Below are 72,089 nucleotides of genomic sequence, written 5' to 3'. Positions count from 1 at the left end.
ACCTGGCTTGAAGTAAATGGTAATGAAATAACAAAAATGAAGCTTACACAAGCACATTAACCAGTGTGCTTCCAGGTTGAATAAGCACCAACAAGGCTAGAATAATTCTGTACAATATATTAAATGTGTGAAATTATATGTTTAGTATCTAACATAAATTTTTGCCTATTTAACTGGGTAAGTCTTTGTTAGAATTTTGGCAAGGGAATGTTATATATCTTATGTATTTGTTCATAATATTATCAATTAACAAGACTGTTAACAATCACATTTGCCAGCCTTTTCTCACATTCTCCCCACTGGATCACACATCTATGATTTCACTGCCTCCAAACTTCATTTCAGAATCACTTCTGACACTCCTCAACCACCTCCCGAGCGATATGTTCTCAGGTTTGACCATCACTTAGATGGTCCATGTCTTCAACCACACTCCATCCCAGTCAATCATCATCCTTGTCTTCACCAACCTGCATCTGGTTCTAATCTCTCAATGTTTAGGGGATCAGTTTTCAGTTACAGATTCTGCCATGGTGTGAGTTGCTTCCACTTTTTTGATACAGAGGCAAGATTGTTTGTCCCCTTTGTGGACAAACCTGAGTTTGGAATGGGGGTGTGGGTGTAGGTTTGGGGGAAGGGGTGTGTATAAAATCCTATAAATCCTATCAGCTGGCATTGGCATTGACTGCTGACATTATCAATTGGTTCATATATGACCTGTTATGGATTACAAATGAAGTGTGAATGATGTATGCTTCTGGAAAATTAGCTGTTGAGAACCAGTTATGGTGATTAACTGAGATATAAAACCGTAGAAAATAGGAGCAGTCATTCAAGACTTATTCCACCATTCATTATAATAATGGTTGACTATCCAACTCAGAAGCATTTTCTTGCTTTATCTCCATTTCCTTTGATCCCTTCAGCTCCAAGTGGTATATCCAATGCCTTCTTGCAATTATACAATGTTTTGGCTTGACTAATATCTGTGGTAGGAGAAAGTGAGGACTGCAGATGCTGGAGATCAGAGCTGAAAAATGTGTTGCTGGAAAAGCGCAACAGGTCAGGCAGCATTCAAGGAGCAGGAGAATCGACGTTTCGGGCATACGTCCTTCTTCAGGAATGAGCGGACAGGACCGTGTCGAGGTATGCAGAGATGTGTTTGGTGGGGCAGGAGCAGGCTAAGACAATGGGTCGGCCGGGACAGTCGGGTTTGTGTGTTTTGGGTAGGGGGTAGAAACGGGCGGTGCGGGGTTGTGGGACTATGAGGTTGGAGGCAGTGGATGGGAGATCCCCTGAGGTGATGAGGTTATGAATGGTCTGGGAGATGATGGTTTGGTGGTGGGAGGTGGGGTCATGGTCAAGGGGGCAGTAGGAGGAAGTATCCACGAGCTGCCGTTTAGCCTCAGCTGTGTAAAGATCAGTGCGCCAAACTACCACTGCGCCTCCCTTGTCTGCCGGTTTGATAGTGAGGTTGGGGTTGGAGCGGAGGGAGTGGAGGGCTGCACTTTGCGAGGGTGAGAGGTTGGAGTGGGTAAGAGGGGTGGACAGGTTGAGGCGGTTAATGTCACGGCTGCAGTTGACTATGAAGAGATCGAGGGCTGGTAAGAGGCCAGCACGGAGTGTCCAGGTGGATGGGGTGTGTTGGAGGTGGGAGAAGGGGTCGTCAGAGGGTGGGCGAGAATCCTGGTTGAAGAAGTAGGCGCGGAGGCGAAGGCGGCGGAAGAATTGTTCGATGTCTCGCCGCGTGTTGAACTCGTTAATCCGGGAGTGTAGGGGAATGAAAGTGAGGCCTCTGCTGAGGACTGATCTTTCATCCTCAGAGAGGGGGAGGTCTGGAGGGATGGTGAAAATACGGTAGGGCTGGGAGCTAGGACCTGGTGTGGGGCTGGAGCTGGGAGTGAGGGTGTGGTTAGGCGTGGGGGGGGAGTTAGGCGTGTGGGTAGAGTTAGGCATGGGGGCAGAGTTGGGCATTCCTGAAGAAGGGCTTATGCCCGAAACGTCGATTCTCCTGCTCCTTGGATGCTGCTTAATATCTGTGGTAGCAAATTCCACAGACTGATCACTCTGTGGTTGAAGAAATTTCTCCTAATCTTTCTCCTAAATGGGTTTATCCATATCCTTAGACTGTGACCTCTGGTTCTGGATTACCCTGCCATCAGGAACATACTTCTGCTGGAATTTTATAGATTTCAATGAGATTGCCCCGCAGTATTTTGAAGACCAGTGAATATAATCCTAACCAATTCAACCTCACCTCATATGTCAGTCCTGCCATCCAGGAATTTAATTTGGTAAACCTTTGCTGCACTTGGTCATTTGCAAGAACATCCTTCCTCAGATAAGGAGATCAAAACAGCACCCAATATTCCAGGTATAGTGTTGCAATGACTGCATAATTGCAGCAAGACATTCTGCTCCTGCTCTTGAATCCTCTCATTATAAAAGGGTAACATACCATTTGCCTTCTTCACTGCTTGCTGCACCTTCAGTGACTGGTACACAGGGACCCCAGGTCTCGTTGCACATTCCACTCTCTCAATTTGTAGTCATGCAGCTGAAATTTGCCTTCCTGTTTTTGCTACCAAAGTGGATAACCTCACTTTTATTCATATTATACTGCATCTGTCATACATTTCCCACGCATTTAGCTTGTGTAAATCACACTGAAGCATCTTTGCATCCTCGTCACAGCTTACTTTCTATCGAACTTTGTGTCATTTGCCTATTTGGAGATGATGTATTTAATGCTCTTATACAAATCATTAGCAAATATTGTGAATAGCTGGGGTCCTAGCACTGATCCCTGCAATGCTTCACCAGTCACTGCCTGCCATTCAGAAATAGACCAATTTATTCCTACTCTTTATTCCCTGTCTACCAACCAGTTTTCTTTTCATCTCAATACACTACCTGAATCCCAAGCACTTTACTTGTATACATTAATCTCATCTGGGATTTTATCGAAAACCTTCTGAAAGTCCTAATAACACATTCATTGACTCCCCTCATCAACTCTAATAGCTACATCCTGTAGAATTCTAGTACATTTGTCAAGCATGATTTTTATTTCGTAAATCCATACTAACTCTGTCCAACCCTGCCATTGTTTTCCAAATGCTCAGCTATTAATTGTTTTACAATGGAATCCAGCATTTTCCTCACGAGTGACATCAGACTGACTGGTGTACAATTCTTGTTTTTTTTCCCCCATGCTTCCCTTCCAAAATAGAGGGGTACATTAACTACCCTCCAATCTGTGGTAACTTTTCCAGAGTCAATAGAATCTTGGAAGATGACCACCAATGCATCTCCTATTTCTGGGGCCACTTCTATAAGTACTCTAGGAATGTGTGGCATCTTCCATCAGCTGAACATCACTGTACCAAAAAACTGAGTGATGCCCTCTTCAGGAGTGCTAACCAATATATACATCACCACATTGACCTGTATAGTCAGTTTAAGAGAGCCAGAGGATTTGGCAGTATTGTAGGACTCCTCCGGATGCAAGGTATGTTGACCTGACACATGAGGCCCTCAGAGGTTAGTCAGCAAGATAAAGTTCCATTTCTTCAACATTCAGTAAGTCCCCTCCTACGCTTTTCATTTTCCTTGCTCAATTTCAAGACTGAAGTTTTGGCAAAAAGAGTTACACATGAAAGAAGATAAAACCAGTGAGTAACTGTAGGACAGAGGCAAAACAGAAATAAAACCTATCTATGAGGTGACTCAAGTCACTGTCGAACAACAATAAGTCTCGAAAAGATGAAATTTAGGTGTCTGGGTCATTCAGACAGGACATTTCAATGTTCCCCAGTAAGGGTCCCCACATTGTGGTGGTTTGTTGTGTTTGTGAAACTTAGCATTGTTCAAGGAGAAGACCATGACCAATGATGTTATTATAAAGTATGAGGCTCCTAAGATGAGGAGGATATGAGGAATCAACGACCAGCTGCAACATCCTGTCAACGATAGAAGATAATGTGAAGAAAATTAATAACACATTTATTACAAAGACAAGCAATAAAACCTTAACTGTCTATTTAGCTGTGGTGGCACAGTGGTTAGCACTGCTGCCTCACAGTGCCAGAGGCCCAGGTTCAATCCCTACCTCAGGCAACTGTCTGTGTGGAATTTGCACATTCTCCCCGTGTCTGTGTGCGTTTGCTCCGGTTTCATCCCACAGTCCGAAAATGTGCAGATTAAATGAATTGGCCATGCTAAATTGACCGTAGTGGTAGGTGTAGGGGAATGGGTCTGGGTGGGTTGCTCTTCGGAGAGTCGGTGTGGACTTGTTGGGCCGAAGGGCCTGTTTCCACGCTGTAAGTAATCTAGTCTGTATGTTGTTGCAAGTCTGTCTTGTGTACTTCCTCCGCAGCAGTTTGCAGAGAGGGAGTACACAAAACAGACTTACTTTCCCAAATTTGGTCCTCAAATCTTTTAAATTTTAGCAGCTTTTGAAAGTCCTATCTCTTTGGCTGCACTTAGAAATTAGAAAATTACAGCACAGAACAGGCCCTTCGGCCCATGATGTTGTGCCAAGGATTAATCCTAATCTAGAATAAAATAACCTAACCTACGCACCTCATAGATTCATAGAGTCATAGAGATGTACAGCATGGAAACAGACCCTTCAGTCTAACTCATCCATGCTGACCGGGCATCCAAACCCAATCTAATCCCACCTGCCAGCACCCAGCCCATATCCCTTCAAACCCTTCCTATTCATATACCCATCCAAATGCCTCTTAAATGGTGCAATTGTACCAGCCTCCACCACATCCTCTGGCAGCTCATTCCATACACGTACCACCCTCTGTGTGAAAAGTTGCCCCTTAGGTCTCTTTTTTTATATCTTTCCCCTCTCACCCAAAACCTATGCCCACTAGTTCTGGACTCCCCGACTCCAGGGAAAAGACTTTGCCTATTTATTCTATCCATGCCCCTCATAATTTTGTAAATCTCTATAAGGTCACGCCTCAGCCTCCGATGCTCCAGGGAAAACAGCCCCAGCCTATTTAGCCTCTCCCCATAGCTCAAATCCTCCAACTCTGGCAACATCCTTGTAAATCTTTCCTGAACCCTTTCAAGTTTCACAACATCTTTCCGATAGGAAGGAGACCAGACTTGCATGCAATATTCCAACCAATGTCTAACCAATGTCCTGTACAGCCGCAACAATACTCTGACCAATAAAAAAAAGCATACCAAGTGCCTTCTTCACTATCCTATCTACCTGCGACTCCACTTTCAAGGAGCTATGAACTTGCACTCCAAGGTATCTTTGTTCAGCAACACTCTCGAGGACCTTACCATTAAGTGTATAAGTCCTGCTAAGATTGGCTTTCCCAAAATGCAGCACCTCACATTTATCTGAATTAAACTCCATCTGCACTTCTCAGCCCATTGGCCCATCTGATCAAGATCCTGATGTAATCTGAGGTAATCTTCTTTGCCGTCCATTCCACCCCCAATTTTGATGTCATTTGCAAACTTACTAACTGTACCTCTTATGCTCGCATCCAGATCATTTATGTAAATGACAAAAAGTAGTGGACCCAGCACAGATCCTTGTGGCACTCCACTGGTCACAGGCCTCCAGTCTGAAAAACAACCCTCCACCACCACCCTCTGTCTTCTACCTTTGAGCCAGTTCTGTATCCAAATGGCTAGTTCTCCCTGTATTCCGTGAGATCTAACCTTGCTAATCAGTCTCCCATGGGGAACCTTGTCGAACGCCTTACTGAAGTCCATATAGATCACATCTTCTGCTCTGTCCTCATCAATCCTCTTTGTTACTTCTTCAAAAAACTCAATCAAGTTTGTGAGATATGATTTCCCACACACAAAGCCATGTTGACTATCCCGAATCAGTCCTTGCCTTTCCAAATACATGTATATACTGTCCCTCAGGATTCCCTCCAACAAGTTACCCATCACTGAGGTCAAGCTCACCGGCCTATAGTTCCCTTGCTTGTCCTTACTACCCTTCTTAATAGAGTGGCACCACATTTACCATCCTCCAGTCTTCCAGCGCCTCCACTGTGACTATCGATGATACAAATATCTCAGCAAGAGGCCCAGCAATCACTTCTGTAACTTCCCACAGAGTTCTCGGATACACCTGATCAGGTCCTGGGGATTTATCCACCTTCATGCGTTTCAAGACATCCATCACTTCCTCATCTGTAATATGGACATTTTGCAAAGTGTCACCATCTAGATTAGATTACCAGATTAGATTACATTTCAGTGTGGAAACAGGCCCTTCGGCCCAACAAGTCCACATCCACCCTACTTTTTATATCTTACATATCCTTTTCCACAGTAAATACTGATGCAATATATTCATTTAGTATCTCCCCCATTTTCTGTGGTTCCATACAAAGGCCGCCTTGCTGATCTTTGAGGGGCCCTATTCTCTCCCTAATTTTGTCCTTAATGTATTTGTAAAAACCCTTTGGATTTTCCTTAATTCTATTTGCCAAAGCTATTTCATGTCCCCTTTTTGCCCTCCTGATTTCCCTCTTAAGTATACTCCTACTGCCTTTATACTCTTCTAAGGATTCACTTGATCTATCCTGTCCGTACCTGACATATGCTTCCTTCTTTTTCTTAACCAAACCCTCAATTTCTTTAGTCATCCAGCATTCCCTATTCTTACCAGCCTTCTCTTTCATTCTGACAGAAATATACTTTCTCTGGATTCTTGTTATCTCATTTCTGAAGGCTTCCCATTTTCCAGCCGTCCCTTTACCTGTGAACATCTGCCTCCAATCAGCTTTCGAAAGGTCTTGCCTAATATCATCAAAATTGGCCTTTCTCCAATTTAGAATTTCAACTTTTAGATCTGCTCTACCCTTTTCCATCACTATTTTAAAATGAATAGAATTATGGTCGCTGGCCCCAAAGTGCTCCCCCACTGACACCTCAGTCACCTGCCCTGCCTTATTTCCCAAGAGTAGGTCAAGTTTTGCACCTTGTCTAGTAGGTACATCCACATTCTGAATCAGAAAATTTTCTTGTACACACTTAACAAATTCCTCTCTATCTAAACCTTTCACACTATGGCAGTCCCAGTCTATGTCTGGAAAGTTAAAATCCCCTACCATAACCACCCTATTATTCTTACAGATAGCCTCACAAGTTTGTTTCTCAGTTTCCTTCTGACTATTAGGTGGTCTACAATACAATCCCAAAAAGGTGATCATCCCTTTCTTATTTCTCAGTTCCACCCAAATAACTTCCCTTGATGTATTTCCAGGAATATCTTCCCTGAGCACAGCTGTAATGTTGTCCCTTATCAAAAACGCCACTCCCCCTCCTCTCGTGCCTCCTTTTCTATCCTTCCTGTAGCATTTGTATCCTGGTATATTAAGCTGCCAGTCCTGCCCATCTCTGAGCCATGTCTCTGTAATTGCTATGATATCCCAGTCCCACATTCCTAACCATGCCCTGAGTTCATCTGCCTTCCCTGTTAGGCCCTTTGTATTGAAATAAATACAGTTTAATTTATTAGTCCTACTTGTCCCTGCCTGCCCTGGCTGTTTGACTCGCTTCTGTTCTCAACTGTACCAGTCTCAGATTGATCTCTTTCCTCACTATCTCCCTGGGTCCCAGCCCCACCTTACTGGTTTAAATCCTCTCAATTCACTGCTGTCCACGTGCATGTCCAGCACTCGCTTAAACATTCCTAATGATTCTGCTTCCACCGCCACCGCTGGTAACGCATTCCATGCATTCACAACTCTCTGCATAAAGAACCTACCTCTGACATCTATTCTATACATTCCTCCTAATATCTTAAAACTATGACCCTTCATGCCAGTCAATCCTGCCCTGCGGAAATGTCTCTGACTATTGATTCTATCCATGCCTCTCATTACCTTGTATACCTCGATCAGGTCACCTCTCTTCCTCCTTCTCCTAAGAGAGAAAAGTCCGAGCTTAGTCAACCTTTCTTCCTAAGACAAGCTTTCCAGTCCAGGCAGCATCCTGGTAAATCTTCTTTGCGCCGTCTCCAAAGCCTCTGTATCTTTCCTATGGTAAGGCGACCAGAACTGGACACAATATTCCAAGTGTGGCCTCCCCAGGGACCTTTAGAGCTGTAGCAAAACCTCACGGCTCTTAAACTTTGATCCTCCTGTTAATGAAAGCAAAAACACCATATGCTTTCTTAATAACCATATACACTTGGCTGGCACCTTTGAGGGATCTAGGTACTTGAGCACCCAGATCCCTCTGTTCCTCCACACTGCCAAGAATCTGGTCTTTAATCCTATATTTAACATTCGAGTTCGACTTTCCAAAATGCATCACTTCGTATTTATCAAGGTTGAACTCCATCTGCCATTTCTCAGCCCAGCTCTGCATCCTGAGTATGTCGCGCTGCAGCCTGCAATTGCCCTTGCTACTATCAATGGCACCTCCAACAATTGTGTCATCTGCAAATTTACTAACCCACCTCTTAACCTCCTCATTCAAGTCATTCATAAAAACTACAAATCGCAGAGGCACAAGAACACAGTCCAGCGGGACCTCACTCAACACTGACCTCCAGGCAGAATACTTTCCATGTACATCTACTCTCTGCCTTCTGTCAGCCAACCAATTCTGAATCCAGATGGCCAAATCTCCCTGTATCTGATACATCCTAACTTTATGAATGAACCTACCACGGGGAACCTTATCAAATGCCTTGCTGAAATCTATATACACCTCATCCACTGCTCAATCTGTCTTGTCACATCCTCAAGGAACTCAACACTGTCGTCCAGGCAGAATACTTTCCATCTACAACTACTCTCTGCCTTCTGTCAGCCAACCAATTCCAAATCCAGATAGCCAAATTTCCCTGTCCCAAACATCCTAACTTTATGAATGAGCCTACCATGGTGAACCTTATCAAATGCCTTGCTGAAGTCCATATACACCACATCCAATGTTTGGCCTTCGTCGACCTGTCTTGCCACCTCATCAAAGAACTCAATAAGATTTGTTAGGCATGACCTGTCCCTCACAAAGCCATGCTGACTGCCTTTAATCATGCCATGCTTTTCCAAATAGTCATAAATCCTATCCCTCAGAATTCTTTCCAAAATCTTGCTGACCATAAACTAAGACTGACTGGTCTGTAATTGCCAGGGACTTCCCTATTACCCTTCTTGAAAGGAGAAACAACATTCACCTCCTTCCAAACCTCCAGTATGACTCCCATGGAAGTGAGGAAACAAAGATCTTTGCCAACGACTTAGCAACCTCTTTCTCGCTTCCCAGAGCAGCCTGGGATAAATCTTAATGTTTGCCAAAATTTCCAGTACATCAACTTCATCAATCTTGATTTGTTCAAGTCTGTTTCCTAGCACTTCAAAGTTCTCATTCACAACAAGGTCACTTTCCTTAGTGAAAACCAAAGCAAAAAAAAAACTCATTTCGGGCTTCCCCCATCTGCTCAGATTCCATTCACATGTTCTAATCGGCCCTACCTTCTCCCTGATCATTCTATTACTCCTCACGTAAGAGTAAAATGATTTTGGGTTCTCCCTAATCTTTCCTGCTAAGCCTTTCTTGTGACCCCTCCTGGCTCTCCTCAGTCCATTTCTGAGCTCCTTTCTCGCAAGCCTGTAATCCTCTAAAGCCGTGCTAGATCCTTTTTTTCTCCACCTTACGTAAGCTGCCTTCTTCCTTTGTTCTCTGTTCTCGTCATCCAAGGCTCCTTAATCTTATGCCTTCTTACCTGTCTCAGGAGGAACAAATTTGTGCATCACTTGCAACAACTGTTCCTTAAACAGTCTCCACATATCTGCTGTACCCTTTCTGTGGAACAATTGCTCCCAGTCTATACTTCCCAACTCCTGTCTGATAGTGTTATAGTTTCCTTTTCCCCAATTAAATATCTTCCCTTGGTAATTGCTCCTTTCGCTCTCCAAGACTATGATAAATGTTAGGCAGTTGTGGTCACTGTCACCAAAGCGTTCTCCCACCGCGAAATCTGACACCAGTCCTGGCTCATTGCTGAGCACCAAATCCAAAATTACCTCTTCCCTCATCGGCCTGTCTACATACAGTGTAAGGAAACCCTCCTGAACACACCTGGCAAAAACAGCCCCATCCAAACCATCTGCACCAAGGATGTTCCAGTCGATATTGAGAAAGTTGAAGTCACCCATAACAACAAACCTGCTACATCTACATTTTTCCAAAAGCTGCCGGCCTATCAGTTCTTCAATCTCTCTATATTGCTATTTGGGGGTCTGTAGAAAATTCCCATTGAGGTGGCTGCTCCCTTGCTGTTCCTAACTTCCACCCATACTGACTCAGTAGGGAAACCTTCCTCAACAACCTTTGTTTCTGTAGCTGTGATGGACTCTCTGATTAGCAATGCTATACCCCCTCCTCTTTTTCCACCCTCTCTGTTCTTTTTAAATGTTCTAAAGCCTGGAACATCTAGCAACCATTCCTAACCCTGTGAAACACACGTCTCTGTTATGGCCACAACATCATAGCCCCAAGTACTGATCCATGCTCTAGGTTCATCACTCTTATTTCTGACACTCCTTGCATTAAAGCAGATACACTTTAACCGATCCCTTTGTTCCATCACGTGAGAAACCTTCCCGATAGATTCACTACATCCTGTCACTCTGTGTCTACCTGGTCAGGTCCACGCTCCCCCCCCCACCCCCAACAACCCACCCACCCATCCTGGCACCTTCCCCTGCCACCGCAGGAATTGCAAAACCTGCACCCATACCTCCTCTTTCACCTCCATCCAAGGCCCCAAAGGAGCCTTCCACATCCATCAAAGTTTTACCTGCACATTCACCAATGTCATTTATTGTATCCGTTGCTCCCGATGCGGTCTCTTCTACATTGGGGAGACCAGATGCTTCCTAGCAGAGCGCTTTAGGGAACATCTCCGGGACATCCGCACCAATCAACCCTAACAAGCCAGTGGCCCAACATTTCAACTCCCTCTCCCACTTTGCCGAGGACATGCAGGTCCTGGGCCTCCTCCACTGCCGCTCCCTCACCACCCAATGCCTGGATGAAGAATGCCTCATCTTCCGCCTCGGAATATTTCAACCCCAGGGCATCAATGTGGACTTCACCAGTTTCCTCATTTCTCCTCCTCCCAACTTATCCCAGTTCCTAACTTCCCTCTCAGCACCGACCTCATGACCTGTCCTACCTGCCAATCTCCCTTCCCACTTATCCACTCCACCCTCCACTCTGACCTATCACCCTTACCCCACCTCCATCCACCCATTGTACTCTTTGCTACCTTCCCCCACCCTCCCTTTCTGACCGATCAACTCCATCCCCACCCCCATTCACCTATTGTTCTCTTTGCTACCTTCTGCCCAGCCCCACCCCCCATTTATCTCTCCACCCTGGAGGCTCCCTGCCTCCATTCCCGATGAAGGGCTTTTGCAAACATCGATTTTTCTGCTCCTCGGATGCTGCCTGACTTGCTGTGCTTTTCCAGCCTCACTCTAATGTAGACTCTGTTTTCCAGCATCTGCAGTCCTCATCTTTGCCTCCGTCCTGTCACTGCCCCATCTACACCTACCCCCCTCTCAGATGTGTAGCTCTGTTCCCACCCACTTGCCAAACTAGTTTAAACCCTCCCGAAACACACAAGCAAATCTCCCACCCTTTCTGTTGGTTCCCTTTCCTCCCCTAACTGTAACCCAGCTGTCCTTATCCTGTGTCTGAGGAGTGACCACCTCCCTGTACTTCCTCAATTTCTCCCTCAGCCTCCTGGATGATCCACACTTCATCCAGCCCCAGCTCCAGTTCCCTAACTCGGTTTTTGAGGGTCTGGAGTTGGGTGCATGTCCCACAGATGTAGTCAGCAGAGACATGTGTCATGTCTTTCACCTGCCACATTCTGCAGGAGGAACATGCAACTGCCCTATAGTCATACCCTGCTAGTCTGAAAGCCCGCACAGGACTAAACAAAGGAAGAGAAGAAAAGAAAAAAAATAAGAAAACTTGAAAACTTACTGAGTTTACAGACTCTTAGTAAGGTTAGAGGAGGTGGGTGGGAGGGAGGCCCTATGGTGTAGGGTCTTGGATTTAGATCTCACCCACTTCAAAACTTCCCAGCAGCCTTCATTTCTCTCTGCCCTCTCTCCTTGCTGCTCTGTTCAAAAATTTTGTTTTTTTTAACTCACCTTCCCAGCAGTCCTCCGTTCCTCCCTCACACCTCTCGACAAATTGACTTCTGGTCAATTCCACTAAACTTCAGCATTAGATTATGGGCGGCACGGTGGCACAGTGGTTAGCACTGTTGCCTCACAGCGCCAGAGACCCGGGTTCAATTCCCGCCTCAGGCGACTGACTGTGTGGAGTTTGCACATTCTCCCCGTGTCTGCATGGGTTTCCTCCGGGTGCTCCAGTTTCCTCCCACAGTCCAAAGATGTGCAGGTTAGGTGAATTGGCCATGCTAAATTGCCCGTAGTGTTAGGTAAGGGATAAAATGTAGGGGTATGGGTGGGTTACGCTTTGGTGGGTCGGTGTGGACTTGTTGGGCTGAAGGGCCTGTTTCCACACTGTAATGTAGTCTAGTCTAATATCACTTTCTCTTCTGTGATAGTTACTGTATTAGAATAACTATATTCATGCAAGGTCATGTTTTTTAATACCATCCACAGAGTCATAGAGATGCACAGCATGAAAACAGACCCTTCGGTCCACCCGTCCATGCCGACCAGATATCCCAACCCAATCTAGTCCCACCTGCCAGCACCTGGCCCATATCCCTCCAAACCCTTCCTATTCATATATCCATCCAAATGCCTCTTAAATGTTGTAATTGTACTAGCCTCCACCACATCCTCTGGCAGCTCATTCCATACATGTACCACCCTCTGCATGAAAAAGTTGCCCCTTAGGTCTCTTTTATATCTTTCCCCTCTCACCCTAAACCTATGCCGTCTAGTTCTGGACTCCCCGACCCCAGGGAAAAGATTTTGCCTATTTACTCTATCCATGTCCCTCATAATTTTGTAAACCTCTATAAGGTCACCCCTCAGCCTCCGACGCTCCAGGGAAAACAGCCCCAGCCTATTCAGCCTCTCCAGTAGCTCAGATCCTCCAACCCTGGCAACATCCTCGTAAATCTTTTCTGAACCCTTTCAAGTTTCACAACATCTTTCCGATAGGAAGGAGACCAGAATTGCACACAATATTCCAACAGTGGCCTAACCAATATCCTATACATGACCTCCCAACTCCTGTACTCAATACTCTGACCAATAAAGGAAAGCATACCAAACGCCGCCTTCACTATCCTATCTACCTGCGACTCCACTTTCAAGGAGCTATGAACCTGCACTCCAAGGTCCCTTTGTTCAGCAACACTCCCTAGGACCTTACCATTAAGTGTATAAGTCCTGCTAAGATTTGCTTTCCCAAAATGCAGCACCTCGCACCAAGATGACTTAAACCCCAATGAGTTCAGTTTAAAAGTTATACCGTGAGATGTCCTTCTAGACTTTTAAAGATTCTATTTCCACACTATTTATAAAATGTATATACAATCTTTAATCTCATGAATTAATTGATCAAACATTTAAGATCTAAACATTAAAATATCTCCCTTTTCTTCAATTGTCTTAAGTATTTAAGAACTAACTATATTAATTTTCTTCTGTTTGAAAATACTGACTAGCTCTTCAACATAATGTCAGAGGTGGGAAAACTCACTAATGATTGCTTAATGTAGAGCACCATTCACCACTCCTCAGATACTGAAGCTCCATTTCTGCATGTTGTAAAATCTGAATAACTTCCAATCTTGGGCTGATACGTGTCAAGCAATGTACACAAATGTTAGCCAATGACCATCTGCAACAAAAGGGAATTTGACTATTGCCCCTTGAAATTCAATGGAATTCCATTGCTAAGTCAGCCACCATTACCACCTTGGGTATTACCATTAATCATACATATTACAAGGCCATCTACCTAAATGCAGAATCCACATGAACAGATCACAAGTTGACAATTACCTCAACTACTGACTTCTTAAAGTCTGCTCATCAGCTACAAGGCACAAGTGGGCATTATGATTACATACTTTTCCACTTGCCTGAATGACTGTAGGTCCAACAACAAAAGCTTGGCACAATACAGGACAAACCAGTCTGCTGAATTACTATCTTCTTCACTGCCTTAAAACATTCAGTCTCTCCACCACCAGTGCACAATTGCTGCAGTCTGTCTCTGTAAAGTGCACAGCAAAAACTCATCAAGGCACCTTCCAAACAAGCAACAACTACCATCTAGAAGGATAAAGGGCAGCAGATGGATAGGAACACCATTGCCTACCGCAACATCCTGATTGGAACTATATTGCCATTCCTTCACAGTTGCTAGAACAAAATCCTGCAATTCATTACCAGAACCATAGGTGGACCTCTAACAAATGGGTGGCAAAAGTTAAAGAAGGCAGCTCGATATCACTTTTTATAGGGCAAGTAAGATTAACCTTGCCAACATTGCTCATATTCCAAGCACAAATAAACAAAACTGTGGTCCTAAAGATTACTTTATGAGAAAAATCCTAAGTGAACAGAGTGTATTTGCAAGAGTGGGATGTTGGATGTGGGTAAATGATGTTCTGGCTGGTCAGCTGAAAATTCTAATGTAACTTAGATTTTTCCTTTTAATCTATTAACTGTGAAACAAAAGCACTTAAAATTAACCAGGATTGTTACCATGAAATACAATTAAATACAAGTGGCTGCATGCAGCTCACAATGGGGAAGGTGACAGGTGCATGCAGTGAGCAATTACATTCTTCATGTTTTCCTCCCTCTGGGCTGATTGCATGTCGACTGAGTGAAAGAATATTTTAAGGTAAAGTTTGGATGTAAAGAGTATTGTACTACTCTTTGAATGCTGATAGCAAGCAATTTCACCTACAACCAAATATGAAAGCAGATCTTCTGTTTAGTACTCTGCATTTTGTTGCTATCTCTAAAAATCCAATTCATTGAACTTATTCTGTTATTGAGTTGCCCTACATGAATGTCCCGTTAGAAATAAATATCTTTATCAATTGCTACAAATGCTGCTCCACAGCTTTCCTAAGGGTTTGTTTCATTGAGGTGATACAGTTATCCAACTGCTTCTTTATCTCTGCTCACAATAAAATTTAATCCATTTCTTTGTAACCTGTGGAATAACTATTCCATTGCTCTCCTGTTATCCCACCCTCTATCATTCATTCAGTCTCTACTAAATTCAACTGAATCTCTGTTGTCTCATACCAAGTATTGCTTTCCCATCACATCCACTGACCTGCACAGTCCTTCAAGATCATGGCCTTGTACTCATACAGTCCTAGAGATATACAGCACAGAAACAGACCCTTGAGTCCAACTCATCCATCCTAAATAAATCTATTTCCATTTGCCAGTATTTGGCTCATATCCCTCTAAACCCCTATCTCTTGCCTTTTATTAAAAGGGCAGTCTCCAGTCTCTACATTTTACCACCATTTTGTTTGAACTCTTTGTAAGAAAATCCAAGATTTTCTCCCTGAAGTACTTCATGTCTTGAACTTACTTTCATCCTTAATGGAACCTCTTTAAAATGCAATACCTAAGTGAAACAATTACTCAACCCTCCTAAACTTTCTCTCCATGACTTGGCCACATTTTTCTCAGGCCTTCCTGTGGCATCTTGAAATGTTTTTATCAACATTTAAAGATGCATTATAGATCTAAGCTGAAATTGAATTTTGCCTGAGTGGAAACTCAAGCCTAGTCTGACTCCCTGTGCAGTGCCTCTCTGATACTTCATACCCAATAGAGTAACTTTTAACACATACTATCCAGGCATTACAAATCAATCACCAGTTAGGGAACGAACTGTCATTTTCTTTTTAGAAATGGAAATTAAACTAATTGGCAACAAAACTTCTTTATCTATCTTTATTTTTACTCTTTCCAACATCTTTGCAATTGTTGAAACCACTGACCAGACCCTTCAATTTCAGCAGGCAGTACATGGTTAGAGATCATGACAAGGAATATCACACTCCCAGCTTGTAATTCTTGGCAATGTTTGGTGCTCTGAGTGCTAAAGTGGCCAGTGTGGCTCCGTTCTCCTACATTACATTTCATTGCAGCTTCATTATTAGTATTTACAAAAAAAATCATGATTTTATATTTATAATTGGCCTCCAGTTGAGCTATTAAGTCTTGATTGGCCCCATTTGGTGTTTGTTTTAATACAGTTAGTGCTGGGAAGCTCTGTGAATTGAATGTGTTGCCTTTTTTTGTTGCTGGCATGTGGTGATCAGTCAATGTATCTGAGCTGTGATTCCCGGCTGGTTAGCTTTTCCTTCCCATGATGCCACGCACATTCCTCCTTGTTTCTCTGAGCAGTAAACTTTGAGGCAACTTAATGTACTGACCTGCAAATTAGATCTGGGTCATTCCCACCAGCTCATCAAATGCACCTGAGTTTCTAATTCAATTTTGGCCCTACGTTATGTCCCTGCTGTTTCATCCCATAGCTTGCTAGCATTTACTTAAATGAGGACTGATAGTATTACGATCTGAATTTCCATCAATGTGGCAAGGCTGAGTTAGAAATTTTTTAAAATGTGCCTCTCACCTAGTTCAGCTGTGACTGTTGGAAATCAAAATCCATTGAACTCAAGAGCACAGAATTCCTAATACTGGAATGTTTTGCTATTTTTCATGTAGCACTGAAATTTTATCAGACAATGCAGTATCGAAACATGTGGCGCTCGAAAAGCACAATCAGTCAGGCAGCATCCGTGGAACAGGAGTGTCGATGTTTTGAGTATATGTCTTCATCAGGAATGGAGGGGGTGGTGGGGCACGTGGGCTGAAAGATAAATGGGAGGAGGGTGGAGCAGTATATCTGACATTAGATAACTTAGCTTCTTTTAGTGTAAGGAGGACGAGATTTTCATCTTGGGTTGCAATTAATGATTGTTGTGTAAACTATCCTCAAATTTGTACCCATCTTAAAGTGGTTTCTTCACTTCCCTTTTTAAAGTTAAGCTCATTTGAATTTTTAACATTGCTTGGGTAAACTGAAAACCAAAATAACCGTAATTACTGCGTGAACACCCATGAAGAAATTACTGATTGGTTTCTTATAGCTTTTACAACACTATAAATAAAAGTCAATAAATGTTACAGAGGAATTAACATGCAAATAAACTCAAAAACATTTCAGATATTTCAAATAAACAGTTGATACAACAACCTTACACAACCAACTGCAAAATTTCCTAGCCAAACGTGGCACTATGTCCAATCTTACTATTATTCCAACTTAGCCTCTGGTATGTAGCATTCCCCAGTAGCTATATTCATCTGAGGTCCCTGGGTGCTAACAAGGCACCAACATTTATAAATCCCCTCTTGCTCAAGTCACAACAACATGGCTTTCCAGAGTTCCTTTACAAATAATCAGCCAACCAACAAGATCTAGTTCTGGTCATCTCATACAAACTCTTCGTTCATTTACGCGCCTGAACAATTCACACCACTTTCATGATTCATTCCCTTTTACCTCAGTTGTGCATCGCTTTCTCAAGATTTCTGGAAATTAAATTTTCCTTCTTACTACCAATTAGAAAACCAACCTTTTGTAAGCCTGGTATGCTCCTAAACAAACAAAGAATTTGATAACTTTGTTGTGCTGCAGCAATGTGTCTGCATCTGTGTGCTGATTTAATTTTTCTTTCTGCTGTCCTTTCTATCTAACAGCCACATGTATTCTGGTCTTAACCTCCTTCCTGCTACTATAGCTTTCATGTCAAGGGTTGCCAGGTTTCATAAACCAAAATTCCCTATTATCCAAGAAATTTACAATTGATTCCTTGACAATTGATGCAAACCCTTAAGTCCTTTTTGAGCATTCTTAAAATCAATTACAAGTTCCACGGAGATTTTAAAGAAATTACAGGGCGTTCCTTTCTGTAATGCTTCTCGGTAAAAGATCATCAGAATACTGCCAAATGTAGAATCTATCATGAACCGGTACACTTTTTTTTCTTTAAGGTCGCTATAAAACTATTCTTTGATATCATTTTAAGAGTCATAGCTTGCTAATGTTCAATAAATATAGCTGAAAATAGCTTTATCACAATAAATAAGCATTTTGAATCAGTGCTGGTCAACCACTTGAGATTAACCCCATTTTAAATTACTTTAAGCTGCATCATAAATTTTAAAAGAATTCTTGTTACCTTAGGTTGTATCGTCAAAATAAAACAAAACAAGAAGTCAAAACCTTTGAAAAACGTGCCTGTTAGTGTTTTTGCACCTAAAAGATTCAATTGAGCTGTTACAACCTTCATAAACGTCTCCAATTAGCAGAGTTCACTATCTTAGGTGTACAGTTAGACATTAGTGAGGGTGTGCTTCTAATACACTGTTTTTGAAGTAGTGGAAAATCCAGTTGCATAGAATGTAGCTTGGCTGTAAAATTCTGTGATCTTTCCTGTTGGTTACTTCAATTTAAAGTGTAATTAAAAAAAAAATCCAGAATTTGAAGCGGGGCTCCTGTTAAGTGTACTTTTGTGTGCCAATATGTTAGTGGAAAGCAGCAGACAGCAGAAAATAAGTGAGATAACGTATGAGGAAAACTTATCTTTAATAATATTATTACACCTAAAAGCATCCCCAGTAGGTTCCTTGCAAATTCTAGTATGTTAGAAGAATGCACTTGAAAGATAAGTAGGAGAGCTGTGCCAATTATTACATGCAGCAAGCTACAGACTTCTGCCAAAACAACTGTGAAATCATTGATTTGTCCAACTTTTATTTCATTGAGTTTTTACATGGAGCCCTGTGCAAATTTGAGAGTTGCTGGAGCATACATTCATGATGAAACAGATAGAATTTTCCAGATTCCAGGGTGTTCATTTGTTTTAGCAAGACGGTGAGATATCACTGAGAGAGTGTAATCAGTATTATAATGCTGCTGGCCTTCCCAGAATATGATACTTCTGATCCATATTGTTTTGTGAGTTCTACCTTGAGTTAATCTTCTCACTGAAAGAATGGGCTACCTCAGTAGCTGAATTGGTACAGTTGAAAGAGAAAGCAAACAACATGAGGTAAGTTTGAAATATTTAGACAGAGAAACCTAGGGCTGGATCAAGCTGCAGAATAGTTGAGCATGTGCTAGTTATTCTCTTCTTTATTGTCATTGTTACCATAACAAACAGGAAGTAACGTCCTCTTCTTCATCAATCACTGTCAACCATTTCCTTCGCCACTCAGGTCCACTTTTTCTTTAAAGATTCTTTAGGAAATTAAAGTAAATATTGGGTGAGCATTAATTCATTTGAGAACCAGAGTTGAAATATTGTTGCACAACATGGAATGTTACAACATCTGACTAGGTGTGCTGTCATTAATCTGAAGCTTCCAATCTTGCATTATTTTCTCCATCTTATACCGCAACAGTCACCACTGAAATAGGAGCAGGAATGGATGGTACGGACCATCAAATATGCTCCACAGTTTAATACAATCATGATGATCCTGGGCTTCAACTCCATCCATGTCCAAGCTTAAAAATTTAAACATTACAGCCATATAACCCATTTGTAAAAACAGTTAGGTTATTTTCCTTGAAGCAAATTAAAGAAAACAAATTCACCAATAATCTGGAATCACATGGTTTCCAAAAAAATGCCTTGTAATAAAATACCTTTTCCAATGTGACCCAAAGCGTTTTGTTCATTTACATTTTAACAAAAACACTCCCAGCATCTCCAAATAACTTGAAATAAATCTGCTTTCACAATCTTTCAAACTTAAATCCTCCAAATAATATAAATGTGAAGCCTTCATAATAGTGATCCTTTAAATTTGTCTCCATAACAGATTGAAGAGAATGTTAAGAGTGAGTCCAAATGGTAAAAATATGATACATAACTCCAATCCAGCACAAATATCATTACTTGGCATTGCTGTTTTCTCTTGTAGACAAATCCAGAACTAGGAATCATGCTTAAAAATAAAGGCTTGTTCATTTGAGATAGAGATAAGGAGAAATTCTTTCCACAGATAGTTGAGATTCTTTGGAACTCTCTTCCTCAACGGGAACTAAAAGCAGAGTCTTTGAACATATTTCAGGTGAAGATAGGTGTATTGGTAGACTAAAAAATGACAAGGTTTAAAGGGGACACACAGTTGTTAATACTTAATTGAAGTTCCACTGCACTATTGCTGAATCGCTGCTTGGGTCATGACCCTGTGGAATAAATAAATATAAAATCTTTCCAGTCACTAAAATGTTCATAACCCAAAGACTTGCAATGATTGGCAAAAACCCAGAGGCAACAGGAGGGAATAACACTTTTTTTAAAAAGAAAATGGAATGAGCATTTGGGATTTCGAATGTGCTGCCAGATTGGGTGGTGGAGATGGATTCAATGGTAGCCTTCAAAAAGGAGTTGGATAGGCCCCTATGGAGAAAAGAGCTGCAGGGATACAGAGAAAGAACAGAGGAATGGAACTGACTTCACTTTGAAAAAATTCAGCACTGATTCTAAAGACTGAATGGCCTCCTTTCAGTGATATTCAGTGTCAATATTACCTTTCTTCATCACATACTCAAATACAGTTTTGTGCTTCTTTGCAAGTGAATAATGAACACGGATGATCATAATGTAATACATGCATCTTTGTTTTACGTTCCTATGACTACTGTATTTGTGGAATGATTAACTTCTCTATCACACTCTTTTGCTATCATTTCCCCATTTTGCAAATAACACTGCGGGTTTATGTCTGTTTCTATGCAGCAGCCTTTTAAAAGAATATTGCCTGAGATGCTAAGCTCATACATTCATAATTCAAATCTTTTCCATCTGAATAATGATTCATAATCAGGGAGAAGAGAAACACAAGTATAAAAGAAGTGGAGAACCCAAAAAGAGTGGACACCAACACTTTCAATCTGTTTCCTCATACACAGTGCAAACAATGTTCCCATAAGATTGAAGCCAGCTGCTCAAATATTCAAACTGTTTCCTGGCAACGCAGCATTCCAAGTAGCCATTAGCCATCAGGTCTGTTTAATGTGAATTCTATACATCTTGACATTCCATAGCCCCACTTTTGTAGCAAATAGAGACCTCAAATTTCACACAGGCCTGGTGAGTTATTTGTCCGTGACATAATTTCTTGGTGCTATTTTTCTTAATTTCTGCTTAGATGCCTGGTGTGCTGCCTAAATATTGAGTGTTTTGCATAAAATTGTGCCAGAGGAAGTGGAACTCCCAGTAGGTCTGAAAGGATGATGAATTATTTGTAATAACTTTGCTGTTCTTCTCATACTGAGTGTGGCTCTATTGGAGAATGTGTGACTGAACCTGATCAAGCTCTTTTATGACAGCTAGGCTTGGGAGCACATCAATTGCCTCCCCTTTCACTCAGGGCAAAGGTGTAGGAGAAGGGGAATTAAAACAAGCAAAATAACAACCACTTTCAGCTGGGGAGAGAATGTCAGTGTGAAAAAAAGGAATCTGTCAAGTGGCATCAACAGTGAAGCATGCAGTAATTGCTCCAATGATGTGACTCGTAGAACAATTACATGGGCATTTAACAACTTATTCTCAGATTTTCCAGGTTAGGTATTGCAGTGCAGCATGCTCATTTTGCTTGAATGTTCCCCTTAAATTGTCACACATTGAGTAAGAGACATTCGCAGATAGCAGAACATTGTCGTTGCATATTTTTAGTGGACTCGATAATGCTGATTTTAATATATATTTCAATCACAAGGAATAATGGATTCTTTCAGAGAATGTAATTAAGTTTCCATGAATTTCAATGGCTCATTGTGAGGATTTTGAGGGAGCATTGGTAGTACAAGAGAGAATGCATTTAGCGTTCTAATAATTAGATTGTTTAGGATACATTAAATAAATGATTGTTTACCTTCTTCAATGGTTATGGATTGGGTATTAGGTTTAACAGTGGAGATGTGCAGCTAACAGTTTCCTGTGAAAGTGAAAATGAGGCAATTAATAACATTGTGTATTAGATTATAAGGATTATTTCATTAAACTAAACAAAGGCAATTCTTGTCAGTATTACATGTTTTTCTGTTCACTGTTGAATTATGATCCAGTGGCTCAGCTCTTCCTCTATTATGATGTCCTTGCAACTTCTATTACATATTGATGTGCTCTTTCATACTGACAGAAAGAGGTCGCTTGCCATGCTGGCTAATTTGAATTTGTGTGAGGTAGGGATAGGGACATTTTGCAGTATTGCACGTTGAGATGTCAATTTAACACCTACAGCATGTACCAGATGCCTGCATGGTAAACACATTGAACATTTATTCAATCAAATGGTCATGCTGAAAAGAGTGTGAGGGCTAATCTTCAATCCAGTCAAGGGGAAAGGGGCTGCTGTTGGTGAGGGGCACAGTCTATATTCAGTCCAGGGGCTTAGCCACAGTCAGTTGTCTGCTGGAGCCATCACTGTCAGGGAATACTTCTGACTAAAGCCCACAGTGGGCAACTGTCAGTCCTGTAAAGATATCATAAGCTGTCAGGGGATTAGGAAGGACCAGGGTGGACATCATTAAGATGTACTTCTGGGACAGGAAAATTGTAAGCAAAATTCAATGTAATAGGTCTGGACTTGGAAACTGTTAGAATAACATGAGGCAGAAGTGGAGACGAAGATTCTGGAGAGGTATCTGGCAACTTGGTGCTAATGGATTCTACTGAGATTTGTTCCCTGCCATCACTTGCTGTTCACTATATGCTAACTGCAACTGGAAGAGACAGGGACCAGAATAGGTGAAGTTGGTTTCAGTTTGATGGGAAAAGCGCAGGATCCATATCTGCTGTATTCTAGGACACTAAGGATTGTTAGCTATAGTGACTGTGTGCCGTGGGCAGCGTGGCTTTGTGTTTGCTATGCCATTACTTTGTTGATGAGAGGCAATATTAGCTTGGCAATGCTTGTTCAGGTGCACAGCAGCCTTTTACAGATGGCATGGGTGCCAGGGATTATGGTCTTTAAGCAGATATTTGGTGAATGGAGAGTACCTCTGGGAGTGGTGTGAGGTAAGATGGGGCTAGAATTAAATGACAGAGACGGCATAGTGGCAGGCTAGTAGTTAATGAGATGATTTTGGTAAAATGTGATAGAAAAAGTATTAGGCGTCATGATGAGAAATCCTCTAAAGAACTCAATGAACCTGACAATTTGCGAAATTAAAGCATAACTTCAGCCCAGAAACGGTTTTACACTATACAACGATGACTTGAAATGGGCTTATTACAAATACCAGAAATAAAGATTCAAACTTTTAACCCTCAGCAACCTTATGAATACTAAACAAGCACCGAAAATGCTGGAGCAACTCAGTAGGCCTGGCAGCATCTGTGAAGAGAGAAACAGAATTAATATTTCGAGTGTAATATGACTCTCTACAGAATGAAAAGAATGAATCATGCAGAATAAATCTCCACAATCTCAAATTTCTGACAAAGTACAAAGATCATATATAAAGTTGTCAATAGATTCTTCTAAAAGTTGTATTCTTCAATTCAATTTTGCTCTTTCCATCATATAATTGGTTCTTCATATAATGCCATCTCATAATATTATCAATGATATCCATCTCTTCTGTTACATTCTGCTGTTAAAACATAATTTGCTCTTCGACATTGTTCTTCTCAGGACTTCTAATGGAACAATTCTCTATTTCATAATTTACCTTTTCCTACAGTTCAGTTTAATACCCTGTCTGATGAATCTGTTAAATGTGTTTGAAGGTGTAATGTCTTTCTCCATTGTCACTGCATTTAACTGTTAATACTTCCTTACTTAAATACTTTATTTGAAAGCTGCTGAAAGTTTTTAATTTAATGTTGTTTGTTGATGCATTTGATATTGCCATTCAGTGTTTTAAATTGAATACTCATTTTCATTATTAAATTTTGAGACTTCTTCAGTAAATTTTTAAAACATTACTTTAATAGTTTTGTTTTTGCATTATACGATAGTGAAGATTAATTGTAAATAAAGTTTATTTTTCATTTATAGTTTATTTTTAAAAGAACAAAGATTAATTTCTATCTTCTTATGCTTCTTTATACAATGTTTTAAAAATTTCTGTTTACTAATGTAAAAGAATTTCTAAATGTTTCAGAATTATTCATCTATTTCTGTTGAATGAAAATGTGCTTAGAAATCAGTAAGAAGAAAGGTACAGGAGCCAATTTAATTGTGACAAATGAGCAAGGAACTTTGAACTGGAGACAAGATTTAAAGATGAAAATGCTGAAAAATGTAAAAATTCTGTACATTTTTTTTCAAGTTGGAGGAAAATATTGTAACTTTGCATCAGTTTTCCTTTCTTCTTCATGGTACCATGTATAATTCATATCTTTTCTGCTTATCTCTGAGCTTTGCATCCTCTTAAACTTAAAAAATTGTGTTGTGCTGTTTTGATCTTTAAGATTATTTTTGGATATGCAACAAAAGTTTAGTTTTACTCAAAACAATGATTTCTGGTAAACTCTTGTTCTTCCAGCTTTCACTTTTCAGTCTAATTAGAGCGGCCTCTCACTTAAAGTTGGGTTTGCATTCCTGAAACCCATGACTTTTGAAGCAAATACTTTAAGTGAAGCATTGTGTCCTATGACAATCGATGTTGAAATTAGAGTTGGGTTCCAGAAGGTTTTCCGTTAGTAATGGAAATAAAATTAAAACATTATATATCTGTTTCCCCTAAGTTGACAGTTCCACCATGACTTCAGCAGAATTCCTACATTAGTAAATGAATGATAGAGAGTCAATTGGGGCTGGGTTGACCGACATGTCCTTGCACTCTCTCCTCTATATCCTTTCTATAATGTTGGCCAGTGTTCCCATGATGGATCATACTGGTAGTGAAGTACAGATGAGCTGCTGCATGCTTGGGGTATGGCCAGAGTTGGAGTGGGATGGGTAGATGGGGGAGGGGGAGGGGAGGGAGTTATTTGGGGGGGGGGAGGGTGCTGGAGGATTGTAGACAGTGATGGCTGCTTTGGTCTAGCTATATTGCACTGTTCCAATTTCTGTGAGCTACAGTCTACCATGGATCTCTGCCATTCCAAATGCCACCTCAGGGAAGGGAAGGGTGGGGAGAGAGGCACATGAAAGTAGCCAATAGTCCAAGGGTCTGGGGGAGAGGAGGCACATGAGGCTGCTGTGTTTGGTTCTGTCAGTTGCCCCGTGGGTTGTGAGGAAGTGCACTACAGAGCTTGGACATTGCTGGAGCACTGCAGTTTGTAAGGGACAGCTCCATTGTGTCAGGATGGGTCCTAAGCGTGGTGGTGTCTGCACAATCTCTCGGGGTAGGAGAGGGAGTACTATTTGGCAGCAGCTGTTATCTGGCCAGGGTGAGTAGAGACTTTGCCTGGTGAGTAGAGACTTTGCCTGGTGAATATGACCTCTGGTGATGACTTCAGACAGTGATGTGCTATGGAGAGAGGTTGCGCGTCAGTGGTCTGGGTCTGGGGCTGGGAAGGGAAGAGGTAATTTCAAAATGGCATCAGGTCAGGGGTGATATTGCACATTTTGCAATGCTCAGTGAGATTTGTGGTCCTAAAATCTTAGCAATGTTAATGTGAAACAATGCTAATGGGGGCAACACTAAATGTGGTTCAATGAGGTTCTGAACAAGTTTACAAAAACTATTTTACAAAAACTCCTTCCTTGAATTTTCATGACAATTTTAAGCAATCAAAATGATGGTCATTTGCTCACTATAGTGATTGAAGTTTTCTTTTCATCTTTCAGCACAGAATATTTTATTTTTAATGTAAGGCTTTTCATATTTCCCCGAAGGGGCTTTACTTAGTTTGGGTATCTGTTATCAACTACTTTATCAACTTTATTGATCTAAGATTCTCTTGTAACTTTGAGAAACTTTCTTTGGCCTTTTTGTCAGTTTTTGTTAACTATGTTTGAACTTCTACAGGGTGGGCTTAGTATTGCTATTGCTTCTGCAACCTTTCTAACCTGTCTGCTGCTTTTACAGAAGCTGACTGGCCATTGTGCTTTTAAGCTGCTGAATATTTAAAGATCCACTCATGGATTTTTGACTTGAGTCTTTTTTTTTCTTCCTCTTGAATGCTATAGTTTTTGTATATCTGAAGCTCTCTTCTGGCTAGTACTGTCTTGATGAAATGTGCAGTTTTGTTCATTATTAGATATGTTGTGGCTGTGTCCAATTTGCATGTGGAAAACTGCTATACTTAAAAACTGGTTAACCTCTCCCAAAAACAATATTTTATATCTGAACATGTCAGTTAATTTTAACTACCTTTTATACAACACCCTTCATCCCAAGTAATAATTTTGCAGTCTTAATGTTAAGCTTATCCTGAGACCAAAATTGCACACAATATTCCAGATGTGGTCTCACCAAAACCCCTGTGGAATTTTAGCAATAATTCTTCATTCCTATACTCCAATCACCTCACAAAAATTGCCATTTTGACATTTTTTTTGCTGCTTCTTATGCCTTTTTTCTTTCTTTCTTTCTTTCTTTCTTGCATAAGCACATCTATGTATCATTGTATGTCAACATTTACAAATTTAATATCTTTTTAAATAATACAGTTCCTTTTTATGTTTATGACCAAAATGAATAACTTCACGCTTTTGTCTTCTTGCTGAAGGATGCTTTCTATGTTTGCAGAACTATGTTTGAACTGAGAATGAATTCTGATCACTTTCGCTTTCCAAGTGGCTTAATTCAGTGAAAATGTTTCCTATAGTTATTATATAATGTCTGCCTTGTTTCTGATTGCAGTATTATGCTGTTTGGGCCACAATATAAATACTGCCCTGATGCTGAAGCCAGCTGTTCAAATATTCAATCTGTATCCCAGCAACAGTGCCCACCACATGCTTTTTAGTAATGCAAATTTAATGTACTTTCTACCAATGTTCAATATTTGAATGGGTTAGAAAAGCCACTCGAGGAATTGTAGAAACTTTGCAATACTAGAATTCCCCAGGTACTTTGATATTGCTCGGTAATAATTGTTCATTTCTGAAAATTGAACTTCTATTTTATGTTGGTGAGTTGAATTGCCTTAGTTACTCCCAAAGTGTTTCTGTGGTAATGACAAGACTCGTTGCTCTTTTAGAAACAAACGGTCGAGGTATTGAACATAAAACTGTGGGGAGTTTAATTTCATTTAGTACTGCATGAATAACTGCATTGGATGAAATTCATCTCTATTTTACTTTGACTGGCAGAAATCTGCACACAGGAAAGATGTAATACATTTGATGTATTATGTATCACTGTTAGTGCATCAGTATGCCATTAGGAGAGATGTTCATGATATCATCACTGCATCATAGCATGTCATCTGAAGGTATAAAAGTCTTGTACTCCATCTTATCTCAGATCACTTGTAGTATGACTCTCTATAAGAAGAAAGCTGCCTTGTCATAATCTGATATTAGTCCAGACATATATGTGCCTGAGTATTGCAATATTTATTCATAATAGTTAGTTGTAATAATAGTCTATTAGGGTTTTTAACACCACACTATTCACTCTCAGTTTCTTATGCGACTGGAGACAACATAAGCTTTGCCTATTGGAGGCAAACTCTCACCACATCATTGCAGCACAAAGTACTCTGATATATGGCAGATATTTCGGGTTTAATATTCCCATTTCCGAGTGAGATTCATAGCGGGATTTTCTCAGGCAATATTCTGCTATTCATCTCGTTAATTATGCAGCCAGACTTAACAGAGACCATAAGACCTTAAGGCAAAGGAATGGAAATTAGACCATTCAGCCCATTGAGTCTGCTCCGCCATTCAATCATGGCTGATAGGTTTTTCAACCCCATCTTCCTGCTTTTTCCCCATGACACAAGCATTTGAATGGCAAGAAACACTGAGGTGCCAGCACGGTTTGGTCTTCCTACAGTTGGTGCAATATTTAAAACATAGCTCCACACCATTTTAGATGCTGCAGACTCAAAGTGCTCTTCAGGCTTTGGTGCCAGTGCATCTGGGTTCAGGAAATGGCCCGGAAAAGGAATTTAGCTCTTCAGTACACTAACTGAGACCTAGACACACTGGTGAGTGGGGTGGTGGAGGGTAGGGCAGTGCTGTATCCTGCTGATGCGCACATCACATGACCAGACTGAGCCAATCTGGAATGAGATCGTGGCTTGGATCAATTCAGATTCCCAGGTTGCACATAATGCACAGCAATGCAGGAAGAAACTAATGATCTTCCGCACTCCATAAGAGTATCATCATATTCTTTCCACTACCTCGCATTCACAAGACCACCACACACTCTAACCTAGCCACTGCAAACATCTCAAACCAAGGCTTATGACTATAAATCTCAGTATTGCATGCTTCATGGCCCTTATCCACATCAAATTCCTATGCTGCAAACTCTGCCCTCTATGCTGCCTACTCACTCTCTGAGGACATCTTACTACTTCCATTGCTCCTCTGCCCACTTCTAACATACTGAATCCCTCTTTTTGTTTCATTGCAGGAGACAGTGTTGCACAATCAGGCCAAGAGGGGCAACGTTGGCACCTGGGTAATGGAGAATGAGGAGAAAGGTCTGCCTGGAGAATAGGGCATCACCAACAATCCCTTGCTCCCTGCAAAAACACCCGTGTCTTCTAAGCTGACAGGCCAACTTCAGAGTTGGCTTCCTCTACCCCAACTGCTCTTCAGAGAAACATCACTCAGCTGGTGGGAACAGGCCCACACTGAACTTGAAACAAAAGTGACCTCACAGAAAAATCCTTAAGTTCATTGGCTAGTAAGATATTTCTATTAGGGACTGTGGCATTCTATAAACTAGAAAAGAGTATCATTATTTGTGAAAGGAGGGATTAATCCAGAAATATCAGAAGTAAGTGAAAGTCAAGTATGATATAATAAAATAAGTAAACAAAAGTAGGAAAGAGAAGGAGAGTAAGGCTGACATAAGGGAAATAGGTTAAAACTATGACTAGGAATTGCAGGGGAGTTCAGCACAATACTGCACAAGCTACAGAATTTAAAGAGCCTTTGATGCTTCTGTTTTCTGGATGATCAAATCCACAGGAATTATCCCTGATTGTATTGGCTCGAGCTGCAGATTTCTGCCATTAGAGTTTTCTGGTACCTGGGTCAATGCCAGGTAGTCCATCTGTTTTCATTTTTTTGTTGAAGACTTCATAGCAATTGATGCAACTGAGTAGCTTGCTAGGCCATTTTAGAGAGCAGTTGAGAGTCAATCATCACATTTCTATGTGTCTGAAGTCACATGTAGGCCAGACTAGGTGAGGATGGCAGATTGAAATCGGAGCAGAAATAGATGATTCAATTCCTTGAGCCTGCTCCCTATTCAGTAAGATCATGGCTGATCTCTGTGTTTCAACCACCATATTTACACCTCCCCTCAATAATCTTTGATTCGTTTGCCTACCAAGAATCTATCCACCTCTACCTTCAAAGTATTTCATAACTCCATCTCCACTGCCTTCTATGGTACAGAGTACCAATGTCACACAACCCGCTGAGAGAAAATGTTCTCCTCTTGTCCTAAACAGCCAACCCAAACTGTAAAACAGTTTCGATTGGCTCATAATAGCAAGTTTAAAAATATGTTGCTGGAAAAGCGCAGAAGATCAGGCAGCATCAAAGGAGAAGGAGAATCAACGTTTCGGGCATAAGCCCTTCTTCAGGAATGAGGAGAGTGTGCCAAGCAGGCTAAGATAAAAGGTAGGGAGGAGGGACTTGGGGGAGGGGCGTTGGGAATGCGATGGGTGGAAGGAGGTTAAGGTGAGGGTGATAGGCCGGAGTGGGGGTGGGGGCGGAGAGGTCGGGAAGAAGATTGCAGGTCAAGAAGGCGGTACTGAGTCTGAGGGTTGGGACTGAGAAAAGGTGGGGGGAGGGGAAATGAGGAAACTGGAGAAATCTGTATTCATAATAGCAAGTGTCCTTTCCAAATTATAATAGGTTGTTTTGCTTTGGTCAAGAGCAGAAATTAAATCTGGTTAAGATGTGTTCACTCTTAAGAGTGAGCAACAACAAAGTAAATTACATTTTACAGGAATATGATCAACTCTAAACCTATAACGTTCATATTCAACAATTTTTCTCAGGTACAGAGTACCAATAAAGATTGAGTTTTCATGTTTACATAGCTATATACTTCCAATGTTTTACAAAGTCATAGGTTACTGCTGCTAACATTTGCCCTTAAAATAATTTGAACAAATGGAAGCACAATTTAAAATTTGGGTGTGCTCTATATTAACCTGTGATTCAAGCCTCATGGTCAGATTTCAAATCTATGGATGGCACAGTTGCAAAAATCTTGGTGACACAAGCTATTCTATGTCAAATGAGTTATTGTAAATTTATTTTTTATTAGTTTTACAAAACTGATATACTTTCGCAGCTTGCAACATAATGCACCCATGATGTGTTTTATATCTTTGAGATATGCAGAGATGAAACAACTGATTATATATTTGCAGAAACTTTATTTACATTGCTTCTAATATATCTGCTCTTATGCTTACAGCTTCCTACTTTCATTTCTACTTGATTTCTCTTTCTCAATCACCACACTTAGGCTTAACTAATGTCACCAAGAACAGTCAACAACCACAATCAACACAGAATAATTAAACAATTGAATATCATATCTTCTCAACACTGTAAAAGCAAAGAGCTTATTTTGCGCTAAGCAACAAACATATATGCATCAAGGCATTTTCTTGAGATCAGCATATCTTTTTTTCCTAAGTATAGGTAAAGCTTTTGAGAAGTGAAGAATGTCGAGGACAGTGCTTATGAACTTGACATTGCAGTTCTGTGTAATCAGCTGGCTGAGACAGATGATCAACTTTGCAGATACTCTTCAGAAAAGAAAATGCATCTTCATAATCAGCAGCCTCAATCTCCGAGTCTATTTGCTGTCAAGCTTCTCACATTCTACTTTGTGTTGTCATTCAACAGAAAATAATTCGTACTGAGTAATTTTGTTGTGCATTGCTCTTGATCGAGATGATGCGCGTTTGTACTTGCAGTTAGGTCTTTTGATGTAAGCTTAATCATGGTTTCTTTGCACCTGTCCGCTTGTTGAATTATGCTTTTGTTTACCTTACTATTTTGTAATTTTTTTTTCTTTTTGTCTTCATTTTAACATTGCCATTAGAAAGCATAAATATGGTCAGTAGCGTGCCAAAACTACAATAGTCATAAATTTGGAGAGAGACTTTCCAGTCAGCAAGTGGGGGATCAATGGGTATAAATGAAGTAGGACATGATTGGATTGTTCAAATTGCTTTCCCTTCCATACAATAGCTCTCAGATTGTCCTTTATCACCTTGTTAAATCGCTTGGTGTCACCATTTGATTGTGGGTTGTAGCGTGATGTTAGTTTATGGGAAATTCTATAGCTTTCTAGGAACTCTTTGAACTAGCTGGAAAAAAACTGCAACCCATTGTCCTTAGTCATAGCTTCCAGCAAAACCCATTTTGTAAATAACGTATCTTGAATGTCGATGACCAAATTGATAGTAATACAATTTGTTGTAGTGATTTCTGGCCATTTCCTATATAGATCATGAATGACAAGCAAAGTACATTGATTATCAGGGGCCACTGTCTTTCCACTGACTTTGAGTAGTTGCCATGGTTTTGTTGATGATGAACTCAGTTGTAGAAGTTAATGGAGTTTTCATTGTGCATATGTGTTATATAGTTTCTAATGGACTCTTCCATGTGGCAATCTATTGCTGACCACTAGACCACTCTCCTAGATTACTTTCCATTTGAACATTTCAAGTATCATTTCTGGAAAAGGTTAATTTATGATAACTGTGCTTTTGGTATAACTGGTCAGGTTCCCTGTGCAGTATCATTGGCATACAGCAATGTAAGTTCATGACATACAATGTAGTACGAGATCAGTTTTTCTACCAGCTTGTGAGGCCACTTTGATTTCAAGTAATGGTCTGCTTTCTATCATACACTACTGCTGATTCTGCCCTCAATTTCTCTCACGTAACAAAATTCAGTCATGTGTGAAATGACTGTGATCACAAAGTCTCAATGATGCATGTTCTGTGCTAGTACTGATTCTGTCTGATAGTAATATGGTGAAGCATGTCAGTTTCTTTGTGTTAACCTGCAAGATGCTTAAATTTGAGTTGATAAAGGAGATTTGATCATCTGTATATGTTTAGAAGTTGATGATCTAGCAAACAACATAGAAAACACTTAGTGATTGGTGCAGAAAATGAATTTTCTACCATAGGATATACATATGTTAATGTTCACAAGCATATTTGCATGTTAATGATTCCTGTTCTCCAATTGAGATTTTGTGTTGAGTTTCTAATGCATAAGTACTGTGTAAGCCCAACTCCAAAGTATTCCTGATGCATCTATTATAGAATACATTTCTGGATGTCAGTTAAAATGTGAGAGGACAGCTGCAGATTGTATTTTTGACTTTAATGTGCCATGTTTGCTGTGCGATTGTCTATTCCCATTCAGTATCATTGTGCAGTAGCTTTTGGAGAGGCTCAGCAATCGATGTGTACTTTAAAACAAATTGTGATAAAAGTTTGAGAAATAACATCAACTCTTTCATGTTTGATGGAGTAGGAATCATGTGAATGGCCTTATTGTTCTCAAATGTAAGCTTTAGAACATAGAGCAGTGCAGCACAGGAAGAGAAACATTGGTCTTCCATTTTGGTGCTAACCGTAATGTTTGTCATTCTAAACTAATCCAATCTGTCTGCTCATGGTCCATATCTTTCTATTCTCCACTTGTACATGTGTCTGTCCAAATGCCTCTTAAACCTTGCCATTGTATCTGCTTCTGCTTCCAGGTACCTCCCACCCTCTGCATTAAAAAAAGCTTGACTTGCACATCTCATTTAAGCTTTCCATCTCTCTCATCTTAAACCAATGCCCTCTAATATTTTATATTTCAAAGACTCTAACTATCCACCCTACCTATGCCTTTCATAATTTTACTTTATCATAGCTGTTGTCACCCCAAGCTGCTGGTCAATCTCAAATGCTATTAATGTGCATTGGTCCTTTATTGAGCATCAAATTGTGTTGTCAAAGTTGAGTGAGCACTGCTGATAAAGGAAGCAGTTATCAACATTTTGACCCAGTGATAAATGAAGTGATGATCATTGGTTCCATGTCAGGACATTTTGCAACTTGGGCAAACACATTGTCCTTTTTCTCTTCTTTGAAAGGGACCGCAAATGAAAAGATGCTCTTATGGAAGCTTTGGTCAATTGTTATTGTGCAGAAGAGTTGTGTTGAGTTGTGCCTGCAGATGGAAATCCTGATGTCACCTGGGGTGTCAGTTTCCTGATACTGTTCTCAGCATCAGAGAGTTTTGCCAAGGCAGGGTAAGAATGGCCCTGAGATTGTCCTCAGTCCATTAAGAAATTCTTTATAAATTGATAAGATGATTCAAAATGCCATTCTATCTATAAATGTTCGAGTAAGGGCTATCAGAGAGCTTTCAGCATGAAGTAAACTAAAGATGACCTTAAGCTCAATAATGGATGGGGCAAAAGTGATATCTTGGGTACTTGTCCCGTAGTCATTGGACAGAATCATTCAAACAAATTGTTGACATAAAGTAACCAACCAGCCTCTGAAGTATATTGATGGGTGCTCAGAAGCAGATGTCAGGCAGGTTGGCCATTATTAAAAGGGGTTGGAGAATAAGAGTAGGGAAATCTAACTGCAACTGTCCAAGGTGCTGCTGAGACCGCATCTGGAGTACTGACAACCTCAAAATCATGACGGGTTGAGAGATATTGGATAGAGAGAAGCAGTTCCCACTTTTCCCAGGATAGGAGAGTCCAAAACTAGAGGGCACAGGTTTAAGGTGAGAGGGGAAAGATTAAAAAGACCTGAGTCTTAAAGGTTTAGAATCATACAGCATGGAAACAGACCCTTCAATCCAACCAGTTAATGCTGAACATAATCCCAAACTAAACTAGTCCTAACTACCTATTCTTGACCCATATTCTTTTAACATTTCTTATTCATTTACTTATCCAAATGGTCTTTTAAATGTTGTAATTGTACCCACTTTCTTCGGAGATAGTGCATGTATGGCATGGACTGCCAGAGCAAGTGGCAGAGGTGGCTAAAATTACAGCATTTCATAGACATTTGGACAGGTACATAGATAGCAAAGGTTTATAGGGATGGGGCCAAACAGACGCAAATGAGATTAGTTTAGTTTAGGATACCTGACTGGCATGGACAATTCAGATCAAAGGGTTGTTATATGACTCTATGACTTGTAAATGGATTAAGTACCAGCAGATGCAGTATTAAAGTATTTTGCAAATGAAGCAAATGCAAGGTGAGAAAAACTTTCTTCACAGAGTAAGTAGTTAGGGTCTGGAATGCACTGTCGGGAAGTAGAATAGAGACAAGTCAAAAGTTTTCGATGATTGTTTCTATTTAAATAACGTTCAGGTTTACAGGGAAAAGTCAGGAGATTGGCATTAATTTCAAATGTTCAGTGAGCCAGTGCAGATCCAATGGGCCAAATGGTCTCCCTTGCATTGAAAAAAGTTCTGTGATTCCTGTATAATCTGTCAGGCAACACCGTTGATAAGCCAGTTCATCACCAAAGAGCAAAGGACAGCACAGGAACAGCCCCTTTGGCCCACCAAGACTATGCCAACACATAATGCCTTTCTAAATTAAAAACCTTTTGCTTCTCTGCATTACCACTTGTGTTGTTTTCACAAAACCACACATATTGATAACCTAATAATTAACAAACATCATAGCTGCAAGGAGTGAAATTCATACCTCAGTTCACAAAATTAAAACATCCAATGAAATATTCTTTTATATGAAAAAATTAAAATGTAGGAAAATAACATTTGATCAGTAAGCAGTGTTGGGCTTTAAAGAATAAGTCCAAATTTAAACAGTGTGGTATGACCTGGTGATTTGGAAATCTCATTGATTTTTGCTGGTGATTCAGATATTTATATTCAGAAAGAAAAACAATCTGGGCATGCCGTGAATGTTGACTTTGAGCACTGCAGATTAGATAAAGGGAATGCATGTTTGATTAAATTACCCTATGATACTAACTGCTGGGGATATCTGTCGCAGTGCTGCTTCTGTCAGTTGCTTCTATTTGTGGAGGGTGAGAACAAACATTTTGTATAGGATTCTTTATGTGCAACATCATGAGATTCTATTCTGATTCTATCAAGAACAGCATTGAGCACTGTTCTTGAGAGTATAAAATATTTTGGAACATAAAGAAAGCATGAGAACTGGTTCCATACTGCAAGTGTCATTAATTATTGTAAATAGTCTTGTTTTGCAAAGATGATAAAGCAGAATTCCATAAGTAATAGTTAATACCGAATTTTCCACAATTGAACTCAGACCTTGACTGAAAATGCTTCTGATTATTTTTGAATTCTTTTATGGCATGTAGAAGTTGATCGTAAAGCATTTCTTGCTCATTTCTGTTTGCCTTTGAAGTAAGTGGCATGCTAGGCCATTTCAAAGAGCAGTTAACCATATTACTGAGAGTGTGCAGTCATGGGTAGGCAAAACACAGTATAACATCAGATTTTCTTCCTTAAACAACATGAGTGGACCAGATAGGCCTTTATGAGAATCTATGTTGATTATCATGGTCACTATTACTGAGGTTAGCTTCCTAACATTAATTGAATTTAAATTCCTCCAGCTGCCATGCTGCGACTTGAACTCATGTCCCCAGAACAATAGTATATTTTCAGATTACTAATCCATTGACACTACCACAATGCCATTATGTGTCCAGAAACACATATGCCTCATGGAAGTATTTGATAATCTCAAACTTTAGCTATCCCTATTACCTCCAATCCCAATTTCATCTGGATATTAATCCAGCTATTTTCTAAGTAAATGTCATTATAAACTCCAAGGTTTAGTCTTGTACAGTTGTATCAAGGACTGAGAACAATTTCAGTATCTAGGAACACTTCCTAGTCTGGGATCGTGCCCTTTATTTTTAAATGGCATCACCTAGTTTATATAGCTGTCTCAAGTAAACAAAATAAGGTTTCTGGAATTCTGATCATTACCTTTTCAAGGTCACACACATTCAATACATCTGCTTCAATCATCCAAAGGCACTGTCCTTATTTTTGACTTAAGTTAAGATTGCTGAACTAATATGGATTATACCAAATGTTTGTAATCGTCAACACCTTGATCTGAATCTTAAATCTCAATTACTGCAGTGAAAAGATGGATCAGCATTTTCTGCCAAAATACTGCTAGACCCAGGTTATATTTCTACTGCACAATGCTGTTTCCTGTCAATGTTCTGTGTGTCATGCTATGCTACTTACTTTCACGTATAAGCTGCCTTTTAACTGCAACAGTGATATTGTTGGAGTGCTGTGCTTTGGTTTCTATAAGAATAGTAGGTGGCGATGTGTAATTTGGAAATGCCAAGTGAAAATGCACAAAACCAATTTTCTGCATTTAGTTCATTCAATCTGGCAGTTTTAAGTTGATAGCAAACTTATGATCCATTTTGTTGTGGGTCTCGGACACAATTTTGAGTCCAAGGATGTTTACACGTTCAGGCTTAGAGCTACACTAATGGAGAAAGACTACCTCACTATCACTGCACCTCCATATTGCGAAAGCATCAAAGAGCTTCTGACACAGAGTGTTATTTCATGCTGGATATCAGCCATCATTCTGCTTGTGTGTATCACAATGCTGCAACCTGAATTTTTGCAGTCTGTCTTTGCATGGCATGAAAATGCATTGCATTACTCAATTTGAGTGATGGTTCTGCTTGCCAAACAAACAATACTACCTTCAGTTTTGTTCCAGTCAAGTAGCTAAAACTTTGTGTAATTTGAGTCATCACCTATGGGGCTACTTGTCTCGTTAAGAAGATAACTTTGTCCAAATGTTGGTTCTGGTTGTCAAGAAGAGATATGTTCCTGTCATTTCAACCATAATTCTTTTTGCCTACTTCCATTCAGGGCTATGATTATCTATCTGACACATTCTATAGGTCTACTAATTTGTTACAAGGTGGTGCATCCAAGTTGGCTCCAGTCATAGGACAGCTTGTCTGAGCATCATCTAAAATTACTTGGTTTTAACTGCCCAGAATAGACTTTCACTGAATTAAAACGTTGATGCTGTGTGTGTACTTTCACAAAATGTGTCACTACCGTGGATTTATTCTCGAGGTTTACAATTATATTTTTTTCTTGTTTTGCTCAACCAGGTGCAACATGTTATTAATAGGCTAAATGACTGAGTCTGAAAGTGTTCCATAATAAAATAAATCAATATAAGCTCTGACCCAAAACTATTTGTTCTTTGGATTCTGTTTACAGGATACTTAAGACTGATAAATGAGATGTTCCATAATTTATTCAAACCATTTTCTTCTGTGTTTTGAAAGGGTTCCATGCGATGAGGAAGAGCAGGACCCTGCAAGAGATCACATATTTCCTCTTCTTGTCATGAGCATCATTGGCTCTACAACACCCCTGTACCTTACATCGGGAACTGATCCTTTGGGGTAACACTGGTATCAGGTGCCAAATCCTGCTCATTCCTATTACCATTAGGCAGGAGACAGATGTAAAACTGTTTTTGCAAAGATCCAGTTGGCTTGGTTTCATTTCTTTCCCAACTTCCTGGTCTACTGCTTGCTTAGGGCCCTCCCATGGCCTAATCCCCAGATTGAGTTAAAATCAACCCCAGAATTTTCTTTTGAACTGTAATAAACTGGTATGTTACACACAAAGGTTTAAAACATTATTAAAACAGCATCACTGACACCAAGTTTATTTTCATGAAATTTACCCCTGATTGCCTGTAAGTAGTAGTGACAGGAGGCTGACAATTTCCTCCAATAATAAGTGCTCAGATGAAGATTGATAGTTGAACGAAAATGGAAGCCAAATAATTGGAAGCTATTGATAGTGCTAGATTTTTAACAATAGATCAAATGGTGCTCTTGCTACTAGCACTATTAGAAGGCTCACATACTATTGAAGCCATAGCTGATTTTCTTTTGTAACATTATTCTCTTGCTGAAGAGTTGGCAGTATTATTTTGCAGTGCATATCACAAACTATATCATTGTGCCTTTGCATTGCAAATTTTACTACAATTGTGAGGCAAATTTTAACTCAGCATTTATTTTGAAAATGTATTTGGAAAATATGTTTTTATATTGAAGTTATGCTTATAAGTAACTTCCTGTACCTGTACTGGATGACGATTCCCTTTGCAAAAAAACATTTCAAGTTGAACAATGATGCTAAGAAAAAATCATTTATTCGCTTGGTTATTATAGATAAAATGAGTTGTAAAGCTAAAGGAAGGGAAAATAATTAATTCAGACTTTTACAAGCATTTGACAAAGTACCACATAAAAGATAAGGAATTAGATTAAACTGAAAGGATTGCAAGTCTGACACTGTGACATAAAGAAATCAATTAAAAATAGAAACTAAAGGATCTAATATTAACCTGTTCTACATTATTAATTAGCATGCTAATATCTTAGCATGATATTCCTCCATTGTGTTAACAATATGTAATATTTGAGAAATGACAATTTGAGAAATGGAAAAATAGATTTCTGTTTACAAAATAAATTCAAAACATTTGTTTAGCTTAATTTTCATCATTTTCCCTCTATTTCCTCAGACAATGTGAAGTTGAGTCCCCATATTATTGCTTGCAGTGATGTTGCTGATCTTTTGGCCAGTACACTGAAACAATCTTCTGTCTTGGGCAATTGTATTGAGCATTCAAAGGCTGCAGATTTCCTTGGAGTTAGGGGTCTCTCATGTGATCATCCAGCTCTGATGAAAGGTCACAGACTGAAACATGAACTCTGTTTCTCTCTCCACATCTTCATTGAATGGAGTTCCAAACAGTTTAGATATCCACCCTGCTCCACCTGGCTGAACTTCTATTCTCCATGAATAGCTTCTCCTTTAACTCAAAACACTTTCTCCAAGTGAAAGATGCTGTTATCAGATTGGTCCTTATTATCCCTTTCCTTTTATAGCACATATGGACAATTCCTTGTTCTAGTCTGACACAGGGGACCCCCTCTATCAACTCTATTTTTATGGTTTGTTTATGATTATGGTGGTGCCATTTCCTGCCCTACTCTTGAATGTGAAAACTTCATCAATTTTGGTTCCACTTTCCATTCTTTTGCCTTCACATGGTCTGACTCTGACTCTTCCCTTTCTTTCCTCAACTTCTCTGTCTCCATTTCAGGGAACTGGCAATTGATGAATACACATTATAAGGCCATTGACTCCTACAGCTACCTTGACTATACTTTCTCTCACTCTGCCCCCCATTCCATTCTCAGTTTGTGGCAGCTCTATCATAATGCAACCATTCATGCAAGCCGTTCTGATGTATCCATCTTGCTCAGGAGGAATCTGCCCGTTATGTTTGACAGGATTGTGAACTGTCATCAAACCATTTCCCACAGACTGCTCCCACTTTTTTTTCCCCTAGGACTATGGCTGGGTTCTCTTGGCCTTTACTTAGCCAACAGCCCATCTCCATCTCATGGCAAACTTTCATGTAAGTACAAGAAATGGAACAGCTTCCAATTTAGGTCCTCCCTGCTTGCCATCCAATATTTCTTGAAACAACAATTTGCATGTCTTAAATTTTAGTAGACTGCATTTACTGCTGATCAATACAGTCCCCACTACATTGGAAGAATGAATGCAGTCTAGATGATTACTTTGACCACACTGCCATCTCTATTCTCCGTCACCTTCTCTGTATCAATAAGGCTCATCACAAGATCAGGAATTGCAAGGAATTGCCGTGGATGTTAGTTTCCTGACTTTCACACAAGGATACTCAAATTCATCTGAACGCCAACATTTAACTATTTTTCATAACCTTCAAAGTACTCTATTGGCTCCAAACAAAATCAATTTGTTTCAAACAAAATCAATAAATTCCCAATTCTTTAACCTTCCTAGTTCTTTATCCCAATGTTGATTCCTGTTACGTCTTCAGAGTTTACTTTCTATTGAATCAGTTATCGTCAACAAAATTTAATAAATTATATTTGACCCTTTCACCTAAGTCATTAATCGATTTGGGAAATGTTAAAGCTTAAGCACCCACAAATAACAAGCGACCACCTGGAAAAGACCTATTTATCTCCTCTGTTTTCTGGCTTTAGTAATTCCTGTATGTGTAACTATCAACTCCATAAGTCCCTGTTTTTGTACTAAACTTGTGTGGCATATCATCAGACATATTTTGGAAATCAAAAGTGCATTTTGGTGTACCCTGCTCCATACATTCTCAAAAGTCTCTAATAAAATATTGTGTCGCCATAGTCTTAGCAGACCATAGGAGCTGCTCTCTCATTGGAGAGAAGCAACTGGTCATGATTTAACCTGAGGGGCCCCAAACCTTAGGTGAAGATAAAGGTTGAGAAGGAGAGTCCTTCATGGTAACCTCAAGCCAGTGATGGAAATTGAACCCACACTGGCATCATACTGCTCTGCAAACTGATATTCCAGCCAACTGAGCTAATCCTATTCCCTCTCATAAAATATTGTGCCATAATTAAGACCAGAAAATGGGACTCTAGGATTCAAATTAAAATTAAAGAAAAACAAACTTAAAGAGAAATAAATGTTCAGAGTAATTTGTCAAGCATAATAATAAAAGAATGTCAGACAAATCCTAGAGTAGGAGAAAATGTGTACCACAGAGGAGAGTTACAATGGATTTAATGTGTTTTCCCCATTCTTGTCCAGTTTTATGTTCTCAGCTTCCTATTTCCACACACTGAGTGCATTTTGTTTTGGAAACAATTACAATCTGATTTTCCAACAAACCTGTGTTAATAGTTTTCTCTTATCCTTGTTTAGTTAACAGTCAATTAAGCTATATAGCCTGCCAGAAGTATGTTACCTACAGCTTCTCCTGATGACAGAAATCTCTCCTTGACAATGTGTTTGTCAGTACTTTTTGCATGTAAAAGTTGAAATCTACAGTTTGTTGTTTCTTATTGAAGTAACTCTGATAAAGGATACTTAAGGCTGTGAAAAATGTGAATTGTCATTTGGTACCACAGTATAATTTGTCTAAGTCTCTGTCTAACCCAAACACGACCAAGGTCAAATGATTTCTTTCCCTGCTACAGTTGTCTTTAGCTGTACTACATTGCTTATAGTTCACTTTTGAAAAAAGTAAATGTTTTGTCAAACAAGTTAGCTGAGCACAAATTACAGGTGAAACATGTTGAGTAACCAACTTTCTGAAAATAATTAAGACTTCTTGTTTTACATTTCTATTTCAAATTAAAGTGGAAAGTAAAGTTGAAGAACTGAGGGTTCTTGCTTATCAGTTGCCCTGCATTTTGCTTATGAGAAGTAAAATATATGTAGTCTGTTACTTATTGATAGGTGTTAATATTGTTACAAAGATGCTTTGTTTAAGATTACATAGAGGAATAAAGTTTTGAAGGATTGTGGAAAATGGATTTATTTGAAGTTATGTGGAAACTCCTGGCATGACTTCTTTAGAGAATTTATTGAAAGTTCACTGGCTATATTGATGATTTTGTTTCAATAAGGTTTCCTGTAAATCATATTACTTGTGATATCTACTTGCTTTGCTGTAGACCTTTACTGAGGCTGATTTGAACAGTGACTGACTTGGAGTGGTTCTTGTTTTATCTGATTCAGTTGGGGAAAATCCTGCTAAGAACAAGCTGAGTTAGAGAAAAACTTGCTATGAATAAGTTACCCAGTTGATCTCATGCATTTCTGAAAAGAAAGCCCTTTTATTGAATTTAGGATAAAAAGTTATTTATTCTTTGAAAGAATGTTTGAAGAAACATCACAAGATTGTATTTCCAGAAAGATTCCAGACACAGTTATACATGGCTAGTGACTTGATCACCCTAACCTGACAATGAAAGCCCTATGGAAAGAAAAAAACACTTCCGAAAGTGTTTTTTTTCTCTCAGGAATCCAATCCCTGCAGAGAAGTCCATCTCTTTATCGTTTCCTGAAGAGTGTGTAAACATATGTGTATTTTAGGGATATTTAGACAGAGAAACTTATGGTTCTGTACTCTCGATCATGTGTGTTAATAAATAATTGCATCTTTATTGAATAAGTCTTTTGATGATACACCAATAATTGTTTTTATTAAGAAAATTGGATGATATATCTTGGTTTAAAATTTAATAGTGAGAAGGTATTTAATTGGTCATCTTACTAACTGGAGAATGAATCTTTGTTTTATGCTATGACCCATGAAGTAGTCGGACTGCAGTCTCAGTCATGACAATATTCGAATGGTGTGCTTCAGTATTCCACTGCATGGAAGGTGTATCAAAATCTATCACCCATTTGCAGATTTGTAACCTTCAATTTTCTGGCAATTTGCATCTTGAAGTGGCATAACCATGGTGCAATTCACAATTTGATGAGATGGACAAATTTCAGGCATAAATCACTTATGCCTATTCTTATGTTACAAGGAATACTCTTCAACTTTTCATGACAGTCCAGTGAGAACTTTATCTATCACTGTTTATTGACATTATTCCCATTCTTGACCTGCACACCATCCCCACAAATTCCTGATATATGCTGGCTCCGAACAGATGTAATTTACACACATGATCTTTGGTACACAGAATTCCTTTCGACTTATGTTTGAGATTGTTAGGAGCAATCTGCACAGTTCGACCTCACTTTTGTTGTATATGGTGATGGTTGTGAAGGAAATAATGTTCATGTTACATTGGCTCCAATTATTCTACTGATTAGTACTCAAGTCTGTGTCTGGAGACAAGGAGTTTTAATCTAATTTTCAGAGGGAGCTGATATATCTGTACCAATTCCAAAATCTTGGTAATTAACCCTGAACAAATGTAATTTTTCTTATTACTTTCATGCAATAAATCTTGTTATCTAAGAACAGTGCATATGCTCCATAGCAGTTCATCCTCTATCACGAATCATTAGAGAGGCCCAAGATAAAGCAAAGACAGTGGAGGATTGGTGACAGTAACCTTTACTCAGTACCAGATATCAGTCAAATTGCAAATGCCACCAGGTACCAGCAGTGATTAACTGGGAAAATACCAAAATTGACACACAATGTCAGAATTTCAGATTTAATGAAAGATGTGCTTAAAAATTGAAGATGTATTGGACAGTGATACCTGAGTGATACCATGAAATGTGTACACTGAGTTAGTAGTGAGATTGTTGCCAAATAATGACTGCACTGATAGCATCATGGTTTCTCACTGAGCTAAACATCAACTAGAATTCACCTTCAGAAGCCCTGAGAACAGATTATATGATGATACTTGGTCACCTGGTAAGAAGGAGCACATTCAAAGTTAAACAAAAATACATCTGTGATCTTATAGGTTTGTCTTCAACAATCCAACCTTGTTCATTACATAAAGAAGAGAAAATGAGGTCTGCAGATGCTGGAGATCAGAGATGGAAATGTGTTGCTGGAGAAGCGCAGCAGGTCAGGCAGCATCTAGGGAACAGGAGAACATTACATAAAGAACACAATGATATTATATAGTATTACTGACTTATGTATTGCTCCATTAAATGTGTTTAAATGCATTAACTGTCACTATTTTGTAAAGGAAACAAAATTTAATACAAATTATCACAACTCCAATAAATACAGACCTGTATGGGACAGCTATTTTTGAAAATCTTAAATGATAACTCCAATTCTAGATATAGTTCTTCAAAGATGCTGGGCACCAAAATCAAAATTCTTTTTGAAAGACATCATTAATGGGCAATGAAGATGCTAACCCCTCGCCACCTAACCTCTAAAGCCTGTACCTCCAGTGCCAGTCTCCCAATCCCTTCCCAAACTAATCCTGGACTTAGTGTCTAGTGACCATGCCCTCTTCAACCCAAGCTTCCTGCAATCCAATGACATCCACTACTGAGCTCTGGCATTGTGGGGCTACAAGAGCAGTTAGTTAACCAGATTGGCCAGCAACTCCCAAAGGCAGACTTCCACTCAGGGGAGAGATCTGCCTCTGTTTATTTAGACTGCTAGCAGCATCTTATCACTGCAGATTAGCTTTTTTAAAGTTGATCAGTTTGTGATTGACTTTTATAAGAGAGGAATACAGGAATAAAAGTAGACTATTATGCCCCTTATGCCTGCTTTGTCATTCTAGGGGATCATGCCTGATCAAGCGTTCCTCAATGCCATATTTTGTATTTTCCCCATATTATTGGATGTCATCAATAACTAAAAATTTGTCAGTCTCTTTTTCTAGCACTTACTTTAAACACTGCACTTCAATGAGAAACGTGCTCCTCTCCTATTGCATAAAAATCTACCCATAAGTTCAGTTGTTCAGCATTTAGTCCCACAAGTCTATTCCAACATTGAGTAAGGTCATGAATGATCTGCAGCATAACCCTGTATTCTAAATTGCCCCATACGTTTTAATGTCTTTAGTTAATAAAAGCTAATAAGCTCAGTTCTAAAGTTAACAACTAACAGCATCAATGGATGTATTGCTGTTGTGGTGCAATGGGAGTATCCTTACCTCTGGCCCTAGTTCAAATCCTAACTGCCCCAGAGGTGTGCCATAACGACAGGATGATCTAAACAGAAACGTTTCCACCACTCTTTCCCTATAAAGGTGTTTCCAAATTTCACACCTGAAAGATTTAATTTTTAAGTTCTAGCCCGAGACACATCAATCTGCAGGAAATGTTCCTCTGTCTCTATCTGCTCAAACTGTTGCCTTTAATACTTTGTAAACTTTTGTTAAATCACCCCTTGTATTTTTAAATTCCAGAGAATACAGCCCTGGGCAAAAGCAAAGCAAATGCATGTGGTGAGATATGATTTGAAATTAAAGAGAATACCAGAAATTGAAATAATTTACAAGAAGAAGTTTGAGAAAGTGTCCAAAATCAAGATAGACAATGTGCTGCTCAAAAATTATTATTTAGTCTTTTAATTATAACTTGAGAGCTACTTGGTTCCATATGTCACAAGCAACTTGATTCTAAGTGGGACATTTAGCATTCTTAACATTCCAGAATTACAGTATAAATATTCATCATCCGTGGTAGGATTTTTGAGCAGGTGTAAATTGAAATGACTCAATTTTTGTGAAGAATCTTCTGGTTCACTAGTAGCCTTGAAGGTAGAAATCTACCATGGCATTAGCCTGGCATCTATACTACTCCAAATCCACACCAGTATAGTTGATTCTTATGGCTCAGCAAGCCACACAGTCACAGAAAATCAGGATGAAAGCAACTTCAATAACACACCAAAAGCTATGCACCTTTCAGGGGCAATGCAGGCTGTTTGATTGACACCTTATTCAGCACTTTCCTTTCACGAATGATAGTGTCTAACATCTAAACAATCCACTATAGCAACTCATCAAGGTTTCTTTGAAAGTAGTTTTCAAATCTGTGGACCTCTACCACCAAAATGGACAACAGCAACAGATGCAAGGGAGAAATATCGCATGTCAGTTCCCCTCCAGATGACATTCCCAACAGTTGGAAATATTTTGTTGTTCCTTCACTGTTTTGGGGCCAAAATGCCGGAACTCCTCTTGTGTGGGTAAACTTGCACAGTATTACTGCAACAGTTCAGAAACGTACCTATAAAGGGAATGTGCATTTGCTGAAATGCTGAATTTGTCACCAATTCTCATATAAAGTGCAAGAAAAAAAAACAATGTTTGCAAAGTAAAGCTTTCAGATTGGACAGGAGAGAACCAACACGAGAAATGTCTAATTCAGCTCATCCACAACAATCTACTTGTCAAGGCTACGTCTGTCCATGATAATATTGAGAGGGGTGACTAATATAAAGCCTTGTAAATTGAATAGTTTCTGAACAGATCTACCAGCTCAAATCTGGTCATCCACCGTGAATGTTACTTTCTCAAAGAATGCCAATAAAGTTGTTTAACAATTCTAAGGCATTGTTTATAAATTTGTACAGGCATGTATAGGCTCTGGAAATAATAAAATGATACACCTCAAGTTACAGAAACCTCAGCTGGCCTGGTTTGTGAAGGATAGATGTTGAAGTGAAGTGAGCCTGTGTTCAGCTTATATTTAATAAGATTATCTTCCTTTAAAGAATTTCCACATTTTCCCTTTTATACTGTTGTGATTAGTGGACAGGGTTGCTGACACTTAGATCAGATTCCTCTACAGTGTGGAAACAGGCCCTTCAGCCCAACAAGTCCACACTAGCCCTCCGAAGAGTAGCCTAATTTAGGGTGGCATGGTGGCACAGTGGTTAGCACTGTGGCCTCGCAGCGCCAGGGTCCAAGGTTCGATCCCAGCCTTGGGTGACTGTCTGTGTGGAGTTTGCACATTCTCCTCGTGTCTGCGTGGGTTTCCTCCGGGTGCTCCAGTTTCCTCCCACAGTCCAAAGATGTGCAGGTCAGGTGAATTGGCCATGTTAAATTGTCCATAGTGTTAGGTGCATCATTCAGAGGGAAATGGGTCTGGATGGGTTACTCTTTAAAGGGTCTGTTTCCATACTGCAGGAAATCTAATCTAATCTACCCAGACCCATTTCCCTCTGACTAATGCACCCAGAAGAAACCCTCGCAGATGTGTGGCAAATGTGCAAACTCCACACAGCTGTTGCCTGAGGGTGGAATCAAACCTGGGTTCCTGGTGCTGTGAGGCAGCAGTGTTAACCACTAAGCCACCATGCCATCCCCTTCCAAGCCTTTGTTGTAAAAATGCATATTTAATTGGAAAAGGGGAAGAAAGAAACAACAGCATGCAGTTATATATAATGTTTACCAGAAAATGACTCAAAATATTTCATCAATCCATAAGGAAAGTAGACCCTGAACCAATGAAAGAGAGATTAGGATTGGTGGTCAGAACTGCAAATTGATCCATTTTATCAATGTCTTATAGAAAGACAAGAATAGAGAAGTAAAGTACATCTTGTAGAGCATGTTAGTGGAAGAGTGAACACTTTGGCTTGATGGGTGATGAATATATAATAGACTGGAAAGGACTGAAAAGGTTTTTGCTCATTACCTTCTTTTCAAATATTATGCATTGTCACTTAATGTTTGTGCGTGTTTCCTTCGGGTGCTCTGGTTTCCTCCCACAATCCAAAAATGTGCAGGTCAGGTAAATTGGCCATGCTAAATTACCCGTAGTGTTAGGTGAAGGGGTAAATGTAGGGGAATGGATCTGGGTGGGTTACGCTTCGGCGGGTTCGTGTGGACTTGTTGGGCCGAAGGGCCTGTTTCCACGCTGTAAGTAATCTAATCTAATCTAATGTGATGAATTAATTTAAAAGAGAGTTGCTGTTATATGAACAAATGTAACAGCAATGACTTCCAGTTGAACTGTTAATGGCAGCTTTTGCTGAAGGAAGAATGTTGACAAAGACATAAGGATATCTCCTCACTTGCCTGCAAATAAAGTCCAGTTGAATACGCAAATATCGCTTTGGATTAAAATGTAATTCAAAGTCTGTTTTCTCTGAAAATGCAACATTCCTCAGAAGCAAGTGTTAGACCACGCTCAAATCTGGAAATCCACAATTTTCTGACTAAGAAGTGATGATTGTGCCAATTAAGTCCAGTTAACATTATAGTTGTAGTTTGGTGTTACTTTATTTTAAGATAAGGGCTCATAATATATGTGTGCTTTTGCTTATTTATGCTACAGTAGACAAGGGCTCTAATTTGGAAGTCCCAATATCTTCAACCAGAAAAGATCAATCTACCACAGATGAGCATTAAAGGACTTTGTACTTCATTTAATAATCAAACCTTTACATCAGTTCTTCATTGCTTAAAATCATTCAGTTGTGATACTGAATCTCCCAGTCTCTCAGTGTGAGTAACTAAGCTCCCAAATAGGTTTCCTGAGTCAACCTGTGGTTTGGTCAAAGTAACTCCAAAACAAACATTCTGAAAGCCTGCCAAGACTTACTCTCGACAATGCAATTTCTTGTTTTAGATATCTGAGCCTGCCTATTCTGTCATTGCCTGGCTGGAGGTTAGAGACATGCGTTCTTTGGGCAATGGAAGCTATAGGCAATGAAGCTGACTCACAAAAGAGAACATATAGATAGAAATCCTTAAAGTTCTTGCTTTGTTTCTGTTTGTTGCTGTGTTTTCTTATGGCAGCTCTGCTTGTCAAATTCTCTATTATACAGAACTGCTCAACAAGGTCATTGCAACAACTAGGTGGTGACAACAATTTAGAAGAGAAACATTTGCAGCAGGGGTTCAGAACATTAACAACAAGCACCTCTTCCTGAAAGGGCCTGAAAAATGAAGTAATTCCAACATAATGGTACTTGGAACACTTAAAACGCTCAAGTAAGTTGTTTTTAATTACTTGATGACCTGAACAGCACCATTCAGGATTTATAAATTAAATAGAGATTTAACTAGCCTCTAATGAATAGATGTAGACAACTATTGTTCTGAAACTCCAGAGAATAGATCATTATGCCTTCTCTGTTTGACCTTCTGCTACTCAGAGTGAAATTCTCTATAGTGCATAGTCATCTTCATGTGTTTCTTTGTGCACAAGATGACTCACTTTTTGTTTTATGTCAAGTAAGTTATCTAAACACGTTTTAACAGTGTTACTGTATTGTTCAGCCAAGGCTGTTGAGAAATCAAAAGATTCTATTAGGAATTAAGGGAAGTTGTCTGTAACTTTTTCAAGAGAAATTCTTCACAATTGTGGCACTATCCTACTGTTCTCTGAATTTGCATGTGCTTTTTGTTTTAAAATCACATTGTTGAATGTTCAGATCAGCATCCATCTCGATCTTCCTTAATTCCCATGGCTACCTTTCCCACTTGACTTTATACTAGCTCTGTTCTCCCATTCTCCCTCGACTTTATTGGGTTTTTTTCTTCCCTACAGTACACATTAGCACTGAGCTGTCTTTCTCCTCATTTCCAGTTCATGATGGCACCATGGCACCAGATCATAGTCCAACAAATTATTTAAAATCACAAGCTTTCAGAGTGCTGCTCCTTCGTCAGGTGACGAAGTGTCTACCTGGTGTCGTATGACTTCTGACTTTGTCCACCCGAGTCCAACATTGGAGTCTCCACATCATGCCAACTTTAAGTCGTTGCTGTCACAGCAAATTGATCAACACGGCACACAGGATAGGAATTTTTGATCTCAAAATCAATATCTAATATGGAGTTCACTCCAGTACCATTCAGTATCCTGGAGGATCATCGAGTAGGAATTAGGAATGAGAATGAAGCATGAATTTGGGAGCAAAGTTGGAAATTTTTTACAGATCTTGCTACAGAAACACCATTGTGGTTTCCTGGCCTTTGATCAGAGAAATAGTGTTTTAACTGTTTGGTATATCTTTGTGAAATTTACAGTCAACAAAATAATGAATTATTCAGCTCCATCTATCAAAGTCTTCCATAATATTACCCTGGAGTTTAAGTTTTATGTTTTCTAGACATTCTTATTATTTGTTGTGATTTCTGATTCATTACAAGTATTATCATTTTACCACAGATACGTAAAATGGCAAATGATTTGGATTAAATATTGTCATTAATGAAGATATATTCACTTTCACACCTTTACAGTTATTTGATCAAGTCTTCCTTTTACATTCATTAAAAAACATATTCTGCTATTCTCCACTTTAACCTCTTTATATAATCATGTTATAATTAGTGAGCATTGTGTAAGATAATTGTTCTGAAAGTATTAATGCTGAAGACTGCATTAAGCTCCAGCCAATCTGATGATATCTGAAGGATGAAGGTGATAAAAGCAAACATATTAGGATTGAAAAATGTGTTGCTGGAAAAGCGCAGCAGGTCAGGCAGCATCCAAGGAGCAGGAGAATCGACATTTCGGGCGTAAGCCCTTCTTCAGGAAGGGTTTCCCTTCAGGAAGCCTTTTCAGCTCTGATCTCCAGCATCTGCAGTCCTCACTTTCTTCTAGACATATTAGGATCCCTACAGTGTGGAAACAGGCCATTTGGCCCAACAGGTCTACATGGACTCTCCAAAAAGCATCCCACTCTATCCCTGTAACTCTGCAATTCCCATGGCTAATCCATCCAATTTATACATTCCTGGACACTATGGGCAATTCACCTTGTCTCTGGGAGGAAACTGATAAGTCAGATGAAAATCATGCAGACATGGCGAGAATGTGCATACTCCACACAGTCACATGAGGCTGGGATTGAACCTGGGTCTCTGGAGCTGTGAGACAGCAGTGCTAACCACTGAGCCACCATGCCATCTAACCTCTTCAATAAGGCAGGCTGTTCTCCTAGGTTTCCCCATTGTCTTCGTAACAATGAGTCACGTTTTCCCACTTTCAGTTAAAGTGTTTTGTTAAGTGAGATTCAGGTACTCCATTACCTTTTTTTTTGCAACTTCTGCTCCTCAGCTCATTAATGATGCAGCCAGACTCTTCAGTGTTGTTCCTGAGAAATTGTGCAGCCAGAGAAGTGGAAGGGATGGCCTGTGCCAAAACCTTATGGCATACACACCTCTGCTACTGTATTTAAAAGGCCAGCTGCACGTTACTTCAGACCCTGCAGTCAAGAAAGACCCCTTTACACTGTGGTGTTCGAACCTTAACATTCAGGATGCAACCTAGAGGAAAGGACAGCTCATTCCCTGCATTGTGGTTAGTGACTTGGAGTCATTAATGGACAGAGTGGTGGAAAGGAAGGAAGTTCTTTTTCCATCTGATCACCATGGAAGACCACGGCTCTGGACCAAGCCATGGGGGTCGTGCTGTGGTCTGGTGAAGTGGGATGTCAAAAGTGCAAGAAAAAGGTCAATAATAATCTGTGCTTTACAAGGATAAGTACCAACGACTTGTCTCACTGTCACCATAACTCGCTCTAAATCTGCCACTGCATACTCCTCTCACCAATGTTCATGAACTACAACTCTTGCTATTACATGCATCATACCCACTCAACAATACTAACCCATTTCATTGTTCAAAAGTACTGACCTTTATCAGTCCTCTGGACTTCAGCCTTATTCATCAGGGACACCTCACCACCTCTCCTGTTCATGCATCATCACTATCTGCTCTTCCACCCACTTCCATCACACTCAATCTCTCTTTTTGTCTCTAAAGATTGCATTTCACATATCCAATCTCTCTCAAAATGAAAAATGGTCAGTTGATCAAAAGCTTGCACAAAATCCTATCGCTTGCTGGTTCAATGCTTGACCCTTTTAGAACAATGTCACAGTCCACACTGTGTCTGAAATATTGAAATATTATCGACAATGGAAGGGTCAAAAGGAAATTCCTCAGGAACTCCTCTCAACCTGCTGGGTATCATGAGAGATTTCCTGCATAATTTTCTGATATGATATTCTGATGGAAGCCTTAAGAGCTCCTTTACCTTCGCACCACAGGATGTTAGTGCACTGTATCACTGACTACTGCTTTTTAGCTAACAGTTGGTAGGACATTTAATGTATAGATATTTGAAAATAGGATCACTGAAGGATATCAAGCATATAATCACATAGATAATGAAACATTTATTCAGCAATAAAAAAAGGCTCAAGGACTGCAAATATAACAAGCTCCGTATGTCCTTTGCACTGAGCGAGGCCTGTTTGCCAGATTGTCAAAAGAATATTAAAGAATTATACAAACTTGAAACCAGCTCATTGGTCCTGGAAGTGTGTTTTGTTTTGGTTATGTCTGGTATTTGGCTTTGATGATGAATTCCTCTGTCAGGTTCTCTTGGATAGTCCCTGTGGTCAATATCCCGATTGTCAGCCTCATCTTCATCTTCAAATGATTGTGTTGTTGTTCCCCAAATTCATCTGCATTCCAGTTGTGAAAAGGGCAGAATGCCACAACAATGCTGCACACCCTTTCTGGGCTGTACCGCAAGGCTTGACCAGAGTGGTCCAGACATTGAAAGCTCAGCTTAAGAAGCTCTATGTTTTCTTCTGGTGGAAACATGAGAAACATTGTCTCTGTTCTACATCAGTCTGCAGGTTTTGTAAGGTGGCATGATTTCTGAATTGTCTGCATCAGGGACTCCAATTCCAAGAGCTTTATTCTGCCCTCAAAGAAAAAAGAAGTTATCTGGCCTACTTTACATACAGTGTTAGACATTTTGTGTTTTTACTGCATGGTTGACTTTTAATTCAACACGGCAAGATTCCAACTTTGTTTCTGTGCGAGTGACTGGCAGTCTCCTTCATGTTTCCTTTTGTGTCATAAGTCCCTGAGGCCTCTATGACTTTTCGCCCCCATGATTTCCATTGATAAAGCTATTAATGTGCCTGTTTTACCTCCAAAGTTCATGACTTTCGAAATTCCCAAGTCCTTGTTGGCCCCATACCTTTGCTGTATAAACATAGGAGCTACTGCGACCTGTTGATTCTTCATCTTTTGAAGCTCTGGAAATGTTGAAGAGCTAAAATGTGATGTATGAATTGGCCTGAGAGTAGGTACAACTGTTGTGGTGAAACTATTAGTTTCTGATGTCAATTTGCATCAATAATTGATCAAAGAGAATACTGACCATTGAGCATATAGGGACATTATTGTGAAGAAGTATTTGCGTGATGTTTAAAGCAAACATTTTGGTCATTTGCAGCTGCCAGGTAGCTGCTCAGATTTACATCAATGTGTTTCCTGATGAAAGATAGGAGATTTGGAAATAGGATTTACGTAAGGTGAGTTGGGGTTTTAATGAGATGCGGGTGAAAATTGTTAAGGGAGTCATTGCTCAGTATTGAGCTCTTATGACACTGTGATAGTGCCCCTATCTCTGAGCCAAGAGGCTCAGGATCAAGATCCCCCTGTGCCAGAGGTTTTTAGTAATGTCTCTGAACAGGCTGATGAGAGAATATCCTCAATGGTAAGGTCCGGAAGCCACCATGGTGGCATAATTGGAAAAATCTTTCTCAAGTTAGGAATTTGATCTTCTCATTCTCTCTGTCTCAGAGTGGGGAAATGTTTGCCCAATGTCTATCTTGTAACAGACTGCTATCATTGCAATAAACTTCATCATTTTTATGATAAGAGCCTTTTCTCATTAAACCATCTAGTTAATTTCCTCACAATAAAAAACAAACAAACCTGTGGATGCTGTTCACGGTGTGCTGTGATAAAGAGGTAGACAACTGGATCATTTTTGAGGACAGAATGTAGGCATTCTGAAAAGTGGTCACCCAGACTGCATTTTGTCTCCCCAGTGTAGGGGAGACTACACTGTGAACAGTGAATACAATAAACTACATTGAATGAAGTACAGGAAAATTACTGTTTCACCTGGAAGGCATGTCTGAGATCTTGGAGAGTGAGAAGGGAGGAAGTAAACAGGCAGGCATTAAATCTTATGCAATTAGACGAGAAGCTGCTGTCAGGGTGTGGGGAGGTATTGGGAGTGGAAGAGGAATGGATCAAGGTGTCCAGAAGGGTATGGTCCCTACAGAAGTCTGACAAGAAGTGCGTGGGGGATATGTGTCTGGTGAAGGCATTCCGCTGGAGGTGGCAGAAATGGCGTGGGAATCCTGCAACCTTCAGGATTTAATATTGAATTTGATAATTTTTGGATCTGAACCTTCCCCCCTGTCCTTACCCCAACCCTTGCATACCAGGCCTTGCCATTGCATGGGCTGCTACCACAATCAACCCATTGTGTCTACTAATGGTCCCATTAGCAGTTATTGATTCTCCCAGGCTGATTGTTACCCATTCCTTTGTTTGTCCAACTGATTCAACTCCATCTCAATCTATCATTTATCCATCCTCCCCACCATCTAACCCATCTTCAGCTTATATACCAACCTGAAACGGGTTGGTGTCATGTGCACATATGATAGATTGCAATTTAATAGGAAATTCGAAGATCTAGATAGGAAAACGAACATCGAAAATAAAAAAATAAGACTCGTGTGTGATGGTTGCTTCTTGCAAGACAGTGAGGGGAGAAACATGATGAAAAATTAATTCCCTTTTATTTATCAGTCTTTTAATATCGTTTACTCATTTACATTGCGTTGCTACATTATCATTGTCCATCTTTCATTATTTGAATTTTTTTTTCTACATACACTTAATTTTTCCCAGATATCTACTTTTGTTGTATGAATTTTATTAAGTAGAGTCCAAGTGAATATTTTGAATCCAATTCTAATAATGTATTGGGGCCACATGTAAACATTCAGAACCAAATTGAAAGGTGAGACAGTCACCTAAAGACTGACAGTAATTTGTGATTAAGGTGGTGGTGCAGTGGTGGGGCAGCATGGTGGTGCAGTGGTTAGCACTGCTGCCTCACAGTGCCAGAGACCTGGGTTCAGTTCCTGCCTCAGGCAACTGTCTGTGTGGAGTTTGCACATTCTCCCCGTGTCTGTGTGGGTTTCCTCTGGGTGCTCCGGTTTCCTCCCACAGTCCAAAGATTTGCAGGTTAGGTGAATTGGCCATGCTAAATTGCCCATAGTGTTAGGTGAAGGGTTAAATATGGGGGAATGGATCTGGGTGGGCTGCCCTTCGGAGGGTCGGTGTGGACTTGTTGGGCCGAAGGGCTTGTTTTCACACTAAGTAATCTAAATCATTGCTATAATCAGCCAAGCAACTTATTTGGCTGACCAAATTTTCAGCTTGAAACCAATTCATTTGACCGTTGCACTTTTTATTTATGTTCTATTTCTATTTGTTTTTGTTATTCTTGTTTTTTAAATGGTAAATAATTTCAGCTAACAGGATAGTCCAACAACTTGCAACCAGGCATCCAGTGTTTTCAGTAAAGAGTTGGGGGAATGTGACAGCAGCTTGGATTATACTATGTGAAGAACAGTTGAGTGTCTATTCATTATAATGTCTCCCAAACACCATATCTCTTGTCAAATGTTTGGAGGAGTCTCTTCTATTGCTGGTTTTGGTGGAATTCTCTCAGATTGCTGATAAACACAGGAACATTGTTGGATTTTCAACCCCTCAATCTGTTTCAATATTCGATTAGACTACGGTGGAACTTTGCTTCAACTCCTGCCTTTGCTCGATATTCCTTGCTATCCCTATGAATAAGACTAAAAGATTCATAAATTCTACTGGATATCAAGTCCTGACAGAAATTGTGAAATTGGTTATTCTAAGTCTTTGCAGAAACTGGGAAAGATAATGTGTTTGTTTGCACAGTCTATCTGATATTTCTATTGGGACCAAGCTTGATCTTTTCTCGTGTTGTAAACTCCTATGTTTCAGAAAAGAAAATACATAGATGTATTTAAAAAAAGCAAAGGAAACAAAATAAGAAACAGTAACTATTTGTTCTGTAGTTAACAATAAAATATATTATAAGAACAGAGGGAAACTGTCGAAATAAATGGATTATATGACTCAATGAACATTAGATATAGAACATAGAACAATACAGCGCAGAACAGGCCTTTTAGCCTTTGATGTTGTGCCGACTTGTGAACTAATCTAAGCCCATCCCCCTGCACTATCCCATCATCATCCATATGCTTATCCAAGGACTGTTTAAATGCCCCTAATGTGGCTGAGTTAACTACATTTGCAGGCAGGGCATTCCACACCCTTACCACTCTGAGTAAAGAACCTGACTCTGACATCTGTCTTAAATCTATCATCCCTCAATTTGTAGCTATGCCCTCTCATTCAAGCTGACATCATCATCCGAGGAAAAAGACTCTCACTCTCCACCCTATCTAATCCTCTGATCACCTTTTATGTCTCTATTAAATCCTCTTTTAGCCTTCTTCTCTCCAATGAGAATTGACCCAAGTCCCTCAGCCTTTTCTCATAAGACCATCGCTTCAGACCAGGCAACACCCTGATAAATCTCCTCTGCACCTTTTCCAGTGCTTCCACATCCTTCCTGTAATAGGGTGACCAGAACGGTATACAATATTCCAAGTGAGGCTGCACTAGTGTATGCACAGTTGCAGCATGACATCACGGCTCTGGAATTGAATCCCTATACCAATAAAACCTAAAATATTGTATGCCTTCTTAACAGCACTATGAACTTGGATGGCAACTTTCAGGGATCTATGTATATGGATACCAAGATCCCTCTACACATCCACACTACCAAGAATCTTTCCATTGACCCAGTACTCTGCCTTCCTGTTATCCTTCCCAAAGTGAATCACATTTATCTGCATTCAACTCCATTTGCCACCTCTCAGCCCAATTCTGCAGTTTATCCAAGTTCCCCTGCAACATTCTTCCAAACTGTCCACTACTCCACCGACTTCAGTATCATCTGCAAACTTACGAACCCATCCACCTATGCCTGCGTCCAAGTAATTCATAAAAATGACAAACAGCAGTGGTCCCAAAACAGATCCTAGTGGCACACCGCAAATATCAACCACCACTCGCTGCCTTCTTACAGAAAGCCAGTTTCTAATCCAAGCTGCTAAATCACCCTCAATCCCATGCCTCTGCATTCTCTCCAAAAGCCTACCAAGTGGAACCTTATTAAAGGCTCCACTGAAGTCCATGTACACCATGTCAACTTCCTTACTCTCATCCACATGCTTGGTCACCTTCTCAAAAAACACAATGAGGTTTGTGAGACTCGATCTGCCCTTGACGAAACCATGTTGACAGTCTCCAATCAAACTGTTGCTTGCTGGATGATTATAAATCCTACCTCTTATAATCCTTTGCAAAACCTTTCCTACAACAGACATAAGGCTCACTGGTCTATAATTACCTGGGTCATTTCTACTGCCCTTCTTGAACAAGGGCACAACATTTGCAATCCTCAGGTATTAAACCTGTAGACAATGATGACGTAAAGATCAAAGCCAAAGGCCAGAATTGATAACACCTCCTCCTTACTTACCTCAATCCTTTCTGGTCTAACAGTTTGTGTCTCAGTCTTCTCCTCCACAATATTGTCTTTTTCCTGAGTGAAAACTGATGAGAAATATTTGTTTAGCACCTCTCTGATCTCTACAGGGTCCACACACAACTTCCCACTTCTGTCTTTGACTGGCCCTATTCTTACCCTAGTCATCCTTTGATTCCTCACATACCAATAGAAAGCTTTAGGGGTCTCCTTTCATTCATCTGCTAAAGACTGCTCATGTCCTCTCTTTGCTCTTCTTAAGTCTCTCTTTAAATCCTTCCTAGCTGATCTGTAACTCTCCATCACCATTTGAACCATCTTGTCTCAATGTCACATAAGCCTCCCTCTTCCGCTTAACAAGAGATACAATTTCTTGGTTCCCTTACTTTATCACTCCCTCCTTGCCTGACAGGGGCATACCTATTGAGGACACGCAATATCTGTTCCTTAAGCCAGCTCCACATTTCAATTGTCCCCATTCCCTGCATTTTCTACCCCATTCTATGCCTCCTAAGTCTTGCTTAATCACATTATAATTGTTATTTTCCCATCTATAACTCCTGCCCTGTGGCATGTACTTATCCCTTTCCATCGCTAAACTAAACGTAACTGAATTATGGTCATTCTCTCCAAAGTGCTCACCTACCTCCAAATCAAACACTTGGCCTGGTTCATTACCAAGTACCAGATCCAGTGTGACCTCCCCTCTTGTCAGCCCTTCGACATACTGTGTCAGGAAACTCTCCCGCACACATTGGACAAAAAGTGATCCATCTGACGTAGTAGAGTTATAGTATTTCCAGTAAATGTTGGGGAAGTTAAGTCCCCCATAATGACCATCCTGTTCCTTTCACTCCTATCCACAATCATTTTGCCAATCTTCTCCTCCACATCCCTGGCACTCTGCGGAGGCCTATAAAAAAAAAACTCCCAGGTGTGTGATTTCTCCCCTCCTGTTTCTAATCTCAGCCCATACCACCTAAGTAGACGAATCCTCATCAGAAGTTCTTTCAGCCACTGTTATACCGTCCTTGACTAACGAAGCCACACCTCCCCCTCTTTTACTACCTTCCCTCATCTTAATGAAAGATCCAAACCCTGGAAGCTGCAACATCCATTCCTGACCCTGCTCTATCCGTGTCTCAGAAATGGTCACAACATCGAAGTTCCAGGTACATATCCATGCTATTCTGGATACTCCTGGTGTTGAAGTTGACGCACTTCAAACCAGCTTGGTGTTTGCCAGCACACTCCTGTGACTGTAAAATCCTGTCCATGTCCTCCCTACTCTTATCCTCCTATGCACTGGAACTACACCATAGGTTCCCATCCCGCTATGATTATTTACTTTGGAAACTGGAATTGAACTGAGTGACGAGGTGAGGAGGGGTGAATCAGCTTCCCACTATTTAACAAAACTTGATTTACTGCTGCAAAGATTTGTTTTATATCTTCTTTTTTTGCTGTCAGTTATATCATATTTTAATTGAAAGACAGTACTAGTCAAAATTACTAACTCATGGAAAAAGTAACAAAATGCAACATTAAACTCAAATATACAGTTTAAAAAGGGGAGGTGTCTGGTACAAAACAAGGACTCTGCAGTTTAATAGCTTTTTAGATTCTTTGGTGTTTCAAGTTAAAATTGAGACTATGACTATTTACATGATATCTTGCATCTTCAGCAGTAGCAATATTTGTAGATCTCCTTGAGTTCTTGGAGGATGAATGTTTCTCCTGCTTTGATCCCAGTTTATAGAAATACTAGATAAGTCAGGTGCCAGAAGGAAACCTATCCTAACAAATTGTATACTTTGATTTTTGAAGTTAGCATGAAGTTAGAATAATTACTGAACATATACACAATGTGGCAAATGTTCTTCAACAAAAGAGCCCAAATGTATTATACAAAAGAGGAAACTCACAAAGTTATATATTTATGACAGTTTACATAGATTTTAATATAAGCAGCAAAGCAAAGTTTCAATCTGTTTCCTCACATTATCTTGCATCTCATCTTATTTGTATAGATCCTCAATCTCAGTGAACTATCACCCCTATCTCAGCTCTGTAATTTCTGACTTAACTGCTATTCTCAGTTCTTTTTTGAATTGCTGAACTTTATGAATTCTTTCTGAGTTTGCTGACATGATACCCTTATCAATTCTAACTATTTTCAATTGTAACAGACTGAAAGACTTTCTTATGCAATCTCTCTGAGCTTAGAAGCTTCACAGACTAAAACCTTTCTTTTAAGGTGACTAGTTCTCATGATTCTACTGTTTAAACCTACTGTTCTGAAGCCAATCGTCTCTGCCTGACATAAACTAGCAGTTTAATCATTGCATTCATTGACGCTACACCATAAAAATTAAAGCATGCATTCTTTCAGAAATCCTTTAAACTCAAGGGCAACCTGTAATTATTGAAACACATCAGCAAATGGGACAAGTCTCTGGAAATATTTTTAAAAAATTTTTTGGCTGAACATGGATAGAAAAGAACACATTCAATGACAGCAGACAGATCTATTATTGGAGGGCTGCTTCCCACAGACTCATTCAAAGGATTCTATCCGACTGACTTGAAGTCACTTGCCTCTTAGAAATGGTGTATTGTCCAAATAACTTACTAACTTTTTCTTAAAATAACCAAAGTTCATCTCCCTCTGTTTTAGATTCCAGATCCAAAGTGATACTAACATATTTGGTTTCTAATCCACTTCATGTTACTTTATTATCAGTGCTAGTATTTGGAACATTGAGAAGGTAACAGTGAGAGAGAACCTTCCAATCCTTGCTATTACCAATCAATTTTCTTTCTCTCCTTTTCTGCTGCTCCCCCGAGGAAGTGATAAGATATGGTTCATTTTGTATATCCTTTAATCTGGCTCCATTGAATTTTCAAGACGGATTATTTCTAGCAGGTCTTTCATGTACAGCGTAAGCAACTTCTCATACAAATGTAAAGTAAAATAGAACATGCAAATTTCTTGATATCTGACTCAAATGACTTGTTTCAATGCCTTTTGATAAAATGTTAATTTCAGTACAGATGATATGGAGGTGCCGGTGTTGGATTGGGGTGGACAAAATCAGAAGTCACATGACACCAGATTATAATCCAACAGATTTATTTGAAAACTCAAGCTTTTGGAGAGCTGCTTCTTCATCTGATGAAGGGGCAGCACTCCGAAAGCTTGTGATTTCAAATAACCCTGTTGTTATGTGTGACTTCTGACCTCAGTTCAGATGCTTTAAGTGACTTCACACTGGTTTCCCAGAATTGCCTCAATCTGTGGTCAGGTGATTGCAGACATTTTAGGTCCGTGTTTATTCCTTTTTAAAAGTCATTTTAGCCCACGAAGGCCTCAGATCCTCTTGTGGCCCATAAGTAATGTCCCTACTCCTGAATTGGGAGGTCCAGGGTCAATTTCCACCTTCCCTAGAGGTGTGTAATAACATTTCTGAACAGATTGATTAGAAAAATAGGTTAAATTCAGATGAAAGTTGAAAATTAATAGCCCTATTCTATCTCTATTGTACAAAGAATATTTTGTTTATTGTTGTGAAGGTGTAATCAAATAAAACTCTGTATCGGTCTCAATCTGGATACTGACATGACAGCACTGCAAGAATCTGACCATAATTGCCCATGTGGCCCATATGATGACATAAAATATGGTTTAATAATATTATTGAGATACATTTAAGAGAATTTTAATCTTTGCCAGGTTGAAGCATACAATGCAGTTTTTAACCACATTGATTGATGCATTCATATAAATTTCTATTTGAACTAACCCAGTCATTACCCAATTTATGTACAAGTTATTGGTGAATTAAGATACTAAAGGAAACAATTTATGCTACTGCATTACAAATAGCATGAAGAAGAAAGTAGTTATCGATACCTGGAAAGGAAATGAGTTCTACTTCCCAATGCTAATATTACTCATTACAATGTAAAATTAGCAATATCAATGAGACCTTTCAAAGTAAGCACTTTGTGTTGAAGTAAATTGTTTTTCAGACGCACAATAATATTAGTTTTTTTTTTACTTTCTGCCGCAAAATATTTATGTAGATCTGGAAAAGTTAATCTATCTATATTGTTAGAAGAGAAAACACAAAACAATTTTCCATCTGTGCTGTTGCATTTTTTAAATCAGATACAGCAATTAGATGAATAGCATTTCCCTTGTTACCCATCACCCAGTGATTACTATTCAAAGCTTTTACATTTTTAATCACAACACAATTAAATTTTGGTTTCTTGTTATGACACTGTAAAAATAAATTAAGTGTTGATCACCAATCAGTTTAGCAATTCAATTGGTTACGTTTATTGAATTATAATTATTTTGATTTTAAGCGGAATATTCTCTTTGCATGTTTTGTCTATTTAATAAATGCAAATGTATGTTCGGAAGAAGTCTTGTCTGACTTGAAGCATTAATTCTGCTTCCTTGTCCAGAAATGTGGCCAGACTTACTGAGTTTCTCCAGAACTTTCCGTCTTATTTCAGAACTACAACATTCACAGTATTTTGCTATGATCCAAATGTAGGAATTGGATCACTTTCCATTTTGGGCTTATCATGGAATTAGCTACAGCTCCATCTATGCAGCCCCAAATAGTTTGCTTCAGTTCTAACAATGTCTAGGTTTGGGCTGATAAGTAGCAAGTAACATTCATGCCATACAAGTGCCAGGCAATGACCACCTCCATCAAAAGAGAATCTAATCATCACCACTTGATGCGTCAATAGTATTATCATTGCTGAGACCTCCCCACTGTCAACATATTGGGGGCTACCATTGACCAGAAAGTGAACTGGACCAGTGTAATAGAAGCTATGGCTACAAAAGCAGATTAGCAGTTATGAATTCTGAGGCAAGTAATTCAGCAGTCTGATGGAATACTTTCCACTTATCTGAATGGATGTGGGACAAAATATCCTGTTTAATTGGTACTCTACCTTGAACATTCACTCCCTGCATGCAGAGACATAATGACAGCAGTCTGTACCAGTATGCACCACCTTCAACAGCACCTTTCAAACCTGTGACCTCTGCAACCTAGAAGGACAAACACAGAAGATGTCTGGGAGCAAGTTAAAAGTTCCCCTCCAAGTGAAACAGTTGTGATTTGGAACTATGTTGCTGTTTGTTCAGTGTTACTGGGTCAAAATCCTGGAACTCCTTTCCTAAGAATACTTTGGGTATTCCTGCACCCCAAAGACTCCGGTAGTTCATGAAAGCAGCTCAACACTACCTTCTCCCGGGTAACTAGGGATGATCAATAAATGCTGGCCAAGCCAAAGATATCCACATACCTTGAATGCATAAAAATATTCTAATCTTAGATGAGTACCCTTTTCTGCATCTTCGATGACTTAGTTAAACTAAAGGCTTTTTATCATGTTTCCTATCCTTTAAAAAAACTCAATTGTGCTCTCAAAAATCTTTACAAGTGGGATTCTACCTACACGGGTTGCAGCAATTCAGGAAGAATACCCACCACCACCTTCTCAAGGACAGCACACGATAGTAATAGAATGCTTCGCCTTGTGTTTTTAACAAAAAGAATTGCACCTGGAAAATTTAGACCTTCACTATTATGGCATGATATTTCTAATGGCAACTTTGTAAAAACTGTAGTGTACGTGGAATGTGCTAAAAAAAAAACCTACGAAACAAGAAAATGACCAAATTTACATTACCAACATAACAATAAAGTATACATAATAAAACAACTACTACTGTTAATAATTTAGAAATTGTTGTAAAATATTATTTGGGCAGAGATAATCCAAACATTATAAGAGAAAGTGCAAATGAGGAAGGAGGCATTCTGGCTGTGGGATGAATGTTGTATTCCATACCTGGACATTATTTAACCTCTGAACCCACAAATATAATGAACCTATTCAATTGCAATCTCTTTGTAAAAGTGTCCCAATTACTTTGCTCAATTCTGTTTGAATTCAAAGAAGCACAAATTAAGTGGCATTACAGCACCTTATTAAAATGAAAAGGATAAGAATTGTTCTTGCTCATGCCAAAGTTAAAATTATACAGTAATGTAACACATTAAAAGAGCTGCTGACCCTGCTATTGCTGAAATTATAAATATAATAAATAATTTTATAATTACAGCTCGGCGATTCAGGAGGGAAATTGGAAAACACTTTTTCCCACAAAAGATGTAATGAAATTAACAAATTAAGAAAATAATTAAGGTGTTCAATATGTTTAAAGGAATTACTTTAAATGAAATGCACTTAAATAAATGCCAAAAAACACCATACAGGAAAGCAAACAACTTTTGTAGATCTCGGAGGGTGACCAGATATTTGTGATGAAGCCAGAAATGAGGACTATTTGAACCACAAGAATTAATGAAAGCAAGGTGATAAACTTGTTTTTGTGAAAATCTTTCCCTTTCATTCACAGTGACGGACATATATCTCACACACTGCCAGACCAATAGTCATTTCAGAACACAAGAAAAAGTTGAGCTCTAATAGAATCTCCTCCTTGAGACAAGGCAATCTAAAGAAATTATACTGGATTGTGAGTATACTTTTCTTTAAATCTCTTTGATTGAAGATCAACTTTTTGAAAGATGCAATTAATCATTGCGTTTAAATTGAAAATAGTACACTTATGTCATAACTGCCATTGACATTGAATGATACAATATGAATTTCTACAATGGAATTTAGAATTTATTCTTACAATAATTGTTCATAAGAAAGTAGAAGTGTTTAATCTCATACTTAAAAACTCATGAATCCACAACAATATCCGAGAATTCCTAAATTATGCTTCCAAGAGCTGATGTTGGTAAACTTAAAATATAAGTTGTTTCTGATGTGATATCTTTGTAGATATTTTCTACTCTGAGAACACATTGTTTGCTTGGCAACACCTGGGAAAAAGTTGTTTCATTCCAAGATACAACCTATAGCCTGTAAAGCTAATTTATTGTAATTAAGGCTTTAAGCTGACTATAAGTTTGAGTCAATAGTTTTACCTTCCTAGGGTGATGATGGCAGTGGGAGTGTAAAGATAGAAATGCCACTAACAAAGTTAGTTGAAGTTTAGAAGTCTCCACCAAAAAATGTGGCTGAAACAATTGGATCTTTCAAAACTAAGATTGTTAGGTTTCTGTAATTCAAGGCTCAGAAGTGATAAGCAGAAAAGACAGGTATGAGATAAATTCAACTGGCCAAGTGGCCACCGTGTGCTGTAGAATTATATCCAATGAGGGGGATCTGATTGAGATATACAAAATCATGAGAGGCATAGACAGCGTAGATCATGAGAATCATTTCTCCATGGCAGACCAGAGGGCATATGTTTAAGGTGAGGAGCAAGTGGTTTAGAGGAGATCTGAGAGAGAAAAAAATCACCTGCCAAATGGTAGAAATATTGGATGTGCTGCCTGAGATGGTAGGGAGATAGGTTCACTTGCAACAATTAAGAAGCACCTGAAGGGGTACTTCAAATGCCAGGCCATAGTAAGTTATAGACCAAGACTTAAATAAGATTAGTATATTTTGATATTTGTTGGTCGGCATAGATATAGTAGGCCATAGGGCTATAAAACTCAATGACTCTCTATGACTTTGTACGAAACATTTGTTTTCAGTACCCATTCACAGAAAGGACAGACAGACAGTTAAGAGATATCTTTCTAAAAATTAACAAACCAGGCCAGATTACTCAAATGGCTTTCATGAAGTGTTGTTTCACAGGCATTAGTGTGGATTTCTTGGCTCTTTTTCTCTTAAATACTGATCAGTGTCACTTTCTCAATTTATGCAGACAAAGACAGCAATAATTCTAAATTAGCATTCTACTTTTCAGATTCCAAAAGGTCATGTGTCAGATTAGGCAGCATGCTTTCAAATCTTCATGGTGTCTCGGCAGCAGCCCAGAACTATCTCTCAAAAAACATTATTCAGAAAAACAACTTTAATTTTGCTTCTGCCCTCATAGATTGATCAACTCTTTCCAAGGTCTCAATTACTATTCAACAACTACCATCTACTTGAACATGGGGTCTCTTCCAGACTTGTCTGAACCAATTCCCAAGTACTGACCTCATTAATAGCCAACCTCTGCTCTCTGTTTTAAATAATGTTCTTCCTAATGTCGCTATGTCTATTGGAATCTTTTTAATCAAGGCTTAGCTTACAATTAGCCTTGAGGCCTGGCCTCACTAATAAATGCAAGCTTGTTTGGTCTCTTCTTTTCCTTTTTCTACAAACTGTCCCAAAGTCTACCATTCATTTCCAGCTCATAATTCAAAATTGATTAAAGAATAAAAATAAAATTGATGAAAACTCAGTGAGGTTTCTAACACTGTCTACTATTTGCATATTTGGTAGAGTTTTGATATACCTCCAATATTGACTGTCATTCTATTCTCATAATATTTCTTTGCCACTTGTATCTTCTTCTTCACTTCCTGTTTCATTGGTTTCATCCTGTTTCACTGACCCTGATGTGGAGATCAAATGACATCCTTCTGTGTTGTAACTACATGTTTTGTTAGTATAGATACTCAGAATTTTGCAGCTCTCTCCGAGACAATGTTATTACATAGGCTAAACTTTACAAAGGGATGTTGTGCTTTTTTGTCTCTGGTCTAATAATCTAGATACCCCAATCAATGCCTTCGGGATATCAGCACAAATCCCACCACAATACCTGGTTTAATTTGAATTATCTAAAGCTAATCTTAGTGATGGTAACAATGAAACATTTGTCATTTATTATGAACATATTTATGACATCTGCAGAAGAAGAGTTGTGCCATCCTTGCCTGCTGGCTTACATGTGAGCCCAGACCCCATAACCATATGGTTGATTCTGTCAATCCAATCAGTTGCACCAACTAATTGCAAAGTTTAAAAGGAATGAATCCATAAAAAATGAATCTTGGCATCAACTAAGAGACAAAAAAATCATAGAATCCCCACAGTGTGGAAGCAGGCTATTCAGCCCATCAAGTCCACATCTACCCTCCAAAGAGCATCCCACCCAGACCCAATCTCCTACCTATCCCTGTAACCCTGCATTTTGCATGGCTAATCCACCTAGCCTGTTATGAGAATGAAAATGGCCAACACAGCTTTGTTGACTCTGTAAAATCCTCCTGGCCCACACTTCTAAAAAATAATTAATGGGGATATAGCATTACTGGCTAGGCAGAATTTATTGCTCATCTGTTCGTGGCCCTGAGAAGGTAGTTACTTCTTGAACCACAACAGTTGTGGATGCTAGGTTTATCTGCAGTGGTGTGAAAAAGGAAGTTCCAGGATTTTGACACAGTGATAGTAAAAGAGTGACGATACATGGATGGATATTATGGCAATTTGAGGGGAACCTGAATTGTGCTCCAGCTGCCCTTGTCATTCTAGGTTTAGATTAGATTAGATTAGATTATATTACAGTGTGGAAACAGGCCCTTCGGCCCAACAAGTCCACACTGACCCGCCGAAGCGCAACCCACCCATACCCCTACATTTACCCCATACCTAACACTACGGGCAATTTAGCATGGCCAATTCACCTGACCTGCACATCTTTGGACTGTGGGAGGAAACCAGAGCACCCGGAGGAAACCCACGCAGACACGGGGAGAACGTGCAAACTCCACACAGTCAGTTGCCTGAGGCGGGAATTGAACCCGGGTCTCTGGCGCTGTGAGGCAGCAGTGCTAACCAATGTGCCACTGTGGTAGAAGTTGCAGGTTTAGAAAATGTTGAAGCTGTTGTGTTAAGTTGTCAGTTGCTGTCACTCTGCCAATGGTGAAGAGAGTGAATGTTGAAGGTTCTGAGTGGGTTGCCATTCAAGCGGACTGTCCTGGATGGCATGAGACTTCTTGAGTATTGTTAGAGTTACATTCATCCAGGCAAGTGGAGAGTATTCCCTCACACTCCTGGCTTGTGCCTTGTTGATGGTGGGCCGCATTAAGGAGTCAAAAGATCAGTTATTTATGATGGAATTCCTTGCCTCTAACCTGCTGTCCTAATCATTGTGTTGTATGGTGAGCCCAGTTCAGTATTTGGTCAACTGTTATCCACAGGATGTTGATAATGAGGGACTCAGTAATGGTAATGCCATTGAATGGCAAAGGGAGATGATTAGATTCTCTGCTGGAGATGGTCATTGCCTGGTGATTTTATGGCATGAATGTTACTTGTTATTTGTCAGCCCAAGCCTAAATGTTATCCAGGTCTTGTTGCATATGTACACAAACTAATTTGTTATCTGAGGAGGTGTGAATAGTGCTGAACATTGTACAATCATTAGCAAACATCTCTAGATCTGAACTTGTGATTGAAAAAAGGCCATTGATAAAGCAAGTGAAGCTGAATTCCTACCCTGAATAATTCCTGCAGTGATGTCCCTGTACCGAGATAATCAACCTTCAACATTCACATGTCCCTTGGTACGTTGTGTCCCACCACAAAGATGGCAGCACCTAGAATATAGTCACGATGCAATTGTATTGGGAGTCCTCAATGTTGACTCCAGCTCACATGAAGTCTCATGGCACCAAGTCAAACATTGTCAAGGAACTCTCCTCCTGATTATTATCTACTGTGCTGAACCCCCTTTGTCACTCCTCCACCCCCAGCTGATTGATCAGTACTATTGCTGTTTTAACAATTGTAAGAAGCACTGAGAGTGGTAAAGGCAAAAAATGTAGTCTGGGTTGAGAAGTGCAATGTTCATCACCAACAGTAGCTCAGTAGCAACACTCATGACTGAGATGGACAAGCCTTAAAGGACATTGCTGGTAGGCTGGGCCTGTGGCTGAGGGAAGGGAGCTAAGAAGAGAGAACACTTACTTGATCTTAACATCACCAATCTACCTGTTGCAGACATATCTTTCAAAGAGAGTATTGCTCGGAGTGACCACCCCAATGTCCTTGTGGAGTTGGCATCTTGACTTCACTATGCAGATACCTTCCATTATGTGTGGCACTACTACTATGCTGAATGGAATAGATTTCAAACAATTCTGGCAATTAGAAATTGGGAATCCATCAGGTCCTGTGGGTTATCAGCAGCAAGAGAATTCCATTCAAACACAATGTTTAACCTCACTGCTCAGTATGACATGGACTCTGTCATTAACGTCGAATTAGGGGAGGAACCCAGGTTCAATGAAAAGCAGCACCAAAGAATAGCTCAAAATGAGGTGCCAATTTGGCAAACCCACAGGATAGAACAATATGCATGCCAAATGGTGGGTGCAACAGAGCTCAGCAATTCCTCAGCCAATGGCTCAAACTATAGCACTACAGTCCTGCCACATCCAGCCTTGTATGATGGTGAGCAATTAAACAACTAACAGGAAGAGGATGATCCTCAAGTATCTCCATACTCAGTGATGGAGGAATGCAGTGCATCATTTGCAAGCATTGTCAGTCAGAAGTGACAAGTGGATGATCCATCAAGGCCTCCTCTGAGTTTCCCTGTATCACAGATGTCAGTCTTCATCAAATTTACTTCATATGACAGAAAGTGAAGTCAGAAAGTAAATTGTGAAGAGGACACAAGTAGCTGTTATGAATGGATATAGATTGGTTGATTGGGTGTTCAAAGATCTTGAAAATTGCATATCATGTGGGAGAGTGTGAAATTGTCAATTTTGATTGGAAACATTTTTAAAAATCTAAATCATGAGAAAATGCAGAACTACAAAATTCGGTGGGGGTGGTGGTGGTGGGTGGGGGTGGGGAGGGGTGTTGCGTGGGTGGGGGATGGCGGGGGGAGATATGGGTGTCCCAATTCCTGAATGTCAGAAGCTTAGTAGATGCCACTATTAGAATGTTATAGTTTGTTGCAAGGGAAATTGAATACAAATGTTGGGTAGTTATGCCTTAAATAGGACATTGGTTCATCATATTTACAATACAGTAGGAGTTTCATTATTTAAGAAAGAATGCAAATACATTGGAAGTAGTTCAGAGAAGGATAGTAAAACTAATTCTAGGAATGGGTAGATTGTCTTATGAGGAAAGAATGGAGAGTTTGGGCTTTTTTCCGCTGGGTGATTAGAAGAGTAAGAGGTTACTTGCTTGAGATGTACAAAATCCTGAGGGATCTTGATATGTGTGAACATGGGGTCCCTGTTGAAAACTAAAGGATAGTATATTTAAGACAATATATTTCCTTCACTATGAGGCTGTGTCCTTGGGTCCTAGTCTCTCCTGCTAGTGGAAACATCTTCTGCGTGGCCACTCCACCCAGGTCTCTCTGTAAGTTTCAGTGAGATTCCCCCTTCATCTTTCTGAACTCCATCGTATACAGATCCAAAGTTCTCAACTGCTCCTCAAATGACAAGCCCTTTATTCCCAGGACCATTCTTGTTAACCTTGTTGCTCTGAGGCCAATACATCTTCCTTAGATACAGGGGCTCAAAACTGCTCACAATATTCCAAATATGGTCTGAACAGAGCCTCAAATATCAGTACAAGCAGTACATCTCTGTCCTGCTTGTAGTCCTCTCAAAAGAAATGCTAACATTACATTTACCTTCCTAACTTTCTGGCAGTAGTACAATATTACAATAGAGCCAACTGAACCTGCATGTTAAACATAAGAGAATCCTGAACTAGAACTGCTAAGTCCCTTTGTGCTTCAGATTTTTTAAAGCCTTTCCCCATTTAGAAAACAGCCTATGCTTCTTCTTCTTATCAAAGTGCATAACCTCACATGTCCCCACAATATATTCCATCTGTCACTTCTTTTCCCACTCTCTTAGTCTGCCCAAGTTGTTCTGCTGACTCCCCATTTCCTAAACACTACCTGTCCCTCCTCCTACCCTTGTGTCATCTGCATAATTCGGAACAATGCCCTTAGTTACTTCATCCAGATGATTAATGAATCACGTGAATAGTTGTGTTCCCAACACTGACCTCTGCGGAACTCCACTAGTCACCAACTGTCATCCTGAGAAAAACCCTTTTGTCACCATTGTCTGTCTGCTGCCAGTCAGTTGATCCTCTATCCATGCCAGGACCTTGGACCTAACACCATGTGCTCTCATATTACTTGGCAGCCTATAATGCGGCAGCTTGTCAAAGGCTATCTGTAAATCCAAATAGATCATGTCCACTGGCTCGCCTTTCTCTAACTTGCTCATTACCTCCTCAAAAAATTCTAACAGGTTTGTCAGGCATGACCTCCCCACATTGAAACTGTGCTGACTCAACCCTATTTTACCATGTCCTTCCAAGTACTCTCTGAACTCATCTTTAATAATGGTTTCTAAAACCTTTCCATTGACTAAAGTCAGGCTAACTGCTCTATAGTCTCCTGCCTTCTGCCTCCCTCCCTTCCTAAACAGGGGTGTTACAAGGTGATTTTTTTAGTCCTCGGGAACTACCCTGACTTCAGTGATTCATGAAAAGTCACCACCCATGCCTTCATAATCTCCTCAACTATCTCCTTCTGAACTCTGTGGCATAGTCCATTAAGTCCAGGTGATTTATCCACCTGCAGACCTTTCAGATTCCCCAACACTTTCTCCTATATGATGACCACAACACTCACCTATGTCCTCTGATTCCTATCCAGAAAAAGCAGGGCAAATACAAACTGAACCATGTAATGCTAAATCAGTCTGTTCTTAATCATCAATAAGGTGATCAAATGTATTGTTCAAAGTGCTATCAAATATTACATAATTTGGAATTACTTGCTCACTGTCGCTCGGTTTCATTCTCCTAGGGTCACTCAGCTTCTGATCACATTAAAACTTTGATCCAAAAATGGGCAAAAGAGCTGAACTCAAGCAGGAGGAGGGGACATAACTGTGACTGCCCATGACATCAAGACAGCATTTGACTGAGTATAGTATCAAGAAGCCCTTACCCCAAAAAAGCTTCTCTTCATCATAAGATTAGAAGTGGGTATGTCCACATCCAACACACAACAAACTCAACACTACCCAGGTCAAAGCAACAAATTTGATTGGAAGACTATCCACCATCTTTAACATTCATGGTGTCCATCATTATATCTACCACCTGCAAGATCTACTGCAGTAACTCACTAAGGCTTCTTTAATAGCACCTTCCAATCCCTCAGATCGAGAATGACAAAGTCACCAGATGCCCAGGAACACCATATCTGTGAGTTCCCCTTTAAGCCTCATACAATCCTTACTTGAATGGTACCACCATTCCAGCACTGCCATGGGGTCAAAATCATGGAATGCCTTTTCGAGCAGCACTTTAAATGTACCTAGCTCTCATAGGCTCCAACAATTAAATTCAATGGCTCACCAGACCTTTTCAGTGATACCCGCCATAAATGAGCAAAGAAAAAGCAACTGTTTGGGTTAAAAAAAGTTTAATTTTTAATCTTGATTTCAGTCAAACAAATGGAGAGAAATGGCACATTTTCTATCAAGATCCATATCTCATGCTAATGTAGACATGTAGCTGAGTAGCCTGTATTCTGTACCTTTGTGAAATCCCTTTCATATAAGTTGATAACATTTAGTTTAGGTTTGGTTTTTGCCAGGAAGGGAAAATACGTAAACCATTGTGTCAATGCAAAATCTCAGTTCTCAAATGCAGACAATGGTTCATGACTCCTCTGAGGACACAACTCAGGGAGCTACTGGCCCAACTTCATAAAGACCGCAGGGGGCTAGGAATTGCAATGAACTGGCCGAGTCAGGAGTGCAGCTAATGGATTCTTTTTCCACTTCAGGGAAAATTACAGGCACTGGAATCAGGTCTCACTCACCATTTTGTAATGGCTCCATAGACTTTCTGACTCTGTGTAAACCTGGTCCAACCTCTCAAACTCCCAAGCAGGGTTAGTGCCTGGATTTACCTATTACAGCTTAATTCCTTCAAAATACACTGCCATTCTGCTTTACCCTTTTTGTTACATTCTATTTGTATCGAAGCCTGCAGTTGTAATGATGGGTCTTTAGTGGTGAATGATTTAAATTACAGGGATAAAGGAGAAGACATTTTGGCACTGTTAAAGCTTTTAACATTGAGAACATGTTAGGAATGAGAT

General features: G+C 39.7%; 1 long non-coding RNA gene across 1 annotated transcript; it reads left to right on the top strand.

Moving 5' to 3' along the window:
- Positions 1–14,079: 14,079 nt before the first annotated feature.
- LOC122558053 lies at positions 14,080–65,074 on the top strand. Its single transcript, XR_006314027.1, has 4 exons — positions 14,080–14,868; positions 48,341–48,506; positions 63,477–63,596; positions 65,028–65,074. It is a non-coding gene; the product is annotated as an uncharacterized LOC122558053 (long non-coding RNA).
- Positions 65,075–72,089: the final 7,015 nt, after the last annotated feature.

This window comes from Chiloscyllium plagiosum, chromosome 16, assembly GCF_004010195.1.
Source record: "Chiloscyllium plagiosum isolate BGI_BamShark_2017 chromosome 16, ASM401019v2, whole genome shotgun sequence".
Lineage (NCBI taxonomy): Eukaryota > Metazoa > Chordata > Chondrichthyes > Orectolobiformes > Hemiscylliidae > Chiloscyllium > Chiloscyllium plagiosum.
This window is presented reverse-complemented; position numbering and strand designations above follow the sequence as displayed.